The sequence below is a fragment of the Patiria miniata genome, unplaced genomic scaffold (genome assembly GCF_015706575.1).
Source record: "Patiria miniata isolate m_02_andy unplaced genomic scaffold, ASM1570657v1 HiC_scaffold_3, whole genome shotgun sequence".
NCBI classification, from domain to species: Eukaryota; Metazoa; Echinodermata; class Asteroidea; order Valvatida; family Asterinidae; genus Patiria; species Patiria miniata.
Genome location: NW_024037069.1, coordinates 36,503,769 through 36,566,520, shown reverse-complemented (window position 1 = coordinate 36,566,520; position 62,752 = coordinate 36,503,769). Strand labels below are relative to the sequence as shown.

General features: G+C 40.8%; 3 protein-coding genes and 1 long non-coding RNA gene across 5 annotated transcripts; all 4 read left to right on the top strand.

Moving 5' to 3' along the window:
- The first annotated feature begins 3,419 nt into the window (after positions 1-3,419).
- LOC119736906 (ryncolin-1-like) lies at positions 3,420-6,441 on the top strand. The gene has a single exon (XM_038210930.1). The coding sequence runs from the start codon at positions 3,765-3,767 to the stop codon at positions 4,680-4,682; it is 918 nt and encodes a 305-aa protein (XP_038066858.1). The 5' UTR covers positions 3,420-3,764; the 3' UTR covers positions 4,683-6,441.
- A 22,891-nt stretch (positions 6,442-29,332) lies between these two features.
- LOC119737888 (phosphatidylinositol transfer protein alpha isoform-like) lies at positions 29,333-37,687 on the top strand. Of its 2 annotated transcripts, XM_038212532.1 has the most exons (10): positions 29,336-29,603; positions 30,681-30,711; positions 30,989-31,134; positions 32,149-32,248; positions 33,081-33,161; positions 33,627-33,701; positions 34,062-34,130; positions 34,584-34,676; positions 35,277-35,399; positions 35,815-37,687. In XM_038212532.1, exons 1-10 carry the CDS (start codon positions 29,380-29,382, stop codon positions 35,854-35,856), a joined length of 984 nt encoding a protein of 327 aa, XP_038068460.1. In that variant the 5' UTR covers positions 29,336-29,379; the 3' UTR covers positions 35,857-37,687. The 2 variants fall into 2 exon arrangements, with proteins under 2 accessions (XP_038068461.1, XP_038068460.1); XM_038212533.1 differs by lacking the exon at positions 30,681-30,711 and having other exon boundaries at positions 29,333-29,603.
- Positions 37,688-40,471: 2,784 nt separating this feature from the next.
- LOC119738280 lies at positions 40,472-42,906 on the top strand. Its single transcript, XR_005272442.1, has 2 exons — positions 40,472-40,618; positions 41,034-42,906. It is a non-coding gene; the product is annotated as an uncharacterized LOC119738280 (long non-coding RNA).
- A 5,965-nt stretch (positions 42,907-48,871) lies between these two features.
- LOC119738737 lies at positions 48,872-62,752 on the top strand (the record flags this gene model as incomplete). Its single annotated transcript, XM_038213667.1, is given in 6 exon segments — positions 48,872-49,033; positions 50,968-51,035; positions 56,716-56,982; positions 59,430-59,462; positions 60,270-60,530; positions 60,533-62,752. Coding segments are annotated over 5 exon segments (2,824 nt in total), but the record flags the coding sequence as incomplete, so codon positions are not given.

Genomic DNA, 62,752 nt, shown 5'->3' with positions numbered 1-62,752 from the left:
GCCCACATTCCGGTATATTATATTTCAACTAGGTCATGGTCAAACTCCTGTTGTGTTGTCAGTCATCCAGCAGGCAAGATATCGCATCAAAGCTAGTCCCCGCGCTTATTAAAACTCTCAGCATAATTCCAGATTATTGTCACCAAAGCAGTGGCGGATCCAGATTTTTCCAAATGTGAGGAGGTGGGGGGGGGGGGGGGGGGGCTAGGATATTGAAGTCCAAGATTTTTCAAGGAGGGGGTGCATTTGCAATCAACAAATAAAGAGGATAAAGGCCTGATGCAATCAATCAAGATTTTCAATATTGTAGGGAAGTTAAGGGAATTTCTCCCCTTTTTGACATTTTTGTCAGTCAGAGGGGAAGGTAGGGGTAATTTACTCACCCATCCGTCCCTTGGATGGGCCCTCTCGCGGAGACCGGTTTTCCCGTTTCTCCTAAATTTGTATTTATAATGTGACCATAGCAACAAGATGGTGTCTGCACATTTTTGTTTCAAAAACAGCCCTGCTACACTTTCAGAACTACAGAACCTGTTTTTAGACGAAAATTTGAGGCGGTGCTTCAATAGAGGGCGCTGTTGTAGCTACCACGGCAAATTAGAGGGAGGGGGAGGAAATGATGAAAATCGACGCGCACGCTGACCAGAGACAAAGTATTTTTTGTTTAAATGTCCTTTTGAACATTTAATTATATCAAAGTACAAACTCTGTTTCAATTTGGAATGTGAAATATTTATGATAGGAAACATATTTCGTGGTATTTGAAATTAACTATTCTAGCTAATTGTAGCTTTATTTTAGCGGCAGTCCCTTGTACATTTGCAATACCCAAGTTTCAGTGCCTGCTTGAAATGCTCAACTTAAACAAGTCAAAATAGTAACGAAACGCCCCTTAACATGGTAATTACAAATTACAGCAAAGGTGACGGCAACACAATTACACTCATTTTTCCCATGCATATTTATTTTACAGCTTTACAAAAAGAACAGTACATTGGCCCTCTGGAACCAGCGAAACCCATGATCTGCTTAATTTGAACTGACTTATAATAAACACAAAGGAATAAAACAATTAAGCCTTTTCACCTTGTTGGCTTTTGCAAAATTAGCTGCCTCTCCAATGAAAGAACCGACGTTATGTCAAATTGATAAATAATTTGTAGTTTACTAGTGTCAGGAAAGTATCAAGGCTAATTAAAATAGATGATTATTTGCTGGCGCAAATTGGATCTCATTCTTACTGAGACTTGAACAAAGCACATTAGTAATCGTAAACACTGAAGCTAATACGATGATTAAAGGGAATGTACATCATTGGCTTTTGCTGTAATTTTCAGAAATGAACTATTTGAGGGGTTAGTATAATAGATCAAATACTGTTACACTGACAAGTTTGAAGTTTTGTGTTCGAAAATGCTGGAAAAACCAAGAAAAACAAAAATGTTCAAGTAGTCAGGTTCCCTGACTCCACCTAAGATGAAATGAATCAATTTATTGATGCCCGAAAATTGTAAGGTAAGGAAACCAGTCTAGCTGGCCTGCACCCGTTAATGAACATGTAACCAATAGCAAACAAAATTTGGACTAAAAAAAAGGTAAATTTGGAGCAGTTGTTGAAAAATAGTTAGGTTTTTCCAACGGTGGTCGGCCGACAACCGTTGGAAATTTATACAAAATACAACTTTTCTTGAATATGACTTCACACCAGGTGCCACAATTTTACAGGATGCTTTAGACTTTCATTAACCAACATCCTATTAAGGTATTTCGTAAAAGTTTGGTAGTTTTGTTTTCCAATGTTTGCAAATGTTGTATATTCCCTTTAAACTGTTTATTTATGGAACTGACGTTGCGTAAAGTGCACACCGAGTCACTGATCTGGGACTGGACGCTTGCAATTTCAATTTCAATGATCACTGATTATTCGCTGACGCAAATTGGATCTCATTCTTACTGAGACTTGAACAAAGCACATTAGTAATCGTAAACACTGAAGCTAATACGATGATTAAACTGTTTGTTTATGGAACAGACGTTGCGTTAAGTGCACACCGAGTCACTGATCTGGGACTGGACGCTTGCAATTTCAATTTCAATGATCAATGATTATTCGCTGACGCAAATTGGATCTCATTCTTACTGAGACTTGAACAAAGCACATTAGTAATCGTAAACACTGAAGCTAATACGATGATTAAACTGAGTGTTTATGGAACTGACGTTGCGTTAAGTGCACACCGAGTCACTGATCTGGGACTGGAGGCTTGCAATTTCAATTTTCTCTTGTTTTTATACAAAGAGACAAACTGCAGTGGCGTTGCAAGGTCACTGTGGTGGGGGAGGAGGGGAGGGGGAGGCTTGTACCGTCTGTCGATGGGGGGCGCTCAAAGTTTCAAATTCGAAAATTATGCACATTAACGGGAAATATATGGTGTTTTCAGGTTAATACATGCGTGACATCAACAAAAGGCGCCCGGAACGGCCGATTGCACACAAAAAGGGCAAGACGTTTTCTTTAAAAAGGCAATTGTTCGGGAAAAAGGACACTAGTTAAAAAAAGGGCACTCTTTACAAAATATTGAGTTGGGTAAGCACTGGTGAAAAACAGGTTATTTGAATAAAAAAGGGCAGTCTTTAAAAAATATTTTTATTTTTTTCAATGGGGCCCTGGAATCCTGCTACTGCACAGTTTTTAACGTGTTTTTAGATGGGGTAATGATTGAGTTTAAGCTTTATGGGGCCTCTCTTGGCTCCCAAATATTTTGCACTTAATTTAGTCGGGCACCATTTGCAGACGGTGCTGTAATTTTGTTATTGTGCGTCTGGAAGCCAGACTGAGAGTTTTAAGGGGATCGAAGCGTCATCTGCAATATCAGCTTACAACTTTGTGCTGACTTCTGTGACCCCAACGAAAAAAAAAGTAGGGGAAAAAGCCTGCGTCGCCGCACCACTGTTCAGGCAAGCTCCATACTAGTAAGCGGAGACTTTTTTGTCCTTATAGCCGTGTGATGTTTTTATCCTCTTTTTTGGGGATGTCAAAAAAGCAAATGCCAACTACTGGCAAGACGGTGATCGTGGCACATCTATATTGGTTAAAAATACATTAAGCACGCTTCCATTATAATTATTATAACTCTTCCACTTGACAGTTTGGTAGCCCTGGAGCTAATCTTTTGTTATAAGGCCGTACGGTACGGTACGTTCATGCTTTATGTCAACCAATCACGGTACGGTACGTTCATGCTTTATGTCAACCAATCACGGTACGGTACGTTCATGCTTTATGTCAACCAATCCTGTAGGCCTACGTACGAGATGCTCATTTGTATTCATTTCACTGACCAATCAGTGTCTCTCATCTCCGTGGAATGTTAACCTTGCTGGCAACCAGGAGCGCTGCACAAGTTTCATTCCAGATGCTGCGCTGTGGCAACGCGTTGATATGTGCAGAGTTAGCGAAGGGCTGATGCAACGACGTTAGCAGGTCTAAGCTGATTGTACGGGACAAGTTGGACTGCGTGTTCCCGCATAAAATTTCTCATCGAACTCGTCGTAAAATGAGCAGATTAAGATCATGAAGCAATATCAAGGATTCCTTTTCATGTTGTATGCGATTTATAATTCATAGTTTGCTGTATCTTTCTCGATCCAGAGCGTGTCGGTCTCGTTCAAGGCTGGACTCAAAATCGTTGAAGTGAATATTTCAATAACACCACTCGTAATCACATTCTTCAAAATGGTAAAACTGGATGCTGTAACAATTCATGTACGCCGCTGAAAATCGTGCACTGCGAGGGTTTGCACATGCGACCAAAACTGTGCGATCTCGTGTCATCTGCGGACGGGAATGCAGCATGAATGAACGATGCAAGTCGTTTAACTTTAACGACTGCAATAAAATGTGCGAGTTGAACCTTGCCACAAGACGAGAGCATCCCGAAGACTTCAATGCAACTCAAGGGAGTGTGTACTTTGATGCAGATGAGGACACACCTCATTACTCACTGACTGATAGCTCAGTGAGTCGCCCGAGAAGTTGCAACATGCTCTTAGATGCCGGTTATTGTTCAAGCGGTATCTACACTATCTACCCAGAGGGATTCGGCAATGACAGTCTCCGCGTCTACTGTGACATGGAAACTGACGGCGGGGGATGGATCGTGTTTCAGAGGCGACAAGATGGCAGTGTGGACTTCTACCGTAACTGGACCGAGTACCAGTCTGGCTTTGGTGATCTGTCTGGTGAGTTCTGGTTGGGCAATGACAACTTGGTGACTCTAACGTCTGATGATTCACAAGGAACATGGGAGCTACGAGTTGATTTAGAGGACTGGGAGGGCAACACGACATGGGCAACGTACTCGGATTTCCAAATATCCCAGGCTGAGTACAATCTGAACATTGGCCAATACGATGCCAGCAGCACTGCCGGTGACTCGCTAGATTATCATATTGGAAGTAAATTCTCAACAAAGGATCGCGACAATGATATACGGGACATAAATTGTGCAAAATCTTGGGCGGGGGCCTGGTGGTTTAGTAGATGCTGGCATTCTCACTTGAATGGTCGATATTACCCAGATGAGAATGCAGGTAGTAGCAAGGGCGTGCAGTGGAGTACATGGAAATACCATTATTCACTAAAAGCATGTAGCATGAAAATGCGTACAGCTGGCCCGTAAATCTTATACTTATTGCACACAATGATCTTAGTTGTGTGTTCCCACTATAATCATGGTTGTTTGTATCCCTCGGTGGGCGGTGTCTTCCCAAATTACCTAACGACTATAATACAGGGTAGGGTTTTAGATCAAAAGCAAACCCGACGACGGCCAAGTCTACTGACACTCAGATCGAGCGTGAAAGATTAGAAAGAAACGTATAAACAATACGTATAAACGTATAAACAATTATTGGCTCTGAATGATAAACATCATATTTATTCGTTCAAAGACCTCGTATTCTTTAAAAATTTCGTAGGAAAAAAAGAAAAGAAAAAATGGATAATCACGGGGATACTAACTTAAGGTTAATCAAATGTTAAAATTAAGGTCACCAAGGCGGGGGCCTGGAGCGGTTGGTGGGGGAAGGGAGCATGCCTCCCTTATATACGCCAGTGATTAAAAATAAAAAATAAAGTGTACTGTTTGTGCCATTTCTCAGTTTTCAACCTAAAACAAACTCTGTTTTCTACTGCAAAGCGTAAACTTATTGGGTTCTTGTCCTCCGAGTCCGGCCAAACGCAAGAAAAGGGGACAAACACACAGGATTACCAACTTCTGAAGAAACACTTATTTATTCAGCACAACAACTCTGTGGTCAACCTGCCACCCTGCTACCAGTACCACGACTGATCAATTCCCAGCATAGACATGCACACAGTCTAAACAGATGTATACAATTGTAGCAACTTTACCCAACCCTTCAATCAAGCCAAGCCCTACCCGCGAAAGTAAACAAAAGAACCCCACTTAACCAACCTATTTGTAGAGCCTATTTCCGGAGCGCGCGCCAGCCAGACTCAAAACCAGGTCAGGTGCGCGCCGCCGGAGCCCCTCTGCCGGAGCACTAGTGCTAGAAAGCAATGACATTAAAAGTACTGCATAGACTGTCCGTTACAATAATATGTATTTTATAAAACGCACGTATTCATAAATAATTGGTACTGAAGGCGCTATTCTTGTCCTCATTATTACCATGCTCATTGGGCCAATAAAACATTCCAAAGACAGTATGTCTAGTATAATAGCTCCATGATGCCAATTCGGGACAAATGGCTAAAACCAATCACAATAACCATCTCTGCCCTCACAGGTACCCATTTACTCCTGGGTGGAGAGAAGCTATGAGTGACGAAGTGCCTTGCCTAAGGGCACACGCACCATAACCCCAGGCTGGACTCGAACCCACAACCTGAGGAATTACTCGCAGACAATGAATTCAATACTCCAGACTACGAGGCCACGGCACTCGATGCGACATTTTATTATGAAAGACACAATGCTTCGTTGTCAGAATTTTTTTTTGGGGGGGGGGCATGGATCAAGAAAAGAAACGTTGTGCGCAGCTTCTATCATTACATGAGATTGAAGTCGATTTTTTTCCCTACGATTTGGTCAAATGGAGCATGAAAGAAAGTAATCAATTTTGGCACATGTTGTTTGTTTTTGTTTAAGTTTCTTTTTTTTTTCAACGTGATTTAACATGCACAGCACTGTCTACTTTTCGGTAATAATTCTGGATAAAATGAAATAACTACATTTTAATTTAACTTGATTTATATAACTGCTAAATTATTTTTGGAGAATAATGTTACAAGGACCATAATTTTAGAATATTTTGGGTGGACCTAAACTTGTTCATATTGCCTTTTTGCTTGTATATTGCAGTCTATAAACTTAATGACCTTAGACGTTGAATAACATATAAGTGATAAGAACTAAACAATCATGGATTCTTATCACTCAGTTTGCTGTTTGATATTTTGCTTGTATATTGCGGCAAAAGAAGGTTCCAATGACCTATGACGTTGAATAAACCGAGTGACAAGAACCAATCCACGATTGAGGTTTCCCAAATTATTAATGGTGTTCTGCTTGCAAGAATATGTGATTCTGGTACAGTGTTTATCAGCTGAAGGGCGACCATGGCTATGATGCAAAACAAGTCTACGCTTCAGTCGGCCACCTCGCATACTTCGTTCCAGGCGCGTAAATATAGCAAGGTCATTTCGATTGGGCGATAGACGTACAAAAGGGCACATTGATCATCCGGGCATAAAAGGTAGAGATTTTGTTTTCATCAGTCACCCAGTCTCCGTAGAATTAAAAAAAAATAAGAGGGGGTTGGGGGTTGGAGCACCATCTTCCCATGGGGGCGCTGTTAATAGCTCAATATCAGGTACTATCAGACAAAAGGTGGCGCTCTTCACGGCGGCACAATTCCCCCCCCCCCCTCAGTGGCGTAGCCATCGGGGGGGGGGGGGGGCGTGGGGCGGGGGGGGGGGCGACCGCCCCCCATGAAACCTTGCCGCCCCCCCCCCAGTCGCCCCCCCCCCCACACTGAGATTTTGAGTTTCTAAAAAAATTATCATTGATCTAAATCTAAATAGTTGCGAATGATCCACATGATGACCACTGAGAAACGACCCTTCGACCGGCGACCGCGGACCAGTAAGCTGACAACCGGCGTGACATAGCGCATAATGATAATCTAAAATGCGTATTAACACCCACTGCACTGCTCGCTCACACCACGGAACACGTATTATAGACAGGTGGTCCGTGGGTCACACAGTTTCAGTCAGCGATATCACGCGAATCGGCCACGTACAAACTTTTTCCTCCATTCATATAAGCTAAAGAATAATAATAGACCAATTAAAATTCCTTTGAAATCAGCGGGGGGGGGGGGGGGGGGGGCGTGCGGGGGGGGGGGGGGGGGCGACAGCCCCCCAATGAGATTTTGAGTTTCTAAAAAAAATATCATTGATCTACATGACGCCATGGGCGTCAACCCTGGGGGGACAGGGGGACTGGTACCCCCCCCCCCACTTTTTGAAGGGTGGGGGACACAATATCAAATGACCCCCCCCCCCCCAGATTTTTGAACTCGTGTCTCATTTACAGGGCCCTATTATGTACTACAATGTATCTTTTGCTTAGAAAATATTGGGTAAAGTGGTCAGAAATTGCCTCAGATAGCACCACAGAGCATTTACAATCAAACATTTTTCGGGGCCCTTAAGCGGGCCCGAACCCCACGCCTATAGCTCAGAATTCTGGTAGCTGATTCAATGACTCCAACCTCGAAAACGATCCTGGCTACGCCACTGCCCCCCCCCCCCCTTCATGCTACGCAACCTCTACTCCGATGTTAAGGCCTTTAACCCTGTAATTGGTTCGGACATTTTTCTGTGAGAATCGTTCACGAATATTTGAAACATCACTCCTTCCAACGTTCTATACGAAAAGGAATTATTATACCCAAAGCAAAAACCAATAACCGGATTATGAACTTCAAAAAGTTATAAAGAGATGTGTACAAGTATATTGCAAACTTTCGGAATACACATTTTTCACTTCCTGCTTTTGTTTAAATGTTGATTACCTGACCGCGATCAAAAAGTATGGCGGCACACAATGTGCACAGTTTACCTAGCACCACACCATCCATTCAGCAATGCACCATACCATACAATCACAGCCAAAGTAGCGCCCAGCCTATAGAGGGCAGTACATGAATACTGTGATGTCTTGCCACCACAAAAATTCCGTGTGCATTTTGGACTCCGCAAACAAAAAAAACCCCAAACAAACACTGGTTCAAAGCACAACCAGGTACCAGACTATTCTGCACCTTAATTTTAATGTGCAAGATGTTTGGATATTGAAATGACGCGGTACTCCCGTTGGAGAACATACAGCTTGTGTGAGCGAACTGCTGGACGACAGGGTTCGAGGTTGGATGGAAATCGAAAGCGGGAGTGACTGGGCTTATCGTGACGCTTGGTGGTGCTCTGGAGCCGTACAAAGACTTACGGCAAATGAAAAGTTAAATATAGAAAATGGTTGACGGCTGACATATTGCGTCGCACACTGAAACATGCTAGCCTCAATGCATTGTCTGCAAAACAAAGGACTAAATGAGACATGACTTGTTTGAAATGACGTTGATCATTCCAACATTTTTATTACAAAGTAGAGAGGGGACGATAAGATATATATTTGCACGGTGACCTGTGAAACTGTCATCAAAATTGAAATGAAAATCAAAGAAATGCAGCGGTCCCTATCTTTAATCCTAATGTGAAACACGCGCGATTAACAGCAGCTGTTTTGGCGAATAACGTTAACATTACGGCAAATTATGTGCGAACTACTTTTCGTACGTTTAACTCCCAAAACAAACTGCGCGTAAGCTTGACCGTTAAACTTGAACAGCGCCCTCAATCAACTACAAGTAATCACACAACAGATCGTCATTATACACTGTACAATTATTATGTAACCATATACAATTCTTTTGAATCTTAACAGCAAAGAACCCCTTCATCTATAATCCTAATTTTAATATGAACACACGTATTAAACAGGAGCTGTTAAACGGCGAACTAATTTTTGTATGTTTAACCCACAAACCTGCGTAGGTTTGACCGTTAAATTTAAATAGGGCCCTCAATCGACTGAGAGTATCATCACAAAAAAAATAGTCATTGAACAATGTACTCGGTAATAAAATATTCTTTCCAATCACTACAGTACCAAGGAATTTGAACACATTGGGCGTTAGACTTTTGACAGCGCACATCATTCATGCATGTGGGGTTTGATACTTCGGAAACAACGCTTCGAGTCGCTCGCGCGAAACCGAAACCTCTCCGTGCAGTCTTAAGCCCGGTTCATACTTCACGCGAAAGCTTGTGCGAAGCAAAATTCATGTCGTCAACAATGGTGGACGCGTTTCGAATGTATTGTTGACGTCACGAATTTCGCTTCGCTTTCGCGTGAAGCGTGAGCCGGGCTTCACAACAAACCAGGAATTGGGGACGACGCACCGTACGGGGAACTGGCCCGCCTCCCGCCGCCCGCCGCAGGTGCGGCTTTCGAAATTTCTTTGGACAGCACTTTGAAGACCTTTTCGTAAAGATGACACCCCGTGCTGTTTACGAACCTTTTTCTTCTAGTTTTCGATTTGCATCTTTTGTTTTAAAGAGAAATGTACTTGTATTCCAATTAATGGCGTCTGAAACCCTCTAAAAAAAAGGAGTTTCATTATTCAAATTGTTTTCTTGGCACATTTTTATCATAATTTTATCATGAGTTTGTTTTAGTGGCATCCATGAGTCACACATCAAATGTATAATAATTCTTTGCTATTAGCATTGGCAGTTCTACGGGGGGGGGGGGGGGGGGGGACCTAAGGGGGTTTTATCCCCCAAAACCTTGTCTAGCCCCCCCCCCCAAAAAAAAAATTTAATAAAAAAAAGTGCATTAGCAAAAAGAAGGAATGTGACGTACATGAGAACAGTCTCCCCCTAAAGAAATAGTCGTGACAAGGGTGCATTTGTAGTTAATATATTGTGCCGTTTTTGTAGGCTTTTATTGGGGCTCCACATTGAAAACATGGCTAGAGGTTCTAGGGGTCATTGTCTTGTCGGGAGCCTAAAATTAGGGTCTGTTAGAAATGAGAATCAAAGAAACGTAGCGGTTCCTATTTTTAATCCTAACATGATTCACAGGCTTTTAACAAGAGCTGTTTTGGCGATCTCCGTTACCAAAACAGCAAATTAAGCGAGAACTACTTTTCGTACCTTTAACTCCCGAAACAAAGTGCGCGTAGGCTTGACCGTTAAACTTGAATAGCGCCCCCAATCAACTAAAAATAACCACCCAACTACTGATCGTCATTGCACACTGTACAAATTATGCAATCTATACAATTCTTTCGAATCACAACAGCAACGAACCCTCTTTTTCTATAATCATCCTAATATGAACACACGTAATAAACAGGAGCTCTTTCGGCGAACTACGTCGCCGAAACGGTTAATTATGGGCGAACTACTTTTTGTACGTTTAACCCACATACCAAACCTGCGCAGGTTCGACCGTTAAACTTAAATAGTGCCCTCAATTGAGAGTATCATTTCAATAATATTCATTGAACAGTGCACTTGGGGTAATAGAATTTTGTCCAATCACTAGGGCCTACAGTACCAAGGAATTCGAACACGCCTCATTGGGGCTTGGGCGATACACTTTTGACATCGAGCATTGTTCATGCATTTGGGGTTTGATCCTTCAAAAACAACACTTCGAGTCGCTCGCGTGAAACCGAAACCTCTCCGTGCAGACTTACACCAAACCAGGGATTGGGGACGACGCGCCGTAACGGGCCCGCCGCCCGCCGCCCGCCGGTGAGGCTTACGAAATTTCTTTGGACCGACACTTTGAAGACCTATTCGTAAAGAAGTCACCCCGTGCTGTTTACAAACTTATTTTTTAATTTTATTAAATCTAGTTTTTGATTTGCATCTTTTGTTTTAAAGAGAAAATGTACTTTTATTCCAATTTAGGGAGTCTGTAACCCTCGGAAAAGGCGTTTCATTTTGCACATGTTTTTAAATCTGGGCACATTTTTATCATGATTTTACCATGAGCTAATAGTTTACCGGCATCCATGACATACGTTAAATGTATAACATGCGGGCCAAATCACAATTTGTATGCTTAAATTCTTTGCTATTAGAGCGTTTTTACTGTACCTTATAAATTCTCGACAATAAGGGAAAAAAAATAAGGGGATAAAGAAAATCAAAAAGTTATGTGGTGTTGACCAAGCATTCAGGGGTCGCGATTGGTTACCGACTCCCATATAGGGCTCTTCCTGGGTCTCGGATTCCCCGGCCCACCACACCTCCTTCCCTATCCATCCATGTAACCCCGGAGGGCCAAGCACCGTTAAGGGAGGAAACGAGGCGACACCCTATGCCTTGCTGCCGAGACAGCAAAAGAGCCCCGTACCTATGAGTAGATGCATAACCTGGACTTCGCAGACAGTCCCAGCCGGTGACTTAACTGATTGAGCTAAGGTCGGTTGGTATTTGACGACGGGAAATTAAGACTCTTAAAGTAAATGACAGAGCGCGTGTATTGAAAACCAAAATTACACCAACAGGACTCGAACCCCGGACCCCGGGGTCTGTGCACAATGCACCTAACCACTAGGCCATTTGCTTGATTGTCACTTGGTGTCGGAACATTATCGTTTTAAATACAGGGCCTCCCCTATAACACAAGCTGTGTTTTCTTATGGATTCCTCGACCGTGTTCACCTGTCTGTTGTGCATGCACATGTGTATACGTAATCGTATATACATCATACAATTTTATCATGAGTTTGGTTTAGTGGCATCCATGACACAATATGCGGGCCAATTTGCATGAAATTGGGCCCTAATATTACTCTTTGCAATAGAGCGCAGGCATCATTTTTCAAAATGGCGATGGTTGATTGGACTACTTATCGGGTTGACATCCTTTGATGGAATTTCCTCCTCCCATTAGTCACTGGATAATTGAACAAAAAATTAACAAAAATTAAAATAAGCTTTAATTTAAATGGTGTCTCAAACACCTCTGAGAGTTGTGAGTATTTTTAAATAATTTGCGGACAAACTCGTAATTATCGTCGAGTTCTACGGGAGTCGATTTGCAGGTCTGCACCCATATAGACACCTAATGAGAGGCGTCCTCTCTGGGATTCCACTGGTTGTTATACCGTATACTTCGCGTAAATCGATATTCATTTTCAATCACTTCAAATATCACAGAGCCTTTAATGCTTGATTCCAATAGTTATAGGCCTATTACACTATCCCCATTTGTTACCATTTGGTTCTGGAGGTTCTAGGTTTTTAACTGTCCTATATGAAAAACACATTTTTTTAACACGAGCTGTTTGTGCGAACTACGTTACCAAAATAGCAAATTATGCGCGAACTACTTTTGGCACATTGAACTCCCAAAACAAACTGCGCGTAGGCTTGACCGTTAAACTTGAATAGCGCCCTAAAAGTAATCACACAACCTTTTTCTGTAATCGTATTATGAACACACGTAATTAACAGCAGCTACGTCGCCGAAACGATAATTAAGCTCGAACTACTTTTCGTACGTTTAACCCCCAAACTAAACCTGCGTAGGCTTGACCGTTAAACTTAAATAGTGCCCTCAATGGTCCTGAGACGTAATGACGTCACGCTTTGTTTACATGTGCGCTTTCCTATGAGAGCCAGCTCGAGGAAAGCGCATTTTTAAACAAAGCGTTACGTCATTACATAGTATCACCACAAATGATCGTTATTGAACAATGTACTCGGTAATAGAATTCTTTCCATTCTCTACGGTACCAAGAAACTCACGTCTTACTTTCTCTTTCAACGTCAGGCGTTACACCATTGACATCGCACTCTGTTACGTAATTGTTAACGCATTCATTGCTACGCCGAATTTCAGTACTCAGCTTCACTCTGGATGGAGGAAGCACCCCTAACTATTCCTCTTTTGTTTCCCTACTTGCAATCAACAATTCGTTTCAGGTCGCGCGACCCTTCAGTCCGGCACTGTTCTCACGCCTGTACAAGGCTTAATCCAGAACATAGTGTTTTTTTAAGGGTGGTCCGTGTTTTATAAGGGTCGACCAAACTTGTTTTGTTCCCCGAAAAAGTGAGTCCAAAATATAAGGCCCCAAAATCTGATATGAAAAGGAAGGGGAAGGATCTTCATGGCATTGGTGCATGGTAGCGCAATTTTAATGATGTACGCATTGGCTGCCTAAAGAAAAAACAAAGAGATGTCATGGGTTTGGAGGGTTTTTTTTTTGGGGGGGGGGCAATGGCCCCATTGGGCCCCACCAATCCGCCGTTGTGTATGTGTGTCCCAATTAACCTGTGGCATCTTGACAGAGCCAAGGTTTTAACCTTTTTTTTTCCTAGTGAATAAAATTCCATCAACCTCCAAATGCATGTATTCCACTTTATAAATTTTGAGTTTATCAGCTCGCTATATGCGGTCCAAATCATTGAGTCGTGCTTGACACAAAGCTGCGATAAAAGGGGGAAATTTATTGCAGGAAATAAAAAGGTCATGATATCAGTTTTTTAAGCCAGTAATAGTAAGCTTGCCGAAGATATGAACCTATCACATCCCTGCCCATATACCAGTTCATAAACATTATAACTTAGAAGGGGCTTGGAAAAAAGTGTACTTGCTGTTTTAGTTTCAATACCCCATCTCGCTTCCATTGCAACAGACCCGCACACCGTCCAAATACAGGTTGATCGGGTATTAAAGCGATGTGTGCCCTATTCGCTCTTTGTATGGCGATATTGAAACAAAAGCGGAGAACTTCGCGTTCACAAATAAACTGAGTTACCTTCTGGTTCACCGTGGAACTTTTTCACGGTGAACAATTGTGCATGTATTTGTTGTTTGATCCTTCGGCAACAACGCTTTGAATCGCTCGCGCGAAACCGAAACCTCTCCGTGCAGTCGTACAACAAACCAGGGATTGGGGACGACGCGCTGTAAGGTGAACCGGCCCGCCGCCCGCCCGCTGCCCGCCGCAAACCGGCGCCCGCAGGGTGCGGCTTTCGAAATTTCTTTGGACAGACACTTTAAAGACCCGAGTTTTCGTATTTCGCAAGCAACCCCCGTGGGTGTGCACGGTTAGGCGGGGGAGGGGGGGGGGGCACGGCATTAAAGATGGCAACCCGTGCATGCCTTTTTCTTCTATAGGCTTACTAGTTTTCGCTTTGCATCTTTTAATTTAAAGAGAAAATTCCGTTTTGCATACAAATATGAACCCTCCCTGCGAGAGCCGAATTAATATCTGGCCGCCAATAAATCGATTTTTTTAAAGAAATAATTCAGTTTCTAAACTTCTTTGGATTCTAGGAAAATACCAATTGGATAATCAATGTTCGAGATGAAACGCGCAAATGGCATGGGGACGCATCTTTAACAATTGGAACTGTGATATTTTCGGCTTTTGCAACCCCCCCCCCCTCAGCAACAACAAAACATTGTATCGTGAACTTGCAACTTTTTGAGCAGTACAAACTTTTTCACTTTTGCATATTTATAAGACATGATAGGTTGGTTCCCAAAACCCTAACATGTTCAGTATGAATGGACTGGAAACCAGTTCAGTTGCTCGGCGGATCTGTTTGTGCGCAAACGCAACCTGAAATAAAAGCTACTTATTTGGACGCCCCCCCCCCCAAAGAATAATAAATAGGGTGTTTTTTTTTGGGGGGGGATTGAGTAGTACTCCAAAGAAGTGATAAAGAAAGAACTAGAAACTAATTGGGTACACCTAAAGAAAAAAAGTCTAAAACATTGCCCAATACGTCACAGTTCAAAGATTTGTCGTAAATGACGTTTTTTAGCTGCTCCCATAAACTTGCAATATGTGTTTTAAGGGCACCCTAAAATAATAGCATTTCATAGGGAGCGTAAATAACACATTGTAATTGCTTTCCTTTTGTGCTGTAGTTTCATCAGATTCATATCGTACATCCAATTCAACCCTGGCTTTCATAGCTAAAGCGCAAATGTAAACACAGCGTGACGTCATTATGTCTGAGGTCTACTGGGCGACATGCAGACACCGTATACACGTATCTTTCTTTCCATTCAACAGGCCTACACCACCCAAACACAGGTTAATAAAAGACGGTATATGCCCCCTTCGCTCTTGTATCACGATATTTGAACAAAAGCGGAGAAGTTGAACAGGCGAAGGCTTCCCAATCGCGTTTTGAACAAAAAAAATTACGTAACGGTCGTGACTCTACGAAAAGTGCGCTGAACCCGTCGTGAAACAAAGACCGTATCATGAAAGTAACTCTTTCACGGTGAACCAATGATTGATCCTCTGCAAAGAAAGTTGCGAACAATCGTATTCGAAATGAATCCATCCTGCGAGAGCCGAATTAATATCTGGCTGCCAATAAATCGATTTGTTTTTGAAGAAATAATTTAGTTTCTAAACATCTTTGGATTCTATGAAAATAGCAATTGGATAATCAATGTTCGAGGTGAAACTCGCAAATGGCATGGGGACGCATCTTTATAATAATTGAACCTGTGATCTTTTTAGAATTTGCTCATCCCCTCCCGAAAACAAAATCTTTTTATTTGAGAAATCGCAAATTTTCTAGCAGTACAAAAGTTCTTCACGTTTGCATATTTATACGACACGATAGGTTGGCTCCCAACAACCTATCATCTTTGAATTTAATGGACTGGAAACCAGTTCAGTTGTCAACGCAACCTGAAATAGAAAGGTACAAACTTGCCCCCCCCCTCCCAAAAGAAATATATAAACAGTTGTTTTTTAAACATGTTCCACATAGGGGCCTAAATGACGCTTTTCGATGTTCAGTTCAGTTGCTCGGCGGATCTGTTTGTGCGTAAACTTATTTGTACCCCCCCCACAAAAAAACCACAAAAAAATAAGAAGAATAAACAGTTCCAAACAGGCGCGGTTCTAGAACCAATATTTTGGGGGGCTAGCAGGGTGGATCCAGAAATTTTTTCAGGGAGGCGTGCTGAAATGTAAACCGGTTATTTTCTCCAGACACTTAGGCCTCCGAAAATCAATAGGTGGGGAGCGCCAATAAAATCCTCAAATAATTCACACTATATTAACTACAAATGCACCCTTGTCACCACTATTTATTTAGGGGGAGACCGTTCGCATGTACACATGTACATCACAATCCTTCTTTTTGCTGATACTTTTTTTTTTTTATGGAATTTTTTTTTGGGGGGGGGGGGGGGCTAGACTAAATTTTTTTTAAGGGGGGCTTTAGCCCCCCCAGCCCCCCCCCCCCCCCGTAGAACCGCGCCTGGACTTCCAAAGATTTGTCGTTTATGACGCTGTTTAGCTGCTACCATTTAATTTGCAAAGTGTGTTTTAAGCCAACCTAAAATAATATCATTTAATAGGAGTGTAATTCACACACTCTACTTGGATAATTTTGTGTTGTAGTAATAATTTCAACAAATTCATCATGATCCTACATCCGATTCCTAATAGCAAAGCGCACATGTAAATAAAGCGTGACGTCGTTATTCCTGAGGTCTATTGGGCGACATGCAGACACTGAGTTTCAATACCATCGACATGCAGATGTATCTTTCTTTCCACGCAACAGGCCTACAATGTACCGCCCAATAAAAACCGGCATATACCCCATTCGCTCTTGTATGCCGATATTGGAACAAAAGTGGAGATGTTGAACAGGCGAAGGCTTCGCATTCTCACTGCAATACGTACACGTTTTGAACAAAAAAGTTACGTAATGGTCCTGACTCTACGAAAAGTGCGCTGCACATCCTTCGTGAAACAAAGACCGTATCTTGAAAGCAACTCTTCCACGGCGAAACCAATGATTTGATTCTTAGAAACTGTTGAACAATCGTATTCGGAAACAAAGCGCAAGAGTCACTCGCGCGAGACCGAAACCTCTCCCACAGTCTTAAAGCAAAGTATACTAGGAATAAACAACACATCGTGACTGACGTAACATGCTCCAAACATGCTCATAGACAGTTACCGTCCCTCGACTATGCAAATATACGGGCACTCGTACGGTGAGCCGGGCCCTCCGCTTTCGAAATGCCTTCAGCAAAACACTTTTGCGATTCTTGATGAAAAAAAAAACGACAGTGAAAATCGAACCTGTCTTACAAAACGTTAGCTTAAAAAGTCAAAGTGAAACGAAAGAGGAAATATTGATCGAGCAGTCAGTGTTACTAACACAGGGACTTACCTGTTCAAACGTTTCGTTAGAAGTCAGTTCAGTTCATTTATTTCCAGTGTTCACAAATCAGTGTGTTATGATACAATAATGTATACGTGTACATGTGCAACAGAGAAGTGAAACGCATTATAGGCATGGGCCCTTGAATACATGTGTTCAGACACCAAGTGACGATAAAGCAAAATGCTGTATTTAGAGAAAAAAAGTTTACATGCAAAGATAAACAAGGATACAAAGAAATAATTTTACAAGCCAACATGGAAATGTAAGGAATAAATAACTACAGTTTCACATACCAAAGTATACATTCAGCAAAATAGATATGTAGAATTTCTTCAGGAATCAGTGGAGAGTACTATAACTTGGTTCCCTTGTGGTTATTGGTAGTAAATGGCGGATGGAAATGAATAGCTTACCAAGTCAAGTGATAATATTGAAATTCCTAGAAACAAAATAATGGATTGAAGAGTATAAGGTATTGAAAATAGACCAATGTATGTACTGCGGGAAAACATACAGCGAATGTACAGTATACGAATACGAAATTTCAGCAAAAATGCATTTTAATGAAGCAGGTTCGTTAAATTGTTTTGTTATGACTGGAGTTTAGAAGTTAAGAGGTTTCCAATGTATGCATGAAGGCAAAGCGCAGATTGAGCTAACAATCCTCCAAGTGCTTCCAATTATACTTGTTTATGATAATTATTATGTCTCTAATTCGCCTATATAGTGTTTGCAATTTTTGGCTTTTCCGCAAAGTTGCAGAAAGCCTTTATTTTTGTCAAGCTTTTTCTGGCTCTCACGTTGGGCCTTAATCTTGCTGGAGTGCATCAGAGGAGAAGCAGCCTTGCTATTTGGGTATTGTCCTTGGGCAAGACACCTTATCAATATTTGCTTTCTACCAACACAGTAGCAAATAGGAACCCGTGCAGACAGATATGAAAATGCTGGTAAAGCTGTTACATAAAGTTAAATATTATTTTAATTTATTTTTTAAGCAAACTTTTTCATTTTTACTGTACCTTATAAATTCTCGACTAGGGAAACAATAAGGGGATAAAGAAAAACAACAGTTATGTGGTGTTGACCAAGCATTCAGGGGTCACCCTATGACTTACTGCCGAGACAGCAAAAGAGAACCGTATCTATAAGTAAATGCATAACCTGAACTTCGCAGACAGTCCCAGCCGGTGACTTAACTAATTGAGCTAAGGTCGGTTGGTGTTTGACGACGCGAAATTAAGACTCTTAAAGTAAATGACAGAGCGCGTGTATTGAAAACCAAAAGTTACACCTATGGGACTCGAACCCCGGACCCCTGGGTCTGTGGACAAGGAGCCTAACCTCCAAGTAATTTAGCCACTGAGTGTTAATATATAGTTGGAAAAACTTCTCAGCTTAGTCTGCGCTTTGCCTTCATACACGTGCATGAAAACAAACCTCTAAACTTCTAAACTCCCGTCATAAACAAACGATTTAAATGCCTCGTAAACGACCCCGTTTCATTAAATGCACTTTTGTTGAATTTCTTTCGTATACGGTACATTCGCCGTTTTTTTCCCGCAATGTAATCAGTCTATTTCCTGTACCTTATACTCTTCAATCAATTAATTTTGCTTGTCGGAGTTTCAATATTGTCGCTCTACTCGGCGAACTTTTCATTTCCATCCGCCATCTACTACTGTTTTTGCTTCAAAACATATTAACTACAAGGGAACCAAGTTATAGTACTCTCCACTGATTCTTGAAGAAGTTCTACATGTTTAAAAATCTATTTTGCTGAATATTTACTTTGATATATGAAACTGTAGTTATTTATTCCTTACGCAGTTATGCAATTATTGGTATGTACATGTATACCCTCGTTTACCTTTGCATGAAAACCTTTTTTCTCTGAATACAGCATTTTTCTTCAGTATTGGCATTTGGTGTCTGAACATTAGTGTGTTATAGGGCCCATGCCTATTGTACAAGCTGTGTTTTCTTATGGTCCATCTACAGTTTTCACTCGTCTTTTGTACATGCACACGTATACATTGTAACATACTGATTTGTGAACACTGGAAATAAATGAACTGAACTGAACTGACTTCTAACGAAACGTTTGAACAGGTAAGTCCCTGTTTAAGTAACACTGACAGCTCGATCAATCTTTCCTCTTTCCTTTCACTTTGACCTTGTTTGTTCTTTCAATTTATTTTGTTGTAGAATTTTTAGTTAACATCTGTAAGACAGGTTCAAATTTCGCTTCTTTTTTGATCACGAATCGCAAAAGTGTTCTGCCGAGGCTTTTCGAAAGCGGCTGGCCCGGCTCACCGTACGAGACTTATACGAGTGCCGTATATTTACATAGTCGAGGGACGGTAGCTGTCTATATGAGTATGTATGGAACATGTTATGTTGGTCAGGTCGTCTATTTTAAGACTGCGGGGAGAGGTTTCGGTCTCGCGCGAGCGACTCCAGCTTTGTTTTCGAATACGATTGTTCACCGTTTCTTTAGAGAGGATCTAATCATTGGTTCACCGTGGAAGAGTTGCTTTCAAGATACGGTCTTTGTTTCACGATGGGTTCAGCGCACTTTTCATAGAGTCACGACCGTTACGTAATTTTTTTGTTCACAACGCGATTGGGAAGCCTTCGCCTGTTCAACTTCTCCGCTTTTGTTCCAAAATCGTGATACAAGAGCGAAGGGGGCATTTTCCGGCTTTTATTAACCTGTGTTTGGGTGGAGTACGTAGGCCTCTTGCATGGCAAGAAAGATACGTGTATACGGTATTGAAACTCAGTGTCTGCATGTCGCCCAGCAGACCTCAGACAAAGCGTCACGCTTTATTTACATGTGCGCTTTAGCTATGAGAGCGAGGGTTGAATCGGATGTAGGATATGAATCTGATGAAACTACAGCACAGAATGAAAGCAATTAGAATGTGTTATTTACGCTCAATATTAAATGCTATTATTTTAGGGTGCCCTAAAACACATATTGCAAGTTAGATGGGAGCAGCTAAAAAGCGTCATTTACGACAAATCTTTGGACCGTGACGCGTTTGGTCTTTTTTTTTAACCTTTTTTTATTTTAGGTGTACCAAATTAGTTTCTAGTTCTTAGTTTCTAGTTGCCAAGCAACTGAACTGGTTCCAGTCCATTCATTTCGAAGATGATAGGGTGTTGGGAACCAACCTATCGTGTCGTATAAATATGCAAAAGTTACGAACTTTTGTACTGCTCATAAATTTGCGATTTTACAATACTATGTTTTGTTGTTGAGCAGGGGGAGGGGTCGACAAAACCGAAAATATCACAGGTTCAATATTGTAGAGATGCGTCCCCATGCCCTTTTGCGCGTTTCCCCCCGACCATTGATTTTCCAATTGCTATTTTCATAGAATCCAAAGATGTTTAGAAACTGAATTAATTCTTGAACAAACTCGATTTATTGGCGGCCAGATATTAATTCGGTTCTCGCAGGGTGGGGTCATATTTGTGTGCAAAATGGAATTTTCTCTTTAAATCAAAAGATGCATATCGAAAATTAATATAGCCTATATAGAAGAAAAAGGCAAGCACAGGTTGCCATCTTTAATGTCGTGCCCCCCCCCCCCCTGCCTAACCGTGCACACCCACGGGGTTGCTTGCGGAACACGAAAACTCGGGTCTTCACAGTGGGGGCTGGGGGGCTATTTTGTCTAGCCCCCCCAAAAAAGTCAGTAAAGGGAAAATTGCATTAGCAAAAGGAAGGAATGTGACGTACATGCGAACGGTCTCCCCCTTAAGAAATAGTCGTGACAAGGGTGCATTTGTAGTTAATATAGTGTGCCTGATTGTAGGATTTTATTGGCGCTCCCCATTGAAAATATGGAACGAGCCCCCCCAACCCCCCCCCCCCCCCACCCCATTGATTTTCAGAGACCTATGTGTCTGGAGAAAATAACCGGTCTACATTTCAGCACGCCTCGCTGAAAAAAAATCTGGATTCGCCCTGCTATAGTAGCCCCCCCCCCCAAAAAAAAAAAACAATATTGGCTTGAGAACCGCGCCTGATTACTGACTTAAAAAAACCCAAAACGGATATCGTGACCTTTTCATTTCCTGTTTAAATTTTCCCCTGTTTATCGTAGATTTGTAAAAACACGAATCAATTACTTCGATCGCATATAAAGAGTTGATAAACTCAAGAATACATGCATTTGGAGCTTGCTGGAATTTTACTCACTGAGAACAAAAAATCGGTTAAAACCTTGGTTGTGTCAAGATGCCACCGGGTTAATTGGGACATACGTACGCCGGAGACGGAGGAGGGGGGGGGGTGCAACGGGGGCCATTTCCCCCCCCCCCTTCCCAAAGTTCCAAACCCATGTCTTTTTTTCCGCAGCCAATGCGTACATCATTAAAATGACTACCTTGTTCTGGATTAAGCCTTGTACAGGCGCGAGACCAGTACCTGACTGCAGGGTCGCGCCTCTTGAAACGAATCGTCGATTGCAAGTAGGGAACAAAAGAGGAATAGTTTGACATAGGGGCGCTTCCTCCATCGAGAGTGAAGCTGAGTACTGCAATTCGGCATAACAATGAATGCGTTAACAATTACGTAACAGATCATTTTTTGTGGCAATACTCTCAGTCAATAGACCTAAGACGCAATGACGTAACGCTTTGTTTAAAAGTGCGCTTTCCTGCGAGAGCTGGCTCTCCGATAGGAAAGCGCTCATGTAAAACAAAGCGTGACGTCATTTCGTCTCAGGACCATTGAGGGCACTATTTAAGTTTAACGGTCAATCCCACGCAGGTTTGGTTTGAGTTAAACGTACGAAAAAGTAGTTCGCGCATAATTATCATTTCGGCGACGTAGCTGCTGTAAATTACAGGTGTTCATAATACCATTATAGATAAAAATTGTTTGATTGCTTTAAGTTGATTGAGGGCGCTAATCAGTTTAACGGTCAAGCATACGCACAGTTTGTTTTGGGAGTTAAACGTACGAAAAAAAGGTTTGCGCATAATTTGCTATTTTTGGTAATGCAGTTCGCCAAAACAGCTCGTGTTAAAAATACGTGTGTTTTATATAGGACAGTTAAAAACCTAGAACCTCCAGAACCAAATGGTAACAAATGGGGATAGTGTAATATAATTATTAGCATCAAGCATTAAAGGTTCTGTGATATATGAAGTTATTGAAAATTAATATCGATTTACGCAAAGTATAACAACCAGTGGAATCCCAGAGAGGACGCCTCTCATTAGGTGTCTATATGGGTGCAGACCTGCGAATCGACTCTCGTAGACCTCGATGATAATTACGAGTATGTCCGTAAATTATTTTTAAAAAAATACTCACAACTCTCAGAGGTGTTTGAGACACCATTGAAATGAAAGCTTTTTTTTATTATCTTTTATTTTCTGTTCAAGTTTTGTTCAATTATCCAATGACTGAATGGGAGAAAATTCCATCAAAGGATGTCAGCCCGAAAAGTAGTCCATTGGCCCATCGCCATTTTGAAAAATGATGCCTGCGCTCTATTGCAAAGAGCAATATTAGGACCCAATTTCGTACAAATTGCAAACTCCTGTGTCGGCTTCCAACCCTCTTCTTATCAAGTTCAAGACCCACAACGGTGATCTAATAGCAAATAATTTTATGCATATATACAAATTGTGAATTCGGCCCGCATATTATACCTTTAAAGTGTGTCATGGATGCCACTAAACCAAACTCACAATAATTGTATGATGTACATGAATATACGTGTACGTGTGCATGTACAACAGACGGGTAATAAAGAAAACACAGCTTGTATTATAGTCATGGGCCCTGTATTTAAAACGATAATGTTAAGAAACCTATTAGCAATCAAGCAAATGGCCTAGTGGTTAGGCTCATTGTCCACAGACCCCGGGGTCCGGGGTTCGAGTCCTGATAGTGTAGGTTTTTGGTTTTATTCACGCGCTCAGTATTTCGCGTCGTCAAACACCAACCGACCTTAGCTCAATGGGTTAAGTCACCGGCTGGGACTGTCTGCGAAGTCCAGGTTATGCATCTACTCATAGGTACGGGGCTCTTTTGCTGTCTCGGCAGCAAGGCATAGGGTGTCGCCTCGTTTCCTCCCTTAACGGTGCTTGGCCCTCCGGGGTTACATGGATGGACAGGGAAGGAGGTGTGGTGGGCCGGGGAATCCGAGACCCAGGAAGAGCCCTATATGGGAGTCGGTAACCAATCGCGACCCCTGAATGCTTGGTCAACACCACATAACTTTTTGTTTTTTCTTCATCACCTTATTTTTTCCCTAGTCGAGAATTTATAAGGGAGAGTAAAAACGAAATGGTTTTCTTCAAAAATATATTTAAATAATATTTATCTTATGCAACAGCTATAGGCCTACCAGCATTTCAGTGTAAACAGAAAATTCAAACCCAATGATCATCTCTGCCTGCAAGGTCCCTATTTGCTACTGGGTTGGTAGAAAGCAAACATTGATAAAGTGTCTTGCCCAAGGACAAATAAATACTTAAATAGCAAGGCTGCTTGTCGGGACCGCACGGGGACCCAACTGCATCCAATTCACTCCACTTGGAGTCTTGCTGGTTGCCTTTTTGCCTCTGCTCTGCTGCACTCCAGCAAGAGTAAGGCCCAATGTGAAGGCCGGAGAAAAAATCTTGACAAAAACAAAGGCTTTCTGCAACTATGCGGAAAAGCCAAAAATGGCAAACACCATAGGCGAAGTAGGGAAGGGATGCCCAACATGGGGACTTAATCCCCAAATTTTTCCCGTGAAAAACATTTTGACGTAGACATAATTATCATAAACAACCACGATTGGAAAGGAGGATAGTTAGCTCAATCTGCGCTTTGCCTTCATAATGTGCATGTTAAACAAAACCCTCTAAACTTCTGAACTCCCGCCGTGAACAAACGATTTAAACAACTTGTAACGAACCAGTTTCAATAAAATGCACTTTTGCTGAAATTTTGTATTCGCATACAGCAGTGGCGTAGCACTTTTATTTTTTATTATTTAGACATTTTATTGGGGAGTACAATTTTTTGAAAAAGGCACTTGCACATTAAGGCTGAAATGTAGACACGTTTTTTTTCCCTCGGACACTTGGCCTCCGCAAAATCAAATCATGTTTACAAATCTATTTTGCTGAATGTTTACTTTGCTATATGAAACTATAGTTATGTATTCCTTACATGCCTAGGTTGGCTTGTAAAATTATTGTTTTGTATCCTTGTTTATCTTTGCATTGTAAACCTTTTTCTCTAAATACAGCATTTTGCTTTATTGTCACTTGGTGTCTGAACACGTGTTCAAGGGCCCATGCCTATAATTAAAAGGCTACAGTTTTCATTCCTCTGGTGTACACGCACACGTATACATAATGTATTGTGTAACACACGGATTTGTGAACACTGGAAATAAATGAATTGAACTGAACTTATTTCTAATGAAACGTTTGAACAGCTAAGCCCCTGTTTTGTCCCTTGTCTATCTGTTCTTTTAATTCATTTTGTTGCATAATTTTAAGCTATTTGTAAGACAGGTTCGATTTTTACTGTCGTTTTTTTATCAAGAATCGCAAAAGTATTTTGCTGATGGCATTTAGAAAGCGACGGGCCCGGTTCACCGTACGAGTGCCAATTTTTCATCTTTAGTCGAGGGACGGTAGGATAGCTGACTAGTATGAGCCTGTATGGAGCATGTTATGTTGGTCACGATGCGGAGTCAATTCCTATAAGTTTACTGTGGGGAGAGATTTCGGTCATGTACATGTACATGTACATGTACATGTGTGATTACTTTTAGGTGATTGAGGGCGCTATTCACGTTAAACGGTCGAGCCTACGCGAAGTTTGTTTGGGGAGTTAAAAGTACGAAAGTAGTTCGTGTATAATTTGCTGTTTTGGTCACGTAGCTCGCCAAAACAGCTCTCGTTAATTGCGTGTATTTCATATTAGAATTTAAAATAGGAACTTCTGAATTCCTTTAATTCTCATTTCTAACCGACCCTAATAACACTTTAGGCTCCCGACAAGAAAAAAACCCGACAAGAAAAAAACCTAGAACCTCTAGAACCGCCTATTCACCGTAATGTAAGAAAATGGGTAAAATAAAATATATTATATTAGATTCAGGCAATCAGGCTCTGTGATATTTGAAGTGATTGGAAATTAATATCGATTTACGCGAAGTATACGATATAAAAAAAACAGTGGAATCTCAGAGAGGACGCCCTGAAAATCGACCCCCATAAGACCTACCGCGGTGATAACTATGCCATTTTCCGAAAACTATTTAAAAAGTACTTACAACTCTTCAAGGTGTTTGAGACACCAACAAAGCTTATTCCATAATCTTTTAGTTTCTGTTAAATTTTGCAATGAATAAGATGCCACTATTATTATTATTATTATTATGACTAATGTGAGGAAATTCCATCACAGGATGTTACCCCAAAAAGTAGTCCTGTGGCCAATCGCCATTTTGGGGGGAGGGCGTCATGCAGTGGCGTCAATCGCTTCTCAAAAGGGGGGGGGGGGGCGGACATACCTTGATCAGAACTGATGCGAGCGCGAAGCAAGAAGCCCTTAGGGCGTGGGGTTCGGGGCCCGCTTAAGGGCCCAAAAAATTTGATTCTAGATGTTCTGTGGTGCGATCGGAAGCAATTTCTTACCACTTTCCTCCATGCTTCAACTAATATTTTCTTAGCAAAAGATAATTATTTGAACATCGTTTTCGAGGTTGGAGTCATTGAATCAGCTATCGGTATTCTGAGCTATAGGCGTGGGGTTCGGGGCCCGCTTAAGGGCCCCGAAAAAAATTGGATTCTCGATGCTTTGTGGTGTGATCTGAGGCAATTTCTACCACTTTAACCAATAATTATCTTAGCACAAAAGTTAATAATTTCAACATAATTTTCGAGGTTTTCTCAGCTAAAGGCATAAGAAATTTTTTTGAACATTGTTTTCGAGGTTGGAGTCATTGAATCAGCTACCAGAATTCTGAGCTTTAGGCGTGGGGTTCGGGGCCCGCTTAAGGGCCCCGAAAAAATTTGGATTCTAAATGCTCTGTGGTGCTATCTGAGGCAATTTCTGACCACTTTCTGGGGGGGGGGGTTACATTTGATATTGTGTCCCCCACCCTTCAAAAAGTGAGGGGGAGGGGACATGTCCCCTGTCCCCCCAGGATTGATGCCCGTGGCGTCATGTAGATCAATGATAATTTTTTTAGAAACTCAAAATCTCAGTGGGGGGGGGGGGGGCGACTGGGGGGGGGCGACAAGGTTTCATGGGGGGCGGTCGCCCCCCCCCCACCCCCCCCCCCGGTGGCTACGTCACTGCGAAGGATTAAACCACAAATGCAAGTATTCGCTGTCAATAGTGTAATGCCAAATAAGTAAGGCGTTATTTATGGCGATACTCTCAATTGATGGCAGTATATAAGTTTAACGGTCAAGCCTACGCAGGTTTGGTTTGGGGTTAAACGTACGAAAAGTAGTTCGCACATAATTAGCGGTTTCGGCGACGTAGTTCGCTGAAAGAGCTCCTGTTCATTACGTTTGTTCATATTAGGATAAAGATAGATAATGGGGCTGTTTGCTGTTGTGATAAGAAATAATTGTGTACGATTACATATCATTTTGTAGAGTGTGCAATAACGATCAGTTGTGTGATTACTTTTAGTTGATTGAGGGCGCTATTCAAGTTTAACGGTCAAGCCTACGCGCACTTTGTTTTGGGAGTTAAACGAACGAAAAGTAGTTCACGCATAATTGGCTGTTTTGGTAACGTAGTTCATCGCAAAAAACAGCTTTTGTTAAATGCATGTGTTTCATATTATGATATAAAATAGGAAAGCTGCAATTCTTTGATTCTCATTTCTAACCGACCAAATTGTTTTATAGGCTCCCGACCAGAAAACAACCTAAAATCTCTAGAACCCTATAATTTACCGAAATTAATGTAACGAATGGGAACTATAAGAGTCAGGCAAACATGCTCTGCGATATTTGAAGTGATTGAAAATTAATATCAATTTACGCGAAGTATACGGTATAAAAACCAGTGGAATCCCAGAGAGGACGCCTCTCATTAGGTGTCTCATATGACTATTTATTAGGAAGAACTGTATGTGACTCATATGTCTCATATCTCATAATTCGCTCTCCCGCCATTACTTTTTCTGGTGAACACGAAACCGCCATTTTAACTGCTCCGCTTTTGTTCCAATATCGCGACACAAAGAGCGAATAGGGCACACACCGCTTTACCCGATTAACCTGCATTTAGACGGTGTTCGGGTCTGCAGGGTTGGAAGCGAGATACGAAACCAGTGGCGCGCCCAGGATTTGGCTTTTTTGGGGGGGGGGGGCGGCTAACAATTTTGTTAAAACAATTGTTTGTTTTTTTTATTAATTTTTTTTAGGGGGGCGGAGTACTCGACAGTAGGCCATAACATTTCACAAGGTAAAATCCTGGGACCAAACAAAATTACTACATAAACGAAAATAAACAAATTAACAACCTGGGGCGACCCCCCCCCCCCCACGGGATACGCCACTGATTCAAACTAGAACAGAAACGCCCCAGCAAGAATATTTTGAGGTAGGAGTGGTTCCTCCATCGAGAGTGAAGTTGAATACTGCAATCCGGCGTAACAATGAATTAAATGCGTTAACAATTACGTAACAAAGTGTGCTGTCAACAGTGTAACGCCCCATATTGAAAGAGAAGGGACGGCGTGATGGAGTTCCTTTGTGCTGTAGTGATTCGAAAGAATTGTATTACCGAGTAGGCCTATGACGCTGATCCTCTCAGTCATTATTGAGGGCACTATTTAAGTTTAACGGTCAAGCCTACGCAGGTTTGGTCTGGGGATTAAACGTACGAAAAATAGTTCGCGCATAATTAGCCGTTTCGCGACGTAGTTCGCCGGAAGAGATGCTGTTAATACGTGTGTTCATATTAGGATTAAAGATAGATAAAGGGGTTCGTTGCTGTCGTGATTATGAAGAACTGTATATGATAACATCATGGGCGTCGCGGGAGGGGGCAAGGGGGGCACTTCCCCCCCCCCCCGGAAAAGCAAAAAAAAAAAGAAGAAGAAGAAGAAAAAAAGAAAAGAGAAAAAAACAAAAGAAAAGAAAAAGAGGTGCGAAGACAAAAAATGGTGTAAATTTAATGGGGGGGGGGGGGAAATGTCCCTGCCCCCCTCTAAAACTGATAAATCGAGAATATGTTGAGAAATGCAAGCAGTTTTGGCAAAAAATTTTTTGCCCCCCTCTAGAAAAAATCCTGGCGACGCCCATGGATAACATAATAATTGTACAGTGTGCAATGGCTAGTCTGGTTCCCCGACTAAAAATACATTTCTTCATACTTTTGTGTGTCACACCACGAAGGGGGGGGGGGGGGGGGTAATCCAATAGCCCACCCCCGGTCAAAAAGTGTGTGTGTGGTTTTCTATTGTGTAAATCGAGGACACACACGTGCAACATCATCGATGAATCGAGGACGATAACCGAATCGAGGACGACCTCGATAGGAAAACGTGCACAAAACCCTGGGGGCTGTTGCAAAAAAGTTAAGAGTATAAACAAAATAAAAGGGAAGTGGTACAATAGCAAATCCTCGATTTACACCATGAACAGTGTCATCTGTGTGCTTACATATTGGCACTTATGGGGTACCTGGCAAAAAGGGCAACAATAAATTATGGACAATTGGGACCCCACAAGTCTTTAGAAATTAAAGCACCCCATTACCGTAACGCTATGTGTTTTTAGATTTCTAAGGGGACAAAGGAGAACAAAAGAAGGGGATAAGGGTCGAACACTAGTGATACTCCATAAACCCCATATTCTAAGAGTGCGTGGCTGCGTGTGTCATGGGCGGGCTGTACGTGCTCAGCAAACGACCTCGAATTACTGTTCGTTCAGCACGTATAGCTGTTGTGTGCGGCGGACTTCAGCTTTATACAAGTGGGTTACTTTTGTGTAATATTTACCGGAATTATCATGCAAATTCTTCGGCCTGCGTATTTCTAAACATGTTTCATTGTACCGTGTCAGCCGCGCCACAATCCGGCATTCGATGTTATACGCCTCCATATCCACAGTTCTTTCTCTGCAGGCAACTTGCACGTCAACTTTCGGTCGCTACGTATCTATGCAAAGTTTACTTCGATTGTCTTGGCAAAATGAACACCAATTTGTTGGTGATGTTGGTTGTCCTGTGTTCGTCAGGTGGGAACGCAATCACTCGCAGGGAATAGTAAGTTTTCGTTGATCTGTAGATTTGTCCTTTACCGCTTATTGTACATACCATTGTTGGGAAAACTTGGGGCCTATCCGCAGTTTATGTACACATATGCACGTCTTTTGTGAGTGTTGTGCCCAGTCAGCTAACGTGCTTTCATGTCAGACCAGAAAGCAAGTCACTTTCAAGAATGAAGATGGTGAACAGGGACACGGGGGGGGGGGGGGGGGGGGAGGGGCATCAGAATACTACGGGGGCACATATCGCAAATGTGATACTGCAGTTTTTCCCATGAGAAATTGCAAACAATATAATAAGCCTTTGGCTAACTGGAAAAAAAAATACAACTTACCAAACCCATTTTTGGTTGGGGAAGGAAAAGGGGCATAATATCATTATTTTGGTGGGGCACACCTGGGGAGGGGGTACAGAAAATTAATGGGGAGCGGACGTACCTCCCTCTCACCACCCCCACCCCCGGCCCCGTGGCTGCGCCACTTTATGAACAGACTGCCAATTTTTCTTGCAGTTGTATTAATACTATGGTCAGGAACCTTCTTTAAATATCCTCCCGAATCAACTTCTGTTGCAACTCAGTGGCACATTCTTCGTACTCTAATAACCAGCGGATTTTGAAGGGTCATAGATGGGTATACACGTACAGTTTCAAATGTTAAAAAAGGGTGATAATCAAGTTAAGTCTCGTTTGTATACTTCTTCTGAATTAAGTGTCTGTAAAAATAAGTTTAACAATTGGGCAAAATGCCTTATTGTTGTCATGCTTCATAAGCTAATGTGGACAAATGTAACCTCTATTGTTTCTCATTATAGAGCGGTTTACGTCTGCCTTGCATCCGTATAATATGTCATTGTGGGATATCGGTAGCAGGGAAACGGAACAGCGGTGGTAATAGTTGAAACTCCACAAGTCTCTAGAAATCTCAATCCCCCTCGGGAGAAACATGCAGAGTTTTACATTTGTAAAACTTGAAGGAAAATACAAACAGGGTCTACATTACCTCGCGTACTATGCATGTTACTGTAATTCACCCCAAAGAATCTGATGTGGGATTTCTTTCTGTTGTCTTTCAGTCGCATTCCTCTTCCCTTTACACTAGAAGAGGTAAGGTTTTTTTTTATTTTCACTTTTTAAGTTTTTGTTACGTGGAAACATAGGCCCGTACAATGCCTCTTCCAAGTTCGAACAAGCCATATAAAGTAGAATGTATTATGTTTGTCACTTGTTCTTGTGCATTGTCGAATGTGCCACTCGCTGCTCATTGAGGGCGCTGTACTATTTGACCACACAACTCTGCCTGTTCGATTGACCGTATTTCAATTATTCATTAAATGGTAAACTTGTGGTTTTTTTTGTTTTTGTTTTAAAATTATCTTCACAGTATCGTATCGGGCATTTATGGTCGACCGGGAAGTGGAGCTTACTTAATACCGGCGGCGGGGAAGGAGTTGAAGTGGTTGTAAATGAACCTTACGAAGAGGACGGCGAAAGTGGTCACTTCACCCACAAAATCTTCCATTTAGCCTCGTAAGTGACGCGCTCTTTGATAGATTTTATACCTGTTGGTAGATTGGGTTTCTAGATTTGGATGGGTCCTTAGGTTAATTTTGTTGTGCTAGGATGTGGAGTCTTTTTTTTTGTAATGCTAGATTTAAAGTTAGATGAGCTTCTAGTTTTAGCAAGGCAGTTTAGGATTTCGATTTTATTTTCAAAGCCCACTCTCATGATAGAGGCTATATGCTAAATCCAGATGGCGCAGTATCGTATACACTGTAAAACGTTGGACAAAACGGGTTGATATGTAGACCAACGTTGGTCAACATATCGACAGGTTAAACTCTTGGGCAAAGTTCTTCCCAATAGTTGGAAAATTTTTACCCAAATTAGGTAATTTCAAACCAATGTTGGGTACAATTATATTGCCCAACAGTGTTTTGCCCATAAGGCAACCCCTCCACTGGATAATAGGCGTGCCTAGCCAACTAGTAAAATGTCCTTCAATTTGCCTACCAACTTGTCCATAGAATTGTTATCTTCCGTTGATGCACAATAAAAACCAAAGAAACCCTCCAGTTGCACAGTTTAATGCGACAAAATGGTTCATCACACGTACAATGTCGTTATTGGTGGTGGTGTACCTTAGTTTGTGTTGGAATTTTTTTTTCTCCATAGACGTTAATATTTGTGATGTATCACGTTCATTTTTCCATCATCAGCTCATTAAATTTGTCTTGGACATATACGTCCAATTTATGGAATTGCCTTTTTTTAATACAATTTACTTTGTCCCCTTTCGTCTATTTAAAGCTGTATTTTTCAAGTATGCCTTTAGCAAGTGCTGATGGTTTAGCATTTGGTGCTATTCCCTTTTTTGTTCTTGCAGTTTTCGTAATATGGGGCAGGCCTATACTGTCGAAGTGCAGTTGCTGACAGAATTTATGTCAGTGCTGGGTTTTAACACTTCAGCTTTAAGAGTGTATGGTTGACACCCCATTATATTGACATTGGACCTATGTATTGATGTCGCCTGTCACTTTACAGGAAAGTTCCTAAAGTGATAAGGATGTTGGCACCTAAGGGATCACTAGAAATTCATGAGAAGTCATGGAATCGGTTTACAGAGGTCAAAACCGTGACTTCGGTGAGTACCGTCGAAAGTTTCTAAGCTTTTTTAGTGGCGTTACGGGATTTCTCTAACTTAAATGTACTTAGTAAATTAGTCCCGTTTTCTAGGTGTATATACAGTTTATCGCATTACTTTTAAAAGTGTTTTTTTGTTGATTTCTTTCAAAATGCGTTTTCGTTCCATCCAAACTCTTCAAATAATTTTTCCTGTGCTCAATTTCAATGTAGCAAATATTATAACTGTCAAGGGCGGATGGGGGGGGGGGGGGAGCAACGGGGGCCATGGCCACCACCCCCCCCAAAAAAAACCCGAAAACATTTTTTTTTTTAAAGTGGCGTCGCAATAAAGGAAGGCACTGCGTACACCACCATCTTTCCTCCAAAAGATTTGGTTTAAGTGGTTAGAAATAGCGGGCCCCGAGCCCCACGCCGTCATTTTTGGGACCCACTTTTGGGGGGACCAAAACATTTGTTTTGCCCCCCCCCAATATTGTGTAATTATGTCCTCGCAATTTTAATTCATGCGCGTTTTTCCCAATCTTTGTGTGCTCGGTTATATTTCTACCAATATACAATAATTATCATAAGGAGTTGATAAGCTCATTCGTAATATACAATCGTGTTGAAGAATAAATTAAGATAATTGGACGTTACAAAAATGGATGGATGGATAGCCCAGTAACTATCCCATTTACTGTTGAATAATTGCAAGCATTCGGCATATTTGTTCCTTTCTGCAAATTATTGAAAACCCTCGATTTCTCGTTTTTCGGTTTTTACTCTGTGTGTTGATTACTTAAATCTGGAGGTGATTTGTCCAATTGTGATGTTCTTTTCCTTTCATCTAGAACCCTGATTACATGAAAGATGGATATCATACAACCACTCATACACGATTAGTGAAGGCTGCTGACTGTGACCAAGATAACGTAAGAGATATTTTTATTTTTATTTCAAATTCTTGGCACTATATACAAATTGGAATTTCGCGCGAGATTAAAATGGGCTGCGTTAAAAGTTGGCAACTACAAGTTATGCAAAATGCACATTTAATCCTTGCACAGATAAAATTGTTGGTATGCAGATTAGGTCCTAATAAAAGTGGGTCCGCTTCAATAACTTTCCTGTAAATGGTGTTTTGTAAATGGCGTACAGACTGAGATACCCACGAATACTGCTGTTTACTGTTTGGTGTGGTACTTTTTAACAATCTAATCTTGGCCTGCCTTGCTGGGACTTTCTGCAGTCTTTTTACAAATTTTGAAATCTAAAAGAATTACAAAAGAATGTTGAAATGTGTGTTTTGTTTGGACTTCATATTCACAGCCTATCTTTAATATTAATCACAATGCCTGTGACTTCAGGGGAAATGTTGATTGTCTCTTGTTTGGTAGATTTTCAGCGACATCTCTTCAGATATCGACGATGTGATCCACCTGGATATCGTCAACGATCCTATCGCGAGTTCGGTGAGTTTTGACCTTGAGGCTTTGATTTAGGTACAGGTCGTCAGGTCCATTTAAATCATATTAAAGGGGTATTAAGACCTGGAATGCGCCCAATTGGGCTACAAAATGCGTTTTAAACGAAATGATATTAAACTGAAAGAGCTTTTAAAAGTAGAGTATAAATGTCCACACAACCATCCTTTAAAAAGCGTTGTGTGTTATTCTGCCGAGTAAGCCAGTATGTAAGTAATTAAGTAAGAAGTCGCTCATTAGCGAAGCGCGATTCTTGAGACAGTGTGTCGAAGTTTGACGTTTTTCGTTTTCACCGGGTAACTGCCCGCGAAATATTGTGCTCACGGAAATCAGTTATTCATTTCACAGGACTACAAAGTCGACGAAGACCCGACGAAATGCGACTCTGGATTTGGAAATCTGTCTCCTGACTGGCAGGTAAGAGTTCATTCTGCCAGCCTTGTTTTAGTTTTTGATGTGATTTTTTTTGGGTTGTTTGTTTGTTTGTTGGGGGGGGGGGGGTGTTTGTTTATTTGTTTAATTCTATTAGTTTGCTTTTGTTTGTATTATTTTTATTAGTAGAGTGACGTCACAATTATGTATATATAGTTACATATACATTGTATATGGCATGATTTTCATTGACTGGGCAGTAGAATTGGAAAGTTGAACAGGCTTAGGCCTAATTGTCTTGTGAAGATATACCATACAGCCATAATTGGCGCAATGCTTGGGAAGTTCTTATTCTCTGCGGCTGTATGAAATATCTTCGTCCGGATGCATGTTAACATTGTTAGTAGTAATTGTCGCCTATACTAGCTTGGGAATATAGTTATTCTTAATTACTTAGGTTTGTACAAACGTTCATATAATGATTCTCTTATTATACAGAAAAGTGAAGTTCGTATGTGCGTCCACAAACTGGTTGAAGTTGAGTTCCATTGGTTCGGCCTGCAAGGCACGGTGGAGAGTCGCATACAAAAGGTTTCTACATTCAATCAACATGTACTGTTTAATTTACCTGACTATCCCACTGAGCAAAAACTCAGTTTTAATTTCCATACCGATTAAGTTCAGTCAGCGGTCTCCGTCAAATCAATTAGGGGGAGGGGGGATGGTACCACTCTTCGAAAATAGGGGGCGCTCTTCAAAACCGCCAACTAGGCATTATGTGCCCCTATTCAGGGCACATTGTATGTGTTTTGGGGCTTGGTTTTCATATTCCTCGTTCATATCAGAAAAGTGTATACCATTTGTGACAAGAAATTATCCGAAATTTTAGGGACAGTTTTGTTTTCATCCGAGGGGGCACATTTATGTCCGCAAAAGGGGCACTTGGGTACATCTGGTTCTGCTGCTCCAGTTGAGATTAACCTGAGTAACCTTCATCATTTAACCTTCAATGTGCATTTTTGCGTTGTTTTTCTTTCTGTGTCTGCAACACTCTTGAAAGAAGTTCTTCTAAAGGAATTTTGTAAGGTTAACAGTGAAGGACAATACCAAGCTGTTTGGATCACCTCTTATATATCGCTTACCAGCCTCCCTATCTCCCTCTTTTCTCCCTCAATGTGAACATTTTGGCAGGTCTGTCCAAGATTCTTCAGGAACCTCCATCGTCAGATGTTCTGCTGGACAGATAACTGGATTCGCTTATCAATCGACGATATCCGAGTATGGGAGGACGAAGTTAAAGACGAACTAGATAAGGTAATTCAAACTATTATTCCGAGCCTATATTGTAATCGAAATACAGTTGCATTTTGTCGGAGCGTTCTCTGCCTTTTGCCATAAAGCAAAGAAACATTTTTGTATCATTGTCCTGCGTAATTGAAGCAGAAAAGCTGCGGTTACATTAAGCATATACGGCATTCGCGTGCGCATGTTGAGATTTCTATTTTGCATAACTACCGGTACTTTAAGCAACCTCTGCTTCATGTTATTTTGCCTATTACTGCCTATAAAACGTCCCGCTGACGATAACCTCTCTGACAAATAAAGGACCTCTAAGTACAAAACCATGTGTGCTGAAAGAAGTGCCATTAAAATGGGACAAAGACAGCAGTTTATATTTCATTTGACAACGGCTTTAAACGACAATCATTATTGGTGATTTGTTTAACAGACAAGAACTATTGGAGAAGTACGAGGGATGTCTGAGCAATGAGATGTGGCACAACAGCCGCCAACGACGAATGTAGAGTGCATGGAAATCTACGTTAACGCACGCTACTCCATCAGCAGCCTTGTTAGTGTAAAGCTACACAACACGTTTCAGGGAAACTCGTTATTTCAGATCAACAAATTCAGTTCTAGTATGTCTTTACACGTATCCATTTTTGTCAGACTATAATTTTGGGGTGAACTTGTTTTGGAGTATATCATTTGTATCAATCCAATCCAAAGTGTATCAAGTGGGGTAGGAGAGCCTCAAGTATTTGGTTCATGACTGGTATTCTAGTTGATTCTGTGAGATGATTTTAATTCACAACATTCTTTATCTTTAGTTATTGGTAATTTAGTTATTGATTTAAGAAAATGACAGGTTGACAGTCCTTTGAGGCAGTTGTAATTCAGGTGATCGCATGACTCTAGTTAAAAAAAAGGTGATTTAGCCTTGGTTGATATAATTTTAGTTAACGATGTGGTATTATTTGAATTAATGGAATAATATACTTTATTATGATACAGTAGTAGTTACAGTCGAGTCTCGTTAATACAAACTCGTTCGGACCTAGCCAAATTGTTTGTTATATCAGAATTTTGTATTAAGAGGAACATCCGTCCCATTCATTGTGCACATAAATGCACAGTCGGGACCAAAGCTTTATGTTTGTTATAACCAGAATTTTGTATTAACAGAGTTTGTACTAACGAGATTCGACTGTATTCACAATGATCATTAGGTATTACTAAAGTTAAAAGCATGATTTGATTGTAGTTAATGAGAAACATATTCCTTAGTTAATAGCTTCACATTAGAGATCATGGGTGAATTTTTGCTGGTTAATGTCAATATTTGTATTCAGTGACTTACTTATCCCTTGCTTATGACAATATTAATTGTTATACCTCTGTCTTGAATACTGTATTTTAATTGGCCTAGAACGATCACATTCCCCTTGGGATATCACGTGTACGGTACCTAACCCTAACCTACGCTATTTTCATCATGTTTTCACACATGCGTGGGAGCAAGCGAACTATAGCAGACGATCAGCTGTTTTGAGCACGTGACATGCATGTGAGTTGCCGTTACATTGTCATTATTGTTGTGTTTACTGCTGCTTGTTTTCGTGATCTTTACATCAAAAATCAAGGAATCCAAGACAGAGGTGTCACAAAACAATTGTTGACTGCTGTGATGAGGGATATGACGTTTTGAAAACCCTCGAGGCGCATAGCACCAGAGGCGAAACGTCATATCCCACATCACAGCAGTCAACAATGGTTAACTACCGGTATATCACGCTAGATGAACTATAATCAAGTTTTAATTAATTAATTCCGGTAAATTGCAGGAGATGCTATAGTTCTAGTTATTTCTAATAATATTCTTGGTACACGCATGAGATCATTATTGTTAATTACAGTAGCTATTGGATATACTAGTAGTTTTAGCTAACCACAATGATATTCAGGTAAATAGTGTGATATTAATAATAGCTAATGGTTTTATCTGATAGTTGATAATAATATGTTTTGGACTTTTGGTGTACCAGTGTATTACTTGACGGGACTTTTTACAGGCACGTAGAAACAGCTTGTAATTTCCCACAAACCAATCTGCCGATTTGGTAAGAAAATCCTTGTTTAAAGGGAAGAAAATAGTGGCATTAACAGTCCCTGCGAAATTTTTCCACATTAAATGGTATCGTTGACAATCAATCAAGATTTAACAAGCGTGCTCGCTAAAATTTGACGGGGCTCGATTACGTGTATTAGAGATGGTGCTTTTTACATAAAACACGATAAATAAACGTTCAAATGGTACTTTACATGTTCTTTTTGTTTATCTTTGAAACAATTACGGGATAAGGGGTTGCTTGGGGTCAAACAGTATGCAAACGAAAGAGGGCAGTCAACGACTGGATAATAATCGTGTAATATGCACTGTTTCCCAGCCCCCTAAAGATATGGGGACCGGTAAATAGCTCCCATTTAGAGCCTCTAATTGGACCACCTCTGCGCACGCGCATCACGATCGTTTATTTCTGAATCGCTGTTCAACTCTTGTGCATGGTTGCTGGAGATTGAACTCACGATTATCAAGAAACTCACGCTTGTTATACATGTACCACAAAAGTACACAAAATCACAAGTGTCTCCATAAAAGCAACGTTCAAGCATATAAACTGCATAGAAGTATGGAACAGCAATATTTCTCTCTTAATTGATATTTGCCAGAGATACCTTCAAATTCGGCAAAAATAGCACATCGTGGCCAGGCCTATTCCCATTTTGCAACAGGCTGGTTGGGCGCAAACATTACCATTGTGATTTAGAATTCACAAGGCGAGGCGGGTTTCAGACCAACGCAGGTCATGCATATACATGAAGTTACCATACATTACCCGAAATTCCGGCCAATGTATGCCAGACTCGCCTCTATTACCGGACCCCATTTTTGAGGACCAAAGGACAACGGGGTCAGGGCACCAGATTCATGCACAATTCCCCCGAGTTACCATTTCGATCAACAATAGAGGGTGGAAGACAGCATACCGTGCCAGAAGTCCGCTTTTATTAAACGACACGCAAACAACCAGTTCCGGCATTTTCAGCGGCCAAATAGGAAACAACGGCTCTTCATTTAAACATATGATATCGATAGACCACCGGGTATGAATGGTAAAACTACCCGTATTTAATTGTGCAGCACACTTACTTTCTTACATCTTGCAATTTGTCTGTAAGTCTTCTCATAAAATTATACCTTACTGAATTCAACGGAAAGGCTACTGCCCTCGCGATCAATAAACTATCAGTTGTGAATCAACATGTTTCGATAACGCTCATACTATGACCTCCAACTCCCTCGAGGATGGATAGGTAAAAGGTTTCCACAACTCGAGGAAGGGTAATAGGCGGTAATTTTTAAAACGAAATCCCAATTAATTGTGACCTTTTATAGCTCAATTAATCTTCGGTTAACTCGGTCTTTTAAGATTAAATGAAGCGTGAAGGTTTAATTAACTCTGGTACAATAAATTTCAACTGGTCAAGGCCAAAAAGCTGTTTGTGTTGTTCAGGGGAACAGCAGGCAATATATAAAATATCACTCAATTGATGACTTGTCCCGGCCTTTATTAAACGTTCTTCATAATTCTGGATGAAGATTGTACCTTGGAGGCAGGTTGCGTCCCAACCTTTTTTGTACCCTCGAGGACGCTGAATAATGGACCATAGCAACAAGACCTTCGTTTTTGTTTTATGATAGCAATATTTTACGTCAGAGGAAATTCGCGTTTGTTTCTACCGCGACGACCAGTTTTCATTGTATTCGATTCAATGCTGAGACACTAAAAGGGTCTATACATGGACAGAGTACACATCTGATCCTCTTCAACTCTGCTACCGCGCGACTGAACAAGGAGCCATACATCATGTATTTGTTGAGAGTTTTCAACTTTGTAGCAATAACTTCAGCAATCAATGCTCAATTTAGGTCAGGTTCCTGCCACTCTCGACTCACTGTCCAATGCTCTTGCCCGCCAGAGTGGCAATTGTGGGGGAACGAGTGTTATCGCCTCACTCCTTCAACGCACACTTGGGATGACGCCAAGACAGCTTGCCAAGACATGGGAGGCAAGATGGCCGCTCCTCGCTCGCTCGAGGAAATGAATTTCATGGTGAATTTGGCACACAACGCGAACAGTGAATACAGAGCCTGGATTGCTTGCAATGACAAAGAAGTTGAAGGAACCTGGGAGTGTGATGGTCAGGAAGGAAGCGAGCCCTTCTTGGTATGGGATGTTTGGCAACCAGATGATTACAGAAACAATCAAGATTGTGTGGCAATAACCTCTATATTTAATGACAAAATGGATGATACTCCCTGTGATAAACCTGGCTGGGCTTTCTGCGTTCGTCAAGCTGCCTGCACTTTCGGCCTTATCCAATTCTATCACTGATGTCTCCTACCGACACCAACGGCCGCATTCTCAACTCAACTTGCCTACTCGTCCACATCTTCTGGTAGTTTGGTGTGGTAGCCTAAAGACGAGGACACACATCAAAACACTGATTAATTCTGTCTCTAACCTAAGGAGTAGGCCTACATTGGCTGCTCCTTAACAATGAAACAATTTTGGAGATGTTTACTACAAATTTAGCACCAAAGAAAATCACTTGTCTCTCAGGTATAGTGTCAACTGATTAAGTGTTTCGCCCCTAATAAAAATGACATTCTTGCTTTTTTATTTTGGGGCTTGGTTTTCATATTCCTCGTTCATATCAGAAAAGTGTATACCATTTGTGACAAGAAATTATCCGAAATTTTAGGGACAGTTTTGTTTTCATCCGAGGGGGCACATTTATGTCCGCAAAAGGGGCACTTGGGTACATCTGGTTCTGCTGCTCCAGTTGAGATTAACCTGAGTAACCTTCATCATTTAACCTTCAATGTGCATTTTTGCGTTGTTTTTCTTTCTGTGTCTGCAACACTCTTGAAAGAAGTTCTTCTAAAGGAATTTTGTAAGGTTAACAGTGAAGGACAATACCAAGCTGTTTGGATCACCTCTTATATATCGCTTACCAGCCTCCCTATCTCCCTCTTTTCTCCCTCAATGTGAACATTTTGGCAGGTCTGTCCAAGATTCTTCAGGAACCTCCATCGTCAGATGTTCTGCTGGACAGATAACTGGATTCGCTTATCAATCGACGATATCCGAGTATGGGAGGACGAAGTTAAAGACGAACTAGATAAGGTAATTCAAACTATTATTCCGAGCCTATATTGTAATCGAAATACAGTTGCATTTTGTCGGAGCGTTCTCTGCCTTTTGCCATAAAGCAAAGAAACATTTTTGTATCATTGTCCTGCGTAATTGAAGCAGAAAAGCTGCGGTTACATTAAGCATATACGGCATTCGCGTGCGCATGTTGAGATTTCTATTTTGCATAACTACCGGTACTTTAAGCAACCTCTGCTTCATGTTATTTTGCCTATTACTGCCTATAAAACGTCCCGCTGACGATAACCTCTCTGACAAATAAAGGACCTCTAAGTACAAAACCATGTGTGCTGAAAGAAGTGCCATTAAAATGGGACAAAGACAGCAGTTTATATTTCATTTGACAACGGCTTTAAACGACAATCATTATTGGTGATTTGTTTAACAGACAAGAACTATTGGAGAAGTACGAGGGATGTCTGAGCAATGAGATGTGGCACAACAGCCGCCAACGACGAATGTAGAGTGCATGGAAATCTACGTTAACGCACGCTACTCCATCAGCAGCCTTGTTAGTGTAAAGCTACACAACACGTTTCAGGGAAACTCGTTATTTCAGATCAACAAATTCAGTTCTAGTATGTCTTTACACGTATCCATTTTTGTCAGACTATAATTTTGGGGTGAACTTGTTTTGGAGTATATCATTTGTATCAATCCAATCCAAAGTGTATCAAGTGGGGTAGGAGAGCCTCAAGTATTTGGTTCATGACTGGTATTCTAGTTGATTCTGTGAGATGATTTTAATTCACAACATTCTTTATCTTTAGTTATTGGTAATTTAGTTATTGATTTAAGAAAATGACAGGTTGACAGTCCTTTGAGGCAGTTGTAATTCAGGTGATCGCATGACTCTAGTTAAAAAAAAGGTGATTTAGCCTTGGTTGATATAATTTTAGTTAACGATGTGGTATTATTTGAATTAATGGAATAATATACTTTATTATGATACAGTAGTAGTTACAGTCGAGTCTCGTTAATACAAACTCGTTCGGACCTAGCCAAATTGTTTGTTATATCAGAATTTTGTATTAAGAGGAACATCCGTCCCATTCATTGTGCACATAAATGCACAGTCGGGACCAAAGCTTTATGTTTGTTATAACCAGAATTTTGTATTAACAGAGTTTGTACTAACGAGATTCGACTGTATTCACAATGATCATTAGGTATTACTAAAGTTAAAAGCATGATTTGATTGTAGTTAATGAGAAACATATTCCTTAGTTAATAGCTTCACATTAGAGATCATGGGTGAATTTTTGCTGGTTAATGTCAATATTTGTATTCAGTGACTTACTTATCCCTTGCTTATGACAATATTAATTGTTATACCTCTGTCTTGAATACTGTATTTTAATTGGCCTAGAACGATCACATTCCCCTTGGGATATCACGTGTACGGTACCTAACCCTAACCTACGCTATTTTCATCATGTTTTCACACATGCGTGGGAGCAAGCGAACTATAGCAGACGATCAGCTGTTTTGAGCACGTGACATGCATGTGAGTTGCCGTTACATTGTCATTATTGTTGTGTTTACTGCTGCTTGTTTTCGTGATCTTTACATCAAAAATCAAGGAATCCAAGACAGAGGTGTCACAAAACAATTGTTGACTGCTGTGATGAGGGATATGACGTTTTGAAAACCCTCGAGGCGCATAGCACCAGAGGCGAAACGTCATATCCCACATCACAGCAGTCAACAATGGTTAACTACCGGTATATCACGCTAGATGAACTATAATCAAGTTTTAATTAATTAATTCCGGTAAATTGCAGGAGATGCTATAGTTCTAGTTATTTCTAATAATATTCTTGGTACACGCATGAGATCATTATTGTTAATTACAGTAGCTATTGGATATACTAGTAGTTTTAGCTAACCACAATGATATTCAGGTAAATAGTGTGATATTAATAATAGCTAATGGTTTTATCTGATAGTTGATAATAATATGTTTTGGACTTTTGGTGTACCAGTGTATTACTTGACGGGACTTTTTACAGGCACGTAGAAACAGCTTGTAATTTCCCACAAACCAATCTGCCGATTTGGTAAGAAAATCCTTGTTTAAAGGGAAGAAAATAGTGGCATTAACAGTCCCTGCGAAATTTTTCCACATTAAATGGTATCGTTGACAATCAATCAAGATTTAACAAGCGTGCTCGCTAAAATTTGACGGGGCTCGATTACGTGTATTAGAGATGGTGCTTTTTACATAAAACACGATAAATAAACGTTCAAATGGTACTTTACATGTTCTTTTTGTTTATCTTTGAAACAATTACGGGATAAGGGGTTGCTTGGGGTCAAACAGTATGCAAACGAAAGAGGGCAGTCAACGACTGGATAATAATCGTGTAATATGCACTGTTTCCCAGCCCCCTAAAGATATGGGGACCGGTAAATAGCTCCCATTTAGAGCCTCTAATTGGACCACCTCTGCGCACGCGCATCACGATCGTTTATTTCTGAATCGCTGTTCAACTCTTGTGCATGGTTGCTGGAGATTGAACTCACGATTATCAAGAAACTCACGCTTGTTATACATGTACCACAAAAGTACACAAAATCACAAGTGTCTCCATAAAAGCAACGTTCAAGCATATAAACTGCATAGAAGTATGGAACAGCAATATTTCTCTCTTAATTGATATTTGCCAGAGATACCTTCAAATTCGGCAAAAATAGCACATCGTGGCCAGGCCTATTCCCATTTTGCAACAGGCTGGTTGGGCGCAAACATTACCATTGTGATTTAGAATTCACAAGGCGAGGCGGGTTTCAGACCAACGCAGGTCATGCATATACATGAAGTTACCATACATTACCCGAAATTCCGGCCAATGTATGCCAGACTCGCCTCTATTACCGGACCCCATTTTTGAGGACCAAAGGACAACGGGGTCAGGGCACCAGATTCATGCACAATTCCCCCGAGTTACCATTTCGATCAACAATAGAGGGTGGAAGACAGCATACCGTGCCAGAAGTCCGCTTTTATTAAACGACACGCAAACAACCAGTTCCGGCATTTTCAGCGGCCAAATAGGAAACAACGGCTCTTCATTTAAACATATGATATCGATAGACCACCGGGTATGAATGGTAAAACTACCCGTATTTAATTGTGCAGCACACTTACTTTCTTACATCTTGCAATTTGTCTGTAAGTCTTCTCATAAAATTATACCTTACTGAATTCAACGGAAAGGCTACTGCCCTCGCGATCAATAAACTATCAGTTGTGAATCAACATGTTTCGATAACGCTCATACTATGACCTCCAACTCCCTCGAGGATGGATAGGTAAAAGGTTTCCACAACTCGAGGAAGGGTAATAGGCGGTAATTTTTAAAACGAAATCCCAATTAATTGTGACCTTTTATAGCTCAATTAATCTTCGGTTAACTCGGTCTTTTAAGATTAAATGAAGCGTGAAGGTTTAATTAACTCTGGTACAATAAATTTCAACTGGTCAAGGCCAAAAAGCTGTTTGTGTTGTTCAGGGGAACAGCAGGCAATATATAAAATATCACTCAATTGATGACTTGTCCCGGCCTTTATTAAACGTTCTTCATAATTCTGGATGAAGATTGTACCTTGGAGGCAGGTTGCGTCCCAACCTTTTTTGTACCCTCGAGGACGCTGAATAATGGACCATAGCAACAAGACCTTCGTTTTTGTTTTATGATAGCAATATTTTACGTCAGAGGAAATTCGCGTTTGTTTCTACCGCGACGACCAGTTTTCATTGTATTCGATTCAATGCTGAGACACTAAAAGGGTCTATACATGGACAGAGTACACATCTGATCCTCTTCAACTCTGCTACCGCGCGACTGAACAAGGAGCCATACATCATGTATTTGTTGAGAGTTTTCAACTTTGTAGCAATAACTTCAGCAATCAATGCTCAATTTAGGTCAGGTTCCTGCCACTCTCGACTCACTGTCCAATGCTCTTGCCCGCCAGAGTGGCAATTGTGGGGGAACGAGTGTTATCGCCTCACTCCTTCAACGCACACTTGGGATGACGCCAAGACAGCTTGCCAAGACATGGGAGGCAAGATGGCCGCTCCTCGCTCGCTCGAGGAAATGAATTTCATGGTGAATTTGGCACACAACGCGAACAGTGAATACAGAGCCTGGATTGCTTGCAATGACAAAGAAGTTGAAGGAACCTGGGAGTGTGATGGTCAGGAAGGAAGCGAGCCCTTCTTGGTATGGGATGTTTGGCAACCAGATGATTACAGAAACAATCAAGATTGTGTGGCAATAACCTCTATATTTAATGACAAAATGGATGATACTCCCTGTGATAAACCTGGCTGGGCTTTCTGCGTTCGTCAAGCTGCCTGCACTTTCGGCCTTATCCAATTCTATCACTGATGTCTCCTACCGACACCAACGGCCGCATTCTCAACTCAACTTGCCTACTCGTCCACATCTTCTGGTAGTTTGGTGTGGTAGCCTAAAGACGAGGACACACATCAAAACACTGATTAATTCTGTCTCTAACCTAAGGAGTAGGCCTACATTGGCTGCTCCTTAACAATGAAACAATTTTGGAGATGTTTACTACAAATTTAGCACCAAAGAAAATCACTTGTCTCTCAGGTATAGTGTCAACTGATTAAGTGTTTCGCCCCTAATAAAAATGACATTCTTGCTTTTTTATTTCAAGAAAACAAGGAAAGCGCAAATCGCCCTCATTAAAAATGAGAAAAAAATAATAATTGAATAGGGAATGAAACGTTAAAACAGAAATAAGGACAGTTCCTGTACAAGTTAAAACCAATTGAAATTATCATGGGGAAACTGCATTTTCGAAACTTTAGAAACATGATTACATTTCAATCTTTGCTTGATTTCGAAAATGTGTATTATTCACTGTTGTGGATGTGACTGTAAATAAATTCCCACGCATCTGCTTGTAAATTAGCATTAAAATACTCTCGAGTTTGTATGGACCTTATCGCCTGGCTAAGCCTATAGGCATGAGTAGCCTTTAGTGCATTCGTTGTTACTACACTAAAAGGTTCCTAAAATAAAATTCAAAACTCACATTGTATGTTATTTAAGGTCAGGAAGGACCGTTTGAACCCCTTTTCTTTTTTGCTTTTTATGGCAAACGTTGTCTTCTAAACTCCTTTCTTCAAATAAGTGTTAATTTGTCGATGTGGTCACATATTGCATAATTTTTAACATATTTCGTGGTAATTGAAAAAGAGCATTGGAGCTTAGTGTATCATTTGTGTGCAGGGGTGCATTGTATAATTTGCAGTTTAATGCCCGAATTTAAGTGTTTGCATAACATGTTTAAAGATATTTTTTATTCTTACGATTTTTTTTTCATTACGTAGAACACCATATTTTGCACCGATTTGGGGTGCCTAGTTATTCTTGTGGAGCCGCAAATAATATGAATTTTGTAAAAAAAGTTAATAACTAGATGTGGGTGGATTTTTGCCTTCTGTATCCAATTCAAATCTGGATAGCTTTTATACTGCTAGGTAAAAATTGCATTTGGTTTAGAAAATGATTTTACTTTTAGAAGCAAATATAAATGGCTGAACGTGTCAAACAAGACTTAGTCTAATCCAAATTTTTGAAAATTCAACATCATGAAATATCGATACGGTCACACTGAGTTCATTATATTCTGGTTTCTTTAAACATCGATCTACTCTGTTGCCTTATACATGTGGGGGAGGGGGTAACTTTATAGCAAGTCAGGTAACCCATATTGATGTATGATGAAAACAAGAAAGTGCGTGGTCAGGTGATTGTGACTGTTAGGTGATTGTGGATTTATTGTCATGTGCGGATACGAAACAAAAGAGGTTCGCCTTTGGTAAAGATTTTGTTGGTATCGAAACGTTAGGCCTTTTTTTTATTACAATACAAAATAAATGGCCTTTCGGAGCCATTTCGCATTTAACTTTTCCTTTATTTCAGCTTGGTAAGTGCATAGGTTGCAGTGATTACGATATACTAGCTGTTTTCCTTAATAAACACTTGCTGGTGCGAGCACCTTTAATGTTTACTATCCAATGACTGTATGGAATGTGGTTTCTACACAATGTAATTTGAGCCACCCGACCCTCACAACCAGCCCATTCACCCCTGATTAACCTCTGGCATGTCTGGAGTATCTCTCAGGCCCCAAACAGCCGTTAAAACCACAGACATAACCCCATTTGACATTCCATTTTGGTCACAGGGGTGATCGAAATAATCCCAATGTATATAGTGCATTTGTACACAAGCCTATGTAAATGTGCACAAGCACACAGGGTTTTCCCGCCAATTTTCAACCCCTCCAGTATGATCACAAGACTGACACCCCCTCTGAAGGATGTAGTATGGTCCATACTACGATCTGGTGATAGATGGCCCCGGGTGTGTTTACCACGTGGCCAGGACAATATAAAACATAAAAATGTGTAGAGTCAATATTCCATCCTGAATCCAGGTAAGGTTTTAACTAACAATTAGGCCAAATGATAAACAGCACCTTGGAGGGATGCATTTGTGTTCTGTCAACGATAGCGGTCCGTCGACGGCATGACCTTAATTAAGAGTGCGGCAGCAAATGAACTGTCAAAGGTAGTAATGATAAATTCGGCCCAAGTCAAACAATGGGAAAAATACTCTATCACTGGGGATCAAATCAAAAGGGAACCCGACCACATTTTTTTTTTGGGGGGGCGCAAAAAAAAAGATTGGTCCCCCCAAAAGTGGGTCCAAAATAATTACGGCGTGGGGTTCGGGTTCAAGGGTCCCTAAAAAAAAAGTTGGATTCTACATGTTCTGTGTTGCTATCCGACGCAATTTCTAACCATTTAAACAATTTTTTTATGGGTGCGGTTTGTTTGTTTGTTTGGGGTTTTTTTTGGGGGGGGGGGAGGGGAGGGCATGGCCCCCGAACGGTTGAACCCCCCCCCCCCCCATCCCACTTGATCAAGAAGAAATACATCAAATTACAGTTAGATTTACCCTCTTTCACTCCCCCCTCATTTTTTTACGGGATTCGCAGATGTCTTTTTGGTAATGTTTCCCTTCAAATATTACCATCCCTAAAAGCAGTCCTGAAGCACGTCGCCATTGTAGAAGAAAAAATTCCCCCACTCAATTGCAACATAGAGCGACTTTAGGGTCCGTGTTTCAAAGAGATACAAGTTGAGAGCTACGACCCTTCATTTATATCTACCTTCATGTACATGGGCAACAAAAGAGGACTCGGCTCACACGTGAATGCAAAGTAAGTAGCGTTATTTAACATACAGCTGTAATTTAAAAGATTTATTTATTTAGATTAATTTTCAGTCTTAAAATTGAATTTTACTACCAAAAACGTAAAATACAGTTGTGGTGGGAGGATCAGGAGCGGGGTATAGCCAGGAATTACGGCAAGATAGGGAGGGCGATATGACGGCGTGACGTGATAGTCGGACGGCGCGATTTCGCAATTCCTGGCGCATACCAAGGTTATATGGGTTGCTCATTAACTAGTCAAAGTGTTTTATCGTTTCCAAATGACTATAACAGCCTCCGGCACTACAGTATTTCTTTTAATTCTGATGAACAAAATGTTATAATTGACACAAATATATGTTTGATTAAAAAGTCTTTTACTTTCTTTTAAATTTCCAAGTCGAATATATATGTTACAGTGGGACCACGTACGTTGAGTGATTGGGTCATTCGTATCAGAACGACTGCAACCCACGCTGTCGAGTCAGTAAGTTTGTAGATCGAATGCACATTCTGAACATGTAATATTAACTTGATTATGTTCAACTTTGGTCACAACGCGCACTAAAGAAATGTCACGTGCATATCATATACAAACATCCGTGTCATTAATTATCATTACTATAAAAAGCACTACAAAGTTGGAAAAACCAGAAAATACCAAGTTGTATAGGTAATAGTTTGAAAAGGTGCATAGTTAAAATAATCGTCGGGTATCCTTGTCTTAGGAAAAGTGCATCATTGGTGAGCTACATGTATAATAAGTATGCTATAAGCGACCGCAAAATGATCACTACTCTGTAGAATTAAACAAAAATAATATAAAATGTTACATAGATTGTGTATCAATTTTTCACATCAAATAGACCTCTGTCAAATAATGGTTTTGCCCAGCCTGCTGGGTCATGTGATCATAGCTTGATCACGCCACCGCCTGTGACGCAGTTCAATAATGGTTGGCTATTCGGTAGGATGCCATCGATCTTGACTGGACCAAAAGTATGAAGAAAATCGTACTTTACTGAGGATTATTTGACTTTTGCAACCAAGGCATGGTTTTCCCGCCTTTTGTTCTGAAAATCCAGTGTCAGCGATTTACGGGTACACCGAAGTAGGCCTATAGGTAAGTAACTACACTGTAGTGTTGCCTATGCATCCTTTTGTGCAGCAGGAATGTATGACACAATGTCACCAGATAAATAAATTAGGCCTAATCAAGAACAATGCGTAACGTTAACCTCAACAGACCCAACTCCATAGGCCCCTTTTTAAGTCTAGTAACTCCCTGCCTCCTCTAAAGTTCCTCACGGAAACCAGTAAAAAAATATGTTAATTTCTTTTTCAGAGAACATAAAAAGTCCCATGTAGGACTATTACGGCTCTATCATCCCTTGCACGACAAAATCCTTCAAAATTTCCGGAGGGGGTTGACGGATATGGTTAAATGTATTTGATTTGTGCTGTGACGTTTGCGTGAACGTTTCGTATAACCAAATTCACTTCCCATTAACATGTATAATTGTGATATTGTCCCAAAAGGTATTCCCATAAGGCCAAATAAAACCTACATGTTTAGCGTCTCCACCCACTTCTTTTTTTGGAGGCTCTTTTTTTTAACAAAAACATGATAAAATTTAAACAGTGACATCATTTTGGCCTCTTTGTCTGTTGCATCTAGCCCATATAAAGCTGGTATATCAAGTGACGGCCATTTAAAAAAAAAGCTGAGGCCATCTTGAAAAATAGCCCGTTCGAGCGGCCATTTTGGAGGAAAAAAGAAAAACGGCATTCTCCTTCCTTTTTTTCAAAAAGGCAGGACGCTAAACATGTTTTTTGGGGGGCCAAAATTCGTCGCAAATACTGCACTTCCTCCGTATTATAAATCCACAGCTGTGTTTACTCAATTTCCTGAAAAGAAACTGAATTTGAAATCGAGACTGTTTACCCGCTCGATATTTACTAGGGAAAACAATCATATTTTCTACCAAGCCTAGAAAGTTTTCCGAAATTACGTCAGGACTTTTACAGGATACCCAAAAGTCTAAGGGCGAGGATTTGGGTTCCTTTTTTTAACCAGGTAAGTTTATAGACATTCCATATACATGTAATTCAAATTTAGGGAACATTACTTGTTTTCAGGACGTTTAGCACCCATTGCTGTGTAGCTTACGATACGAACGAAGGAAGTCCATTATTTGAGATGGGGCCACCTAAAAGTATAGTCTATGTAACAGACAATGGCGAAAGCCATAGTCTATTACATTTGAGCAGATTCGCTGATTAATAATGCAAGACAACAGCATCTTGACTTCTAAATTTTGATCAATCAGCGGGCGCTTTCTATATCGGGTCTTCGGTCATTCACCGTTGTTGCGTCATAAACTTGAGTAAAAAAATAACCTCGATACGGCAACAAAAACTGTGGTCACGCGCTCTGTATTATATTACGCGATACACGCCCGGTTGTTGTTGTATTACAAAACACTGCATTCGAATTAACCAATCAAACGTTTAGTCCTGATTTGGGAATGAAATGACGTCACGATTTTAGTAAAGTCGACTCCGATTGGCTGAGGCGCGAGATCGTAAAAAATTGCATGCTTTGACATATCAGACGTTATACAGGAGACTTGGCTGGTGATACTCAGACTACATAAAAAGGGGGAAATCTCAAAATTGCAAGCCCTGCACAGAGAGACAACATTTGAGACAAGGAAAAATGACAGGTTCAAGACCAGTCTCGTCAATGCATCAGCGAAGTGTGTCAAAAGAAACGCAAGTCTCTCTGCATTCTGTCCACTGTTATGACACGCGACTACTCTTTTTCGGTATTTGAATTGAGGCTTAAAACTTAACCTGTGGGGTGAAGTAGTAAGAATCTCATCTTTGCCTTCAGATAAAGAGTCGGTGAAATCAACCTTACTGAATTGTCTGCACTTGTCGTTGCGGTTCCAGACGAACAGTGCAAACGGTGGGAAACAGTTTGCATTCAGGACACATAAATAATTCTTAGATATACAACTCTAATACTGTTGTAAATGTTTCATTGTTTCTTAGCTGAGGATTTACGATACAACACGATATGGACACTCAAGATGAAGCAGGTCCTAGCAGGCCATCTGGAGGTACGTATGGTTGCCTTTCATTCTACTTTAATTCCCCTGCCTTTTTATAAATCTTAAGACCGTGTTTTTGTTTATATCGAAATTAAAATCCAAATACTTTTTAAAAGTGTGATGTACTGGGGATTGTCTTTTTGTAGAAACTTAAAGGGGTACCTTTGCCCGTAATGTATCCCGAATTACTCTTAAACGCGTTTCGTACGAAACATTGTGTAATAAATCGTTATCAAACGGTACATAGAGTAATGTGTTTATGCTATGTTAAAACATAATACACGGTGACCCAAAAAATGCAAACTATAAAACATTTGCCTTTAAAAAAGGGATCAGTGGATTCTTGTGTTTTGGTTATCAGATTAAAGCTGAGAGCTTTTTTTTCAAATACTTAAAAGAAAATCAGAAAATAACACTTGGGTTGCTGAGGAAATGCCAACTATGTAATAGTAGTAATTTTTCATCCTGTACACAAAACATTACAAAGGGTTTTTCACTGTAGCTATTTGTGCATGTCCTAATCCTTACAGACAACATGTAACATAATATCACAAGAGTACAAGTGAATTTAATGGAAATACCTTTTTATTTCCAAACCTTTCCAGTATAATAAATGTGTCCAAATATTAAAGAACTTGCGCAAAATTGCACAACAGGTTTACAGTGAAATTTGTCACTGTTGGAAGTATTTGTGTACAGGATGAAAATCACTTCACATTATTGGCATTTTCTCAGCAACCCAATGTGCTATGATTTTTTTTTTCAGTATTTGAAAAAAAAGCTCTCGGCTTTTATCTGATACCCAAAACATAACAATCCACTGATCCTATTTTTTAAGGCAAAAGGTATAGGATTGCATTTGTTTGGGTCACGCTGTATATATACAGGGTGTCTCAAGGTAACCCGTAAAGAAAGGGATAATATAAAATATGAACAAGGTATAAACTTATCGACCATTATTATGATGTTGTCATAACCTAAGGGTTGTAAGCTTTTCATTGATGTCTTAAATACATTCCTCTGGCTATGAATCAGTGAGTTCTAATGTTTTCGAAGTAATAGGCCTATCGTAGGACAGTTTTGGGACAGTTTGGGGTAAAACAATTATGAATAGCAAATCCAGACATAAGACAGATAGGTTCAAGGCAACTCTTCGGAAAACAAGAACAGAATAACTGTTAAATCATTCAGGATTCGAAAACCTTTCATGTTCATCCTCAACATGTCCACGATCCCCATGCCCCTTCCATTTCGGCACAAGGTTCTTAACGGTGGCCCTATAACTTCCATGGCTCATCTGACCATTGCCCAGTGATCACGTAAATTATCCGCCTAGTGCTGTATGAAGACCTGCATAGGTAAGGTTAAGAGGAAGAGTGCTGAAATATGTATACGCCAAATCCCACCCAAAAAGTCACAAGAAGTCAAATCCAATGACATGGCAGGTCATTCCTCGATATGATTCAGTGTCATACCATGCCTCCAAGGGTTCCTGAAAGCTATAACTGACAGCACCCGCTTGTGCCCGCCAATATACTGTCGGAAGAGACATGTACCATTTTGTTGATGTTCGAAATGCAACTCGCGCTGCAGCACAGGATCCCTAATATTGATGGAAGCCCAGTTTCCTTCATGATTTCTTGAATATCCTTTGAAGCTACTTGTATTACGTCTGGTTGTGTTCACAGTGTTTTACCCCTAATTGTCCCAAGTTTTGTATTTTATTTTTTTTTCCCCCAAAAAGTGAATTTTGATCCCTAAATTGTGTTCATGATAGATAAAATGAAATGTAGCCCGTTCTTATCAGTCATCTGGAGGTTTTATTCCGAGGCGGTTAAGTCCGAGAACTATTCCGTTACCAACTGACGCATGCGCATTATGTGTTTTTTTTTAAATATAGATAATTGCGGCCCGTTTTGTTGACAACAAGATGGTATAGTCTGGTTTCCAAACTCTCTATATCATGAACGTACGGTGGCCCTGGAACGGCATTTAAATGTTGACCTTTTGAATATGAACCTTGTATCTTTTTAATATTGACGTTGTATCTTCGCAATATGCATGTTGTACGCTGCTTAATATCGCAATGTGGAAGTTCTTCCTTCTTAATGTGAATGTTCAAACTTGTTAATGTTCACGTTCGATCTTGTCAATGTACACCATGAATCATGCTCATGAAGAACTCTGTTTTGTATTATTGTAATTGACGAAGCTAGAGTGTACCGTCAAGAAAATATTAGTTTCATTAATCTATGTGAACACATCTTTTCTAGTGAAACAGCGCTTATTAGTCTGAACATAAATTATAAAAGATGAGTGAATTAAAACAGAGAGCCTTGTTTGCATGATTAACAACACTTCAAGCTAGACCCAGGTTAAGTGACATTAAACAGCCGTCGTATTGAAACGCCATCCTATCTGGTTGAATAAACTACATGGCTTGGCAAGGACATCGTACTTTTCAGTACGCTTGATTCACATTGCGAAGGAGCACGGTTCAACAATAATATTAACAAGATGCAAGGTTCAACGTTAATAATGCGAAGGTCCATGATTGATATTGCGAAGAAGCAAGGTGCAACGTTGACATCAAGCATGATTCATGGTGTACATTGACAAGATCGAACGTGAACATTAACAAGTTGAAACATTCACATTGAGAAGGAAGAACTTACACATTGCGTTATTAAGCAACGTACAACGTGCATATTGCGAAGATACAACGTCAATATTAAAAAGATATACGGTTCATATTAAAAAGGTCAACATTAAAATGTCGTTCCAGGGCTACCGTATGAACGAACTATTCACAGCCAAACTATATGAATCGTGCTGATTCATGTATTCATGTGCTATTTTCATTGAATATACGAATAATGCACCACGTATCACAACACATTGACTCGGGCATCAAACCATTTTGAGGTCTTATCTGATTAGTTTTTGGACTGCCTGATTAGAAAGCCAAAGAAAAGAATAAATGTGTGTTTACAGTAACATCCTGCAAATTGACATTGGTAGGGACTATAATGTAGATAGGAATAACAATTCTTTGTTATTTTGTAACCTTTTATGATTGTCCGTGTTGGTCTTCATAGTGCTAACTTTGTTTACTTTAGAGGTTTCTTTAAAGCCGCCCTCTGGTGGACCTGCGATTTGCTTGCGCCGCGACGGAACCGTCAGCATCAAGCAGAAAAGTCGAGCCTAGGTCACAAAACTGAGAAACCGTGTGATCCTCATGGAACAATTAAGCGTCATCTCGACACAAAATAATCGCCGCCATGCTCACTCAGTGACGTTACCCACGACGTGACGACAATTACAATAGACCTTAATTAGGGTGCGCCATCTTCAAAATCAAAGCGAGGCAATTAAAGCTAACAAACATGGCGGCGTAATAATTTGTTCGGTGAACGAGTGACTCTCGCAAAGTTAATACAGCAGATTGAAATCTTATAAATGGATGGATACCTCAAGTTTCCAGAAACATCAATCTATTCTATGTGGGTCATGTCTCATTGCATTTTGAAGAAGAATCTCATAAATAGCTTCAAACAGTGACCGAACTCAGGTGTTTGTGTAGTGCTCACTAGCACTACTAGTTTAACGCCGCAGCACTGCCATCAACGGCAAACGTCAACTTTCACTTTTCATCCGTGGCGTTTTCTGAAATATTGAATTTATTTGGCAGGAACTACTTGAATAAGGCAATCCGAGAATTGTCATTTTTTGCACAGGACCTATTAGTCTAGGCAATATAAGGTTTGACCTCAAACAAATTGCAACATATTTTTTTTCACCACAGTGCATTTCTATTTGGTCCCTAAAATAATATACTAAAAGTCCAAATAGTGTTATGCCCAATTTGCAAAAATCCGAAAACGGCCGCAAACTGTAACACTTTCAAATTGATTTGGTCATAATTCTCATAATACTTAGCTTTTTGGGGTATTTTAAGCGACAATGTTAGTCCGCTTACATTGATTTCATCATAATTGTAGTCCTATGTAACTTTCAAGATCCCTATTCCCAAATTTGCCAAATGCTGTGCAATAATTTGCAATTTGTTTAAGGTTCACTCAGATACGAACATGAAATTTTTTTTCTTGCATGCACACATTGCACACGTGCAAAACGACACGAGCGGCACGAGCCTTCAAGACACCCGTCTATTAGTTGAGCAGACGGGCTTCTCGAAGGCTCGTATCATTCTGCATGTAAACGAATCGGGGTAACTATACAGTGCACTAGCGTTGATACATTTCTGCATGGGGGAGCCTTTTACGTTCGAATCGGTCTCCAGTTCCCCTTATTTCTGGAAAACGACAGGGACTGCGCGAATGACAATTTACGGATAGCCTTATAAGTAACTCCTACCCCATCAATGCAATTTCAGCTCAGAAAACGCCACGGATGGAAAAGTGAAAATAGAAAGTCTGACGTTGTTGGTGGTACTACTGCGTTAACCCTAAAGGGGCCGGGTTATTTTGACCATCTCTCAGCCGGGGGCCGCCCCCCCCCTAAGATCTCGGCCATCGAGTGACGAAAAATTTTGAAACTCGGCACATGCATAGAGCAACTCTTCCTAAACATACCCAAGAAATTTCATGACTATAGGTCAAAGGGTTTTGGAATTATGGCTAATTAATTATTCATATGTACGAATGGCAATTCTGCTCTGTGTACACGGCGTATATGCGAACATTCAGTTTTCACGGCGCCTAGCGCCGAAAAAATTTTCGCTACGCGGTAACCCGTGGTCCGATTTTTATGGGTTTTTTTTTTTTTATTATTATTTTTTTTTTTAGAAGCTATCACAGAAAATGTTGAGGGGGGGGGGGGCGGATTCCGCCCCCGGCCTATTTAGGGTTAATTACTAGCGAGTTCTATGAGGAAACTTCAATTCGACCACTGTTTTAGGCTTTATCTTCTATATTTCTTCAAGCTGCAATGAAACATGACCTACCTAGAATACACATTGAAATTTTGAGGGAATTTGAGCTATCTATCAATTTATAAGATTGTCAATCTGCTGTAATTTCCGAGAGTTACTCGTTCACCGCATACGCTATTTTCGCCGCCATGAATGTTTGCCTTATTTGCCTCACTTTGATTTTCAAAATGGCGTAGCCTATCCTGAGAAAAATCTTTTCAAAACTTTTCACAATGCTCGACTGCGATTGATTCCCGCTTGTCGGGAACACGTTCCATCGCGTCGTAGTTGTTGAAATGTGTGTACTCTTGCGACTGTCGGTTTTGAGCGCTGACTAATGCCGATTTCCTCAATATCGTCGCAGTTACACTCCGGTCACAAAATATATGCAACTGACATGTTCCCACCAGTCGAAGCTCAGGCGCAGCTTGATCATTAATCTAAATGTCAGTCGCCGACTCTTCCGTGCCATCGCGAGGTCGACCTGAGGACGGCTAAACAGCAGCTTAAAAGCAGTTTGTGTAAAATAGTTCTGTTGACTCATCCTGCTTAATTAACACTTAGGCCTCATTCAAAAGTGAGCAATTGGAAATATGCCGAATTTCATTTATTTTTTTGGCGAAACTTTTGGGCAGCAAATTGTGCGGTCTATAATTTGGCACCAAAAAATCTGGGCTAAGTTGAAACATTTTACCAAATGGGGCTTAAATTACTTAGTATACCATTTTTTTTTATCGGTTTCGGTTTTTTTTTCAGAACATTGCTTCGATGACAAAGCTCTGTACGAGATCGCTACGAGGCTTGGTTGTGATTGGGTAAAACTGGCAGTTCAGGGGCTTGGCTTTACGATGATACAAGTTCCAATTATCGAGAACAAATACGAAAAAGATCCCATAAGGCAAGGTTTGGAAATGCTTGTGACATGGAAACGTGCCCAGTCCACCAGTGTTGAACAGCAGATTACCACGTTGTGTACAGCATTGAAGAACATCGGAAGGGCAGATATTGCAGAATTTCTGCAAGGTAAACACATGTTTCTGCTCATTGTATGTGTAGTGAGGACAAGGGCGGATCCAGGGGGGGGGGGCCAAAGGGGGCCATGGCCCCCCCCCAAAACGAAACCAATTTTTTTTTTTTTATGTGACATCGCAAAAAAGGCAGGCAATGAGCACACCACCATCTTTTCCTCAAAAAAACATTGGTTAAAGTGGTCAGAAATTGCCTCAGATCGCACCACAGAGCATCTAGAATCCAAAAATTCGGGGCCCTTAAGCGGGCCCCCTGAACCCCACGCCGTAATTTTTGGACCCACTTTTTTGGAGGACCAAAATTTTTTTTGGCCCCCCCCAAAATTGTGTTCTGGATCCGCCCTTGAGTGAGGAATTAAAGGCGTTCTTGCAGAAATTGAATACGTGTATTCATTAACATTACAAAATTGGTCAAAATAGGCAGTTCGCTCTACTTATGGGTTGGGTTTCTGAAAGCGGATACATGTCAGTGCTGGTATGTTAAATTGCCAATGAAACAGCAACCAATAATTTGATGTAACCTTGTTATTTCTTTCAAAAAAAAAGCAACGAAATGTAGAAAACAACATTTGAATAGATTTTTTTTAAATGCCATATTTTGTTCCTTTAAAAAAAAAAACTTCTCTTGGTGCAAGTCCAGCAGACAACTGCGCCAAATGTTTAATTTACAGGGAGCAAAACATAAATCTTTAAAGTTTTGTTCCCCGTGTTCAACAAATTAGATTTTTTTTATTTACATTCATACATTTTCAACTAAAGGTTTTATTCCAACAAACCCCGCCCCTCTTTCTGGACGTCTGTTAACCTCTAAAAAGGTTTTGTTTTGTGAGCAGACTGGCTCCCAGTGGGTATTTTATGACACTGATAGAAAAAAGGAATTATTGTCTTGTAACCAAATAACTCGAAATTGTTAAGTAATTATTCAATAACTAAAAATGAACCGATCGGTCAGTGTCTCATTCAAAATTGAAAAACTTTTGTATTGCTGGAAAAAATTGTCGGGATAAAACTGACAATCAGCACGGGAAACGCAAATCCAAACTGAGGTGATTGAAAATGGGTTTACGCTACAAGAATTTTTTTTTAATATAAATAACATAGGGGTAAATTACAGGGGATGGGGAGGATTCCTGTCACACTTCTGCGTATCCTAATTCCTTATGACTTGCGCATTGACATTTTTTTCATACGCAGTCGTACGCACAATACGCACCTCATATGCATCTCCATCGTTTTGTGTAGGTTTTATGTAAGCAGATATACGCATGGTACGGCCCAGTACGCTGGATAGTTTTGGGCATGCACAAAACTACGCTGCGTACGCTGTTACGCAGGTCATAAGTTATAAATACGCAGCGCATCTGTCCCGCATCGGTTGAGCGCGGTACGAGTACGCTATGTGTTCGGGAGGGATAAGCCGTTCATATGCGGCAATACGCTGACCTCCTATATTGGACGTATACATAGCGACGTATTGCACGAATTAGTACCGCTCGTCCTGCGAGCGGGCAGCGCAATGTACTTATTCGTAACTTATGAGGAACGCACAGATGGCGAACTTGCGCACTGCATACGTTACTCATACCCATCTCATACGCAATGGATGCGCTGAATTCGTTACTTTTACGCTAGATGTGCGTCGTACATAAGTCAAAGTGATCAAAACATTTCGACGTTAATTGAGCGTACGGCTGCGTATTGAAAATTTTTGATAAGGAACTCATAAGGAATTCAGATACGCAAAGGTGTGACAGGGGCTTTACTGCACATGCAGCGGACGTATTTGTGTGTAACGAAAGCAGCGTGTCAGGCACTTTACGCTATACATTTCAAGTCATATCAGTTAAAGGACGGGGATGTTTTTTTAGGGGGCCACCACCGGGGATTAATTTTGTCAAGTTTTGCCCTTTTCTGAGAGAGAAGCGTTGTATGCTAAAAAGAACCAGTACGTGCTGGCAATAATCAGGGAATTGGTGGACAATAACAAGAAAATTGCCGACGTGAATTAAAATTGATATATAGGGGAAGGAAATGAGGATTTGTTATCAGCATCAGCAGTTTGAATGGATGCTAAACAGACGGTCTTTTTCTTCCTCCCATTTTAAACGATCGAAGTCTCATTATGAAGAATGGGTGGGAAGAAGCGAAGGATGGTCGACCTTTAAGGTTTCTAAGGGTGGGAATAAAGTTAAAGCCCCTGCCCAGAGCAATCAGTTCAATGATTGACAGCTTTTTAGCCTTCAGCAGTGATTTTCTTTGCCTCATTTTTACGCTTTTATGCAAATTACGGGACTGGTCAGATCTTTCTCCGGCTGGTTTTGGTTGGCTTTTGTTGATTCTCCTGGTGATGAACGGTTGCGTTTGGTGTGAAATAGATGGCATTTTTGAGTTACCCTTCTTTCAAACCGAAACCATTTTCTTATGTTTCCCTCACTGCATTAGGTATATCAAATATCCGGGAGACTGCAAAATCAGGTATGTATTGGTCAATTTGGCATCCCAAATGTTTGGAAAGCATCACAATGATGAACCAGGAAGTGTTTTTTTGCTGGAGGTAGAGCTTATCCACTGTCGCTTTAATATCATAATGATAAGGGAACCCGTTATTAATGATTTTTACACGTGTGCATAATTATAGCAAATTTTCAATCCTCTGAAGTGTATGAAAATTAATAATCATCTGTTTTTGGATAATTTTTTTTTGAAAAGTGCACCATTTTAAACGTTTAAAATGTTGCTACTTTTCCTAACAACTAAGGGCGCTGTTGCCGTGATTTTGCTTATTAAAATATTTGGACAGAAATAGACTGAAGATGCAGATATACACTGTAAAAACAGTGTTTAGCATTTAAACACATCAGAAACGTGTTTATAGTTTAATACGTTTAGGAATGTGTTTCAATTCTAAACGTTTACCACTTTTTAATGTTGTGAAACTAAACGTGTTTACGTTTTGGGCATGTGCTTAGGATTGTATATCTAAATGCGCTTAGGAAGGTGTTTAAATGCTAAACATATTATAAATTGTACATGTCAAACGGATAATGCGTGTCACAGAAAAAGGACATCTAAACATGTCATGATGCTAAACGTGTGGAAAAAGTGGGTACATAATTAGTGTTTAGAAATGTGTTAAATCCTAAACACCATTTTTACAGTGTAGGGCCAGTTGTGGTAAGGGCTTATACAAAACCCCACCTTAACTTACCATTAAGTCATTATCAAGTGATAATTATTTTGTGACCTTTTTTTCCATATTGATAATTTTCTCTTGACCAACAGGTCCTGATCATCTGAAGATTTGCCAACAGCTGCTTGTCACTTTCTACGAAGCTCACGCAGGGTTCATCCCAGAGATTGTAACGTCTTCTATGTTTCCGGCGCTGGGTGTTGATGAATTCTATATTCATTTGAATCTCCTTCAGAGTGGGCACCAAACCACACGTGAAGACGTGAAAATGTCAGGGCAAACTAAGAGTTTGAATAGACCCGAAACAGTCCCACTGGACACATGGGAGGATATGTATGATGAAAAGAAGGTAGGGGGAAAATGATCCTTCTTTCAGGTGGGGCTGGATTCGGCAAATCGACCCTTTGTGTAACGATAGCGAATACCTGGAAAAAACGTCAAGGGTCAAACGTTGCCAAATTTGAGCTCCTGTTCTTGTTGAAGTTGAGCCAATTCAAGACAAGTTGTATCATAGATGCAATTTTTGATCAATTGTTGCTGCACACTGACAAACTGACAAAGTCAGATTTGAAAAAGGTTATCAGTGACAACGAAGATAAGGTTGCATTTTTGATAGATGGGTTAGATGAAATACCGCGCCATATTTTGGAATCTGCCGAGGGTGTGTTTACGATTGACGAGTTGTTGAAAAACATGAAATTGCTCAACAGCTGTGTGTTGGTGACAACACGGCCAGACATGGCTGCCATAGTTACTCAGGGGTACCGAGGCTATGCCATGGTTGAAACAAAGGGATTTACAGTCGGAAACAGAAATAAGTTCATTAAAGCACAGTTTCCACGCGATATCACTGCTGCAGAAGCCTTAATTTCATGGTTGGACTCACTTTTTGCTCTCCAGGCATTGTCACAGAGTCCAATCATTGCACGTATGCTATGTTTGCTTTGGCCGAACAGACCTGACCCATCAAAACCATTGCCAGACAAGTTAACAACTGTGTATTCTGAATTCACAGAGGCTCATATTAAACTTCGCTTAAGCACACTTAGTGATGCTGATAGGCAGCAAATGATGAAGAAAATGTTGAAAAGACTAGGACAAGTTGCATTGGAAGGGCTCCTAGATGAGGAAAGACTCCATTTCTCACCTGGAGATTTCACCGGGGACGAATCTGTCTTGAAGGACGGTTGTCAAATGGGTATCTTGAAGACAGAAACTGTTCCGAGTAGCTGGAGGGACGTTGAAGTCGTCACGTTTCTCCACAAGTCTCACCAAGAATACTGCGCAGCATGCTACCTTATCAGTCTGCTCGATAGTGATGAACAGAGCTTTCGTAAGTGTCTTGATAAAGCCGTTTCACTTCGTGTTGCGAAAGTTATATATGTGCTTCGATTTTGCTGCGGTTTATCAGAACGGGCTGCTGATCTCATCCTTAGCCGTATAGGACAGGGTAACGACGATCTTGCACGATTGTGCTTGGTTGAGTCTGGTTCACAAAAGTTAGCGTCTAAACTACTGAAGCCAGCAAAGATTTCGTGCGAGGGCCAAGAGTACCTGGCAGCACTGTTGTTTTACATACAGTCTGGTATTAAACTAAACAGGACCGTCTTCCTAATCAGGTGCAATTCATATGCCGAACTGCAAGTTCTTGGAGATATTCTTCGATGTTGCAAAAGTAACATTCGGAGAATGACTATCAAGTGTACCCTGTCTGATCAAGGTAATGAGATGTTACGGCTGCTTGCAAAAACGCTTCAAAAAGCGGATAAGGCATTGATGAGGAAGAAATTGCTAGGTATACAAATTGATATTGTTTATCAGTCAAATTACGATGGTCAGTACCTATCGGAGTGCATTTCTCATTTACCTGAGCAGTTATGGACGGTGTCTGTATTTCGAAGATCGCTGGATGAAACGTGCGGTCTAGTGGATGCACTGACAGGATGTGTGTTACACAGTGTGTGTGTATCTGAGGTCGACATGCACGGTCACATTGCTGAGTTGGGTCCTCTTGTTACTCCAGCCTTGAAGGAGTTGTGGTTAAACGTCTGCGAACTGGATGATGCTGATGTGGAGGGCGTGGTCAGCCTCCTTCCTGTTGGACATGGTTTGACAGAGATTGGTATTCCTGGCAATGCATTCAGTTTGGATGCAGTGAAGACTCTTGCGGGCCATTTTCATGATCTTCCTAAACTGAACTTTTTCTTGTGCCACTCCCAAGGTCTTGATGCTAATAATGTTCAGCAGGTGATTCAGCAAGACATTCCACAACTGGAAGAAAATGCGAAAAGAGCACGCAGGCCTTTCAAGTGCAGTTCATACGAGGAGGTAAAACAACTCACACAAACTCTTCTTGGTGGCCTGGTCCTTCCGACCAGCTGGATAGATTTGAGGTACTTGGTGTCGGAGCGGTGGGGAGAAGCGATGGCACTGCTTGAGGAAACATTCGGGTCATTGGACGAAAGGCTCCGTGGTCAAATGGAGCTCACAGTCGATGTTGGGAATGAGAGTGTCGCTGATGTTGAGCGGCTTGCAGGATGCATAAGCCGTCTGTCCACTCAAGTTGAGAGGTTCA

What these genes read in the sequence shown, in the direction of transcription:
- LOC119736906 (XM_038210930.1), top strand. Translation starts at nt 3,765, where the DNA reads ATGTACGCCGCTGAAAATCGTGCACTGCGAGGGTTTGCACATGCGACC.
- LOC119737888 (XM_038212532.1), top strand. Translation starts at nt 29,380, where the DNA reads ATGTTTCATTGTACCGTGTCAGCCGCGCCACAATCCGGCATTCGATGT. An exon ending in AAAATCTTCCATTTAGCCTC is followed by an intron (nt 31,135 to 32,148) that starts GTAAGTGACGCG and finishes GTCACTTTACAG; the next exon opens with GAAAGTTCCTAAAGTGATAA. An exon ending in ATCTGTCTCCTGACTGGCAG is followed by an intron (nt 34,131 to 34,583) that starts GTAAGAGTTCAT and finishes CTTATTATACAG; the next exon opens with AAAAGTGAAGTTCGTATGTG.